At 34.1% G+C, this 60774-nt stretch overlaps 2 protein-coding genes and 4 non-coding genes across 6 annotated transcripts; 2 read left to right on the top strand and 4 right to left on the bottom strand.

Annotated features, from left to right (window-relative positions):
* Positions 1-3905: 3905 nt before the first annotated feature.
* On the top strand, positions 3906-15636 carry LOC129245746 (protein late bloomer-like). Its single transcript, XM_054884107.1, has 5 exons — positions 3906-4344; positions 9935-10102; positions 10298-10465; positions 10571-10765; positions 15523-15636. The coding sequence occupies exons 1-5, from the start codon at positions 4249-4251 to the stop codon at positions 15586-15588; spliced, it is 693 nt and encodes a 230-aa protein (XP_054740082.1). The 5' UTR covers positions 3906-4248; the 3' UTR covers positions 15589-15636.
* An 11510-nt stretch (positions 15637-27146) lies between these two features.
* On the top strand, positions 27147-31282 carry LOC129245874 (uncharacterized). The gene is made up of 3 exons (XM_054884303.1): positions 27147-27351; positions 27482-27811; positions 30940-31282. Exons 1-3 carry the CDS (start codon positions 27323-27325, stop codon positions 31103-31105), a joined length of 525 nt encoding a protein of 174 aa, XP_054740278.1. The 5' UTR covers positions 27147-27322; the 3' UTR covers positions 31106-31282.
* A 2367-nt stretch (positions 31283-33649) lies between these two features.
* Trnat-agu (transfer RNA threonine (anticodon AGU)) lies at positions 33650-33723 on the bottom strand. The gene has a single exon. It is a non-coding gene; the product is annotated as a tRNA-Thr (tRNA).
* A 1337-nt stretch (positions 33724-35060) lies between these two features.
* Positions 35061-35134, bottom strand: Trnat-agu (transfer RNA threonine (anticodon AGU)). Its single transcript has one exon. It is a non-coding gene; the product is annotated as a tRNA-Thr (tRNA).
* A 2012-nt stretch (positions 35135-37146) lies between these two features.
* On the bottom strand, positions 37147-37220 carry Trnat-agu (transfer RNA threonine (anticodon AGU)). The gene has a single exon. It is a non-coding gene; the product is annotated as a tRNA-Thr (tRNA).
* Positions 37221-41015: 3795 nt separating this feature from the next.
* Trnat-agu (transfer RNA threonine (anticodon AGU)) lies at positions 41016-41089 on the bottom strand. Its single transcript has one exon. It is a non-coding gene; the product is annotated as a tRNA-Thr (tRNA).
* Between the last annotated feature and the right edge of the window lie 19685 nt (positions 41090-60774).

Here is a 60774-nt window from a genome sequence, read left to right as displayed (position 1 = left end):
AAGAAGTCATTCGGTGCCAAGTCAGGACTATACGGCGGATGACCCATTAATTCGATGTTTTGGGTGTTCAAAAATGCAGTTGTTTGAGCCGATGTGTGAGAGCTCGCATTGTCCTGGTGAAGAGTGATCCGTCTGTGGCGATTGGTTTTCCTAATTTTTTGGAAGACAACTGGCAAACAAATGGTTGTGTACCACTCAGAATTTACTGTTCTGCGTTGTTCTAGTGGTACGGTTGCGACATGTCCAGTTTTTCCGAAAAAACAGGCGACCATTTGCTTGGAAGTGCTTCGTGCGCGAACAACTTTTGTTGAATTTGGCTCTTCTTGAAACACCCATACAGTCGACTGCTATTTACTTTCGGGCTCATACGCGTAAATCCATAATTCATCACCTGTCACGATGTCATAGACGTGTTTTGAAGCCCCGCGATCGTACTTTTTGAGCATTGTGGGATCCAACGCGAACAAATTTTTTTGACAGTCAAATGTTTATGCAATATTGAATATATGCTGGTCCCACTAATGCCTAAGATTGTCTCAATCTCACGATAGGTCACATGACGTGCACAGCATCAGTGGTGTTCGGAACAACAACTGATTTTGGACGACCTTCACGAAATTCGTCTTGGAGTGAACTACGACCACGATTGAATTCACCATACCATCGATCAACACTGGTCCTTGATGGAGCTTCATCGCCAAAAAATGAACTAAGTTCATCCATGCAATGTTGCTGAGTTAATCCACGTCGAAAGTTGTAAAAAATAATCGGACGAAAATGTTCACGATTTAATTCCATTTTTGGACCGAGATGAATCTTTTAAGTTACTCTAAACAACACAAATAGCGTTGGTATTTCAAAACGTTCTGAGTACGTAAAAGCCAAAAAATGTCAAACTTTGGGATACAGCTGTCAGTTGCCAGATTGCAACACCAGGGTTGCCAAATCCCGACATATACAAGGCACCCCTCGTATTCATTCTCCGCTGTAGCTAACAATTCGTTTTAAAAAACATTGAATTTGAATATAAATTTTTTCTATAGAACACCAAGATTTAACAATATAGCAGAAACTCCATAAACGAGGTATCGCAAAGTGCACTTTCATTGATGAACTCATTTGTGATAACTCACAATTTATAATTGTGATTTCAGAAAATGAGTACTGATCGCAGTAGTGTTGATTAGATGAGTACTTTATTGCTGATACATATTGCTATGTAGATAGTTGACTGTATTATTGGTAGGATTCGCAGTCTCAAAAGCTTATTTTAATACCTCTGCGTTTCTTACTTACTTACTTAGGTGGCGCTACAACCGTGTGCCGGTTTTGGCCAAATCCAAAATGGGTTAGTTTGAAGTGGTTGTTTTGAGTGACATGCTCAGACTCCGCGCCTATTGTGATGCCGCGTGGGGAACATGTCCCTAAATCATCTAAGACCAGTGTGATTCCGGGCAATTCTGCAGGTGGTTTAATTCACTGCTCTTACGATTCCTTCAAAGTTAAGTAGCTTACATGTTTGTAAGGGTATGTTTGTGTTATTGTCTGTGCACTCATCGGTCAGCTTGGTTCTGAGTCTCGGTAGTTCATTGGCTCTTCAGTTACCCTCAATGTCACAATGGCAAGAAATCCATGCTAGCTTTAGATAAAATGACTCAGCCATCTCGTTAAGAGATATTCGACATTTCATGGAGATTGTCGACTGCTTTGAGAGGGATTTTATCGCCGCCTGGCTATCAGTGAAAATGTAGATATCATCTCCAGGTATCACTTCACACTATACCAGTATCGCGGCTTTCATTATTGCTATCAGTTCAGCCTGAAAGACACTAAAGATCCGCAGATGTTCCGAGTATACACTTCCGCCCACTCAGCCCTCGTGCATTGATCTGTTTGTGTATACAAGGATGCGCTCACCCTGTCTTACATCGTCTCATTCCCACTCTTCCCCTGAAGGTAGGAGGGTCGTGAATGTTGTAATGGCAAGTGTAGGCATGTGTGCATATTCCACCAGTCTGGGAAGCTCCGAAATGCCGTGCTAAATTTCAGGTGTCCAAAATAGGCGGCCGCCGTAGCCGAATGCGTTGGTGCGTGACTACCATTCGGAATTCACAAAGAGAACGTAGGTTTGAATCTCGTTGAAACACCAAAAATGAAGAAAAACATTTTTCTAATAGCGGTCGCCCCTCGGCAGGCAATGGCAAACCTCCGAGTACATTTCTGCCATGAAAAAGCTCCTGATAAAAATATCTGCCGTTCGAAGTCGGCTTAAAACTGTAGGTCTCTCCATTTGTGGAACAACATCAAGACGCACACCACAAATAGGAGGAGGAGCTGGACCAAACACCCAAAAAGGGTGTACGCGCAAATTATATATATACCTATATATAAAAATGGCGCTGAAGTTGACGCTCCCGAAAAATTGGACCTGGACGGTGTTGTCCATTTTGGCTCTTCTATTTATCTGACACACAAAAATCAAAAAAAATCATTTTTAAATATAAACGTGAGAAGTTTACTACAACAATAATAATTTTGCTGCAAAAGTGAAAAAGTCTGAAATTTACACACAGTTCAATTTTAACTCCGATTAACTTTTAAAGGAGTCAATTTATCGAAAAATTATAAGAGATCCTTTTTGTAGAGAGTTAAAATTGCCATCAGAATATGTGTTTTTCATAGCTGTAAACTAGCTTACTAGAGAAAAAAAAAGTTTATTCCAAAAAGTAGCAAAATCCTATGTTATGTAAATGGGAAATACATATATCGTGTTTGGGGCAAGGTTTATTCTGAATATTAAGAGCTGATTTGATAATTTTTCTTAGACGGAAAACTAAAAGTATAGGGGGCGTCGCAAGAAAAATAATCAAATTGGTAAATAACGGACACCCTAGTGTACATACATATTTTTCCAAAGTAGTTTGGTATTGAAAATGGGCGAAATCGGTTATTAACGCACCCTTTCCATATAACAATAATTTTCGAAAAATAATTGTAGCTTAATTAAAGGCGACAGCATAGTACAAAAACAAAATTTACATGTACATATTTTCTTTTTGCTTTTGACATTTAGATATCAAAACAAGCTATTTTATTCTAAGACGGATGAATTCGCTTTGATAGAAATAATTTATTTTCAGAGTTTTGGTGAATCGTGATTATGTTTTAGTTGGTGTAGTACAATTTGCAATTTTAATCTAATATCTGAAAATATGCCGCAGCCGATGGAGCATGCAGGGGTTATTCGCAAAATTACTGAACAATTCATTGAGGTACATGAGGGATACATCACCAGATATACGAGTAATTTGTATGGCTGTATGGAAAACTATCTACAAGATTGCTTACTAACCTTATTGCGTCCGTTCCCGTTCCGAAACAAACTGTCTCATGTTTAAATTATATTTTTTTCTTTTTGGGAAAACTAATTTTCTTAAAAATATAGTATGCCGACATAATTGGTCACAATTCAAGCAAATCTATTAAAGGTGGGAGCAGTAGGACAGCTGATTTATTTATTTTTTTTTAGTTCTCGGTATACATTCGTATGTCAGCACAAATTTGAATTACGAAACGTAATATTTACATTAAAATTTGTAACTTGAAAATTGGAATATTGTAATGAATCTAAATTTAAAAGTTATTATGAACATTTTAAAATAGTTCCGACACGATTCTATTTTTCTATTTTGCCTTCACAGGTAAATCACTCTTTTAGTTTTCTACTTTTACGTGACTTTCTAAAGTATAAATTACTTTGTTCGCCGAGTGGCGCCACCTTTAATGAATTTGCCTTGCTAACAATTCAAATTACAAGTGTAAACAAATAAAATGTAAATATGATTTCACATTTCAAAAATTACAAAGCCAAGAAATTAAAAAAATAAAATAAAAAATAAATAAATCAGCTGTTCTACTGATATCTTTTAAATAGATTCGCCTTGATTACACCACAATGTGTTTGTTTAAAACGTATGTGACAGACGATTACACTTCCGGCACAAGGCGTATGGAATACAGAAAATATAACTATCATTCTTGCTTCCGGCATCAAAACATAATGTAGTAATAAAAAATGTGCCTGCCACATTTGAAGTTTCTTTATTTTCATTTTTGAAAATATTATGTGAGAAATCAATTCAATTTGACGTGTTCGAATCAGTACAAATTTATTATTGGTGATAGGAAAACGGAAATAATCGATGTGTTTAAATCGAGATTTAAAAGTTTATTTGCGTCTAAATACATATGTATACATACATGAATTTCTGTGACTCAAGCTCAATGGATTTTTCACTAGGGTTAATCAAGCCCTTCGTAATAATCACTAACATTATATATGCAGTGAGTAATTTCGTTCCATGCAATATTTCAAGAACATATGTATGTATGTATTTTCGCACTTACACATTTATACATATATGCATGCATACCGAAAATGTATAAATTAATTAAGGAAGTTTGTTTTTGAAAATATTTTTTTTTGAGTAAAAGCAATTGCATATCTATGATTCAATAATAAAAGGTTGTGTAAGTTTGACAACTGATTAATCCATTGATGCAATTAGGAAGTGAGAAAAAAATGGGCACAAGTTTATTCCCTTTCTGAAAAGGTAGCGAAAAATTAGAAAAAGGTTGAGAGTAATTGCATGTTTATTTTATTTATATTCTTAACTGAATTATTCGCGGGAATTCGTCACATATCAATTGCCAATACGTGCGATTGGCATCTCTATGAGCATATATTCTATAGCTTTGATTTGGCAACTTTTCTCAAATTTGCTATAAGTATTTTTCAGGTTTAAGAAAACTGAATATCAAACAATTGTGATAACAAAAATCAGAAAATACAACTTAATTGTAGGATTCTAACAACGTCTGTATTTTCCGGTATGTTCCATAAAAGCTTTGCCAATCGAACACATGGGGTGGAAAGGCCCAAACCTAACAAAGAAAACACGCGTTTTTTTGTTCAAAATTAGCTTTATTCATCAACATAATTTCCATAAAGAACAATGCTCTAGCATTTCAACACCACTTTTTTAGGACGATTTGTCTTTTGCCGCAAAAATTATCATTTCTATGCTTTTGTGTACGTTTTCTTTATAATTTGCTCTGAAATAAAAAGTAGCTTTTCCAAGAGGGCATCACGGATTTATTAAGTACCTCAAGATGCCGACACAGGGTGAAAATTAGGCAACGTACATCATCTTTAATTATTGCTTCATGTTGCAAACTTTACATTTGATTTACTTCAGATTTGGATATCGTAAACTTATCCTTTAAAATAGCAAGTCATTGTTTTTTTAATTTATAAACTTCAACCACAAAAAGAACCTCAACCCCTCAGAAATCAAATAATACTTTTATATTTAATAATTTAACTATACTTGATATTGGTTTCGAACTCTGTTACTCTTGAGCAATGAGAGGCAGATCTGTATGTGTTTGCAGCGACAACAAAGCTGCGGTTATGGCCTTAGACAGCCCTCCAACCACTCCAAGGGTAGATGAGTCCTGTAAGTTCCGGCTGAACTATGTCGGTAGACATAATATCCTGATGCAAACATGGGTCCCGGGACACGTGGGTATTGCGGGTAACGAGACCTCTGACTCTTTAGCGAAACCTCTGCCACTTCCTTCAGCAGCCATCAAAGCCACGGTTAGTAAACGGGTTACTTGAACCTACACGCGAGCTTGGCAGGGTGAGAGAGGAAGTAGATGGACACACCTTATGTTACGTGTCATGTCCGGTAGGTAGTTGGATTGCTGACGGGCCACTTTCTTTGGGCAAAGCGCACATCTGACATCTCAGACAGTGAACTCTACCCAGCATGTAGAGAGGATGATGAGACGCCGGGCCACTTCTTGTGGGTCTAGCCGGCCTTCGCTCGAAACAGACTTGAGATCTTTGGTACTGATGTGCTAAGGAGCGACCATCTTGGCTCCCTGCACCAGAAGATCTACTCAGATTTCTTCGGAAAAAGTAAAACATTTTATGATGATAGCATACTGCAAAAAAAACCACATTGATGGTAAGGAAGCCTTTCGAAAGAGAAAACTTCACGCTAAGTAGCCGACTTTTGTTAGCGAACTTTTTCTATGGTAGCGTCAGTCACGTTATTTCAATTTAAATGTACACTTTAGTTTTGAATAACAGCAGCGCAATTGCAAAGTTTCGACTACATTCATTTTTTATTTAACTTTCTCCATTTAATTTAAAGTTTTAAACTTTGTATACAATTTTAAAATCAAAATTATATGAAACGTTTTTCTAGCCCTCGTTAGGGTTGGAAGTGCATTAAACATAAATACGCATAAATGCATCACTGTACTTTCTATTATAAGCTCATGGCAATTTAGCTTTGAAAAAAATATTTACTTGTTGGTAAACATTTAAGCAACATAGTCATATTTCTCGAACAACTTCATGGAATATTTAAACAGCTAGCCCAATACAGCAGCACAACATATTGCAAATTTTTGACTTTTAAAATTTTTAAAATTTTATTTTTTGATCCAATTTACTTTAGTTTTTTTGTTAAAATTCCAAACTTTGTAGAATATTTAAAAAAATTAAGAAATCTTCATCAAAATTTCAAACTTTCTATTAAAGGATTAGGGGTAGTCAGAATTAAAAAAAAAATTGGATTTTGTTTTTTGCAATTTTTTAAGCTCGGGCGCTCTGGAGCGATCGAGAGAAAACAGCAAGCAGCAGAAAACATTAAATGCGTTTTTTGAACTGGTTATCACTTTAACTTAAAACTGATGCCACCATATTTTTAATTAAAAAAAAGAGGTTGTCTGTAAAGTCGGTTTACTGACGATAGTTTAACGTGACAACGTCATAAGAAAATATTGATGGAATTGTTGCAATTTTCAAAACAAAATTTTAATTTTATTTGTTTGATAGATATTTTGTATGGATATAGAGGAGGAGGTAAATGGAATTGCAATGGAATAGGTCAAGTTACATTTACACAAACGTGAAAAATGACGAAAGATTTATCAAATTCAATTCAATTTCGATTGGGCGTCAGACGTTAATAAGTCAACAAAGCTAAGAGGCACCATCATCGATTTGCCTTTTTCAAGACACTTTACACTCGAAATACTCCCTTTCATTTCCTACTTTTTCTATCATTGTCCTATTCTCAACAGAGAAATGGTTCATTACCATGCACACAGGAAGAAGGTATATGCAAATACAAGTATGTATGTGAATTTATATACAAATGCGCATATAGGTACATATTATATATATGCTCACTCAAATAGGACAGAGCCAGATGTCGAACGTTGCCGAACGCGGGGGCCGATTGTGCTCTTTGCCGTTCGTTCCGCGCTCTCGCTTGCAGTTCAAGCACATTAGCTTACATTTGCTTGCGTACGGAATATATTCGTATATTTGATATGTCCATATGACTTGTATGCATCTTTACATATAGATTTGTTCTTTTTGAAAATTGCGCGAAATTGTATATGTATATGCATGTTTATATATTATACATATATTAGTATACAACATATCTTATAAGGTATGTGGTAAATATTATATTACAATACATTTTTTCCTTCATATATAATAAAAAAATTAATAATAATAACATTAAAACAACAGGTATTATTAACAAACTTGGTTGTATTTTAAATTCTTCAAGTAAATCAAATTAATAATAATCAATAAGAAGGGATATGCAAATACAAATACGTGAATTTATATATGTACATATGCGCATATACATACATACATACATATATACGCTCACTTAAGTAGGAGAGAGCAAGATGTCGAACGTTGCCGTTCGTTTGCTTTGTTCGTTCCGCGCTTTGGCTTGCATTTCATTCAAGGTAACGGCAATGAGCAAGGTAACGACACATTTTTTCGTGCGTGCAGCCTGTTAAATCGAATTATAAGACGTTATCACGTCAAAAGAGGTTGTCCGTAAAGTCGGTTTACTGACGATAGTTTAACGTGACAACGTCATAAGAAAATACTGATGAAATGGTTGCATTTTTCAAAAGAAAATTTTTATTTTACTTGTTTGATAGATATTTTGTATGGACATAAAGAAGGAGGTAAATGGAATTGATCAAGTTACATTTACACAAACGTGAGCAATTACGAAACATTTATCAAATTCATGAAAGATATATTCAATTTCGATTGTGCATCAGACGTCAATAAGTCAACAACACTAAGAGGCACCATCATCGATTTGACTTTTTCAAGACACATTACACTCGAAACACTCCCTTTCATTTCCTACTTTTCCTATCATCGCCCCATTCTCAACAGAGAAATGGTTCATTACCATACACACAGGAAGAAGGCATATGCAAATACAAATACAGTAGGTTCTGTTTTTATGCGGCTTTTTTTTATGCGGTTTTGAAATAGTGCGGTTTTGTTTTTATTACAAAATGCATGTCGACCTATCGGGAATTGTACATATAAACAAGATTCTAAACCAGCTAAGCAAAAACTTATCACAGATTACATCAGAAATGCTAACCCTACAAGTATGGAACCGCCTGCATAACTATTTAGATCAGACGTGTGAAGTGACGAAAGTGATTTTGCGCCAAATCCTAAACGAACGCGCAACATGTGGGTATTGTCTGATTTTATTTCTGACTTAAATTTATTTTTCGATTCTGACGTTTCTTAAATAAAGATATAATTTTCAAAAATACAATATTTTGATTATGCGATTTTATTTAATTATTTCAGATTCATGCTGTCTATGGAACGTATCTATAGTTATAATATGGGACTAGTGCCCTTTTTGATGCGATTTTATTACATTATTTCAGATTTATGCGGTTTTAGCAGTTTTGAAACGTATCTATAGTTTTACTATAGAAGTAGTAGCTTTTTTTATGCTGTTTTTTTTTATGCTGTTTCTTGCGGAACGTATCTACCGCATAAAAACAGAACCTACTGTATGTGAATTTATATACATATGCGCATATACATACATATATATGCTCACTTAAGTAGGAGAGAGCCAGATGTCGAACGTTGCCAAACGCGGGGGCCGATTGTGCCTCTTTGTCGTTCGTTCCGTGCTTTCGCTTGCAGTTCAAGCAAGGTAACGACGCATGAGCAAGATAACGACACATGAGCAAGATAACGACGCATTTTTTTGTGCGTGCAGCTGGCTACATCGAATTAAATATAAGCCGTTATTACGTCAAAAAAAGAACTTCGATCAGGTATTAGGTTATCTATTAATAAAACTAGTTTATCTTGGCCTATTGATTTTTGAAGAAAATCCAAGGACTTCTGGAGAAATGGGCTCCACACAAACAGCGATAACTTTTACAATTATTAGTTTTTTTTTCTTAATTTTGCTAAAGTCAAGTCTCCATATGATACAAATATCCAGCATTCGGTGTATGAAGTAAAAATTAAAATTCGTCAATAAAAAAATTATAAAAACTCAGCGCCAATTTTGAGCCACCTTGAACTGGCAGCAGAATTCAGTGCACTACAAAATTGCATACACAGTTCTGACTAAAAAGTTTGAAATTTTAAAAGTTTTGTAAATGTTTTAAAATTTTGCAAACGATTTGAAACCTTGAAATATAGGGCCGTAATAATACCATAAAAAAAAATAAAATATATTAAATGAGATAAAATATAAATAGTAAAAACTTGCAATATGTCGTATTGCTATTATTGTGAACACAGTTGCCAGTATTAATACGAGTATATTGGGCTAATGAGGACTTCAGGATCAGGACGAATCTAATGGTAGTAATGCATATAACCACTTAGCTGGCTTATATAATTATTTGTTGGAATAAGTTGACTTTTAAACAAAATTATAATTCCTTATTGATACTATTTGTTGCATCAATGCCTTTTTTATACTGACATTTTAGTATTAATCCATTTTTTCTACATTAACCAAATTAATTATTACAGTTATTTGCTTTTTCAACACTTGCTTTAAATGTTGGGATTTTGAGTGTACTTCCCGATGATCTCAAGTTAATTTGTACTTATCTACTTATTTTGTCCTTGATTGAACTCCCCCTCGCAATATTTGGTTGGTATAGTGCACATAAAGAGAAAGAATGGTTTATGTGGACGGTAAATGGCATAAAATAAATTTAATAAAATTTTTAAGCTACGCAAAATTAATCATCCGATTTTGTTATTCAGCAACTTTTTTACTATTCTTTAAAAGATTTTTAGTGATAGAAAAATTATAAATCTTCCGATAAGATAGTTAATTTTGCGTCACTTTGTAGAAGCAAACCAATTTTAATTTATTGCACTTTTTAGTATATCATAATCCTAATCGTAACTATTATTGGCCACTTGCTTATCCTTCTTTGCTCTACTATCAAAAACAGTGCTGATATCGAAAAGAGAGCGCAGAAAAATTTTGACGAAGCATGGCAGGCATATTTAAATGGCGATGATAATCTTATAAATGAATTGCAGAGCAAGGTTCGTGAAGTTTACGCTAAAAAATAAATGAAGGGCACGAGAGATAAAACATAAAAACTAACTATAAAATATAAGTGAGTATTTTTCCGTTTTAATTATATACAGCATGGATGCTGCGGCAAAGAAAGCTCAGAAGACTATAAAAAAGCTAAGCAACACATACCACTAAGCTGTTATAAGGGCAAGAAAACCCATGCAGGTAAATTGTTCAGTAAGGGGTGTGTGGAAACGATCAAAATGAGCACCACGATATGCGTATCACTTATGAGAGGCTTTACTTGGGCCGCATTAGGGCTTGAGGTAAGTGTTTAATAGAGAATATGATGGTAATAAATAATGGTATATAGTGTGTATTAAATACTATAAGAAAGATTTAGAACATGCTCGTACATATTTATGTAAACGCTCGTCTATGACGTCCCTACTTATCTGACATGAGCCTAATCACTCAGGATGATTTTCGTTCTGATCGAAACAAATTATAAATATTTCAATGCATGGTTAGCTATGAAGACTACTAAATTTCGAGCGCTCCTACTGAAAACATAGTGTCGAAGTGTGAATTTAGTGGTTGTGTTTTGTTTATGGTTCATATCCCGTTTCAAGGAAGCCTTATATGATTGAATACCTTTTCCTTTGCGAACTTTCTGTACGAGTCCACGTGAACTTTTCACGTTTTAGTTGTATCTTTAATTGCGAGGGTTGATTGCTTCAAAAATCATTATTCCGCTTCTTCGTACACAAGAAGAAAAAAGAGATCGTATAAACGAAAAACCATTTACTGTGCTATCGGTTTTATTTTTTATAGTGGCATTGACTTCCACACATACATATATACATACAGGCATACGTATAATTGGGATAATTGTATTTATTAATTTTATATTATATAATACAAGAAGGAATATTACAAAAATATTTTTAAATATTTCAGATTCATGAAAGTTTGAAAAAAAAAAAAATAAAAACATAGTACGTAAAATAACGATAGTACTAGGGCTTATCGACAAGCTTTGACATTTTGTTTTTGTTCTAACTTAATTTGAATTTTTTTTATTGAAAACCCAATCAATTCTCCTATAGGTTAGGTTAGCTTAACCTGGATGGCTGAAAGCCATCACATCGACCTATTGGTGCTTAGTGCTACCAGATGGAGCTAGACCTTTACGTTTTCTTGTAGTAGGCTTCTTGTAATAAGCCAGCGTCTTTTGCGAATCTAAGTAAACCCCGAGAGGCATTTCAACTTTTCATATTGTAGAGCTCCTAAGCATTTTAATCCTGTTCCAGCTAATGCAGGCAACAACATAGAAGGTGTTCTAGCGTTTCCCTCTCTTCTAGGTTATTGCAAAATCTGCAGCTATCGTTGTTTGTAATTCCTCAGGTGTAACAAAATGCAAGCTTGAAGTGATTAAAAAATTGCATTGATAAAAAAAGTTACCTAAAATTACTGCGATTTTTTCCCCACTTCAAATTTGCACTTTATTGTAAGAAAATTCAATAGACTATATGACTGGGTATTCGTAATTTATTTAGAAATTCGAATTAAAAAGTTTGAAATTTTAATGGAAATTTGTTAAATTTGTTTTCTATTTTCATTTAGCTTGAAACTTTTATTTCAATTTTTTTTCAGAGAATGAACTTTCATTTAAAAAATAAAATATTTAATTTAAAACTGAAGTAAATTACTAAGACTTGCAATAGTTTTTTAATGCAGTTAAATTTTTGTGGAAGTACTATGTGGTATTTAACTCTTTCCGTCTCGGTGGTTAGCGTTGCTAACCACCTATTTTTTATTTTTTTTACAACGGTTGGGGACATTTATGTTTTTAATTTTGCACGAATATTGATTATTGCTTCCTTTTAAGTGAAGAGGACGCTAATAGCTAGAAATACACCCACCACGTGTTGAGAAGATTTAAAGTAAAAATCCGTGGCCGAGCGTTTTTGTGAAAGCTAGAAGTTAAAATTCATAATAAATTCAGTAACGCAATTTATGGTTTGATTTTTGTGCAAATTTAGTTCTTGTGGTGTGCTTGATACACAGTGGTTGCTTTCTCGCTTAAATTTCGATTATTTTACGAATATTTCTTATAATCAGTGGTGGTTAGCAACAGTAACCACCGTGACGTAAGTGTACCTAGAATTTGCTTTTTTATACGGTCACTATGAGTGGGACTTTCTTTGGTATTTACAATATTTTAGGCAATTATTTCAATAATGCAACTATCATTGACGCAAAGGGTAATTGAAGAATGTTTGTGTGAAGATTTACCTTCAGGACCTGATTGTGAAGCCAGTTCCGATGAGGATGAAAATCTAGACACGCCTGAGTGGCCAGTGTCAAAATCGATATTGGATGTGTGTGGAGCAGATGTACAGAATATCCATGAAGAGCTATTCATATCATACCATTATCAAACTTTGTAAGTCAGAATAATAATGTTGGCTCTACGATCTTGCAGCCACCTAAATGGAAAGGACCTTCTCTATGGATATACCTGGCGAGTTTGTTGAGAGTGTGGGCTTAGCTGATCATATAATCAGCTTGGAAGATGTAACACCATTCCGATTGTTTCGCATGTTTTGCACAGAGGACTTGGTTGAGGTCATAAGCTTTCAAACTAACCTATACGCAACACAAGAAGGTAAACCTTTTTCTCTTACCAGTCCTTCTGAAATACAAACTTTCTTGGCCATAAATATGGTGTTAGGTATAAAAAGCTACCGACAAAGATTACTGGTCTTCTGCTCCTGATTTACGTGACTCCTACATTTCCTGTATGTATGTATGCCCCTAAATCGCTTCAGCTGGCTTCTTGGATGCTTGCATCTGAATGACAATAATCTCATGCCTGCTAGAAAGCATCCAGACTATGATAAGTTATATAAAGTCCGTCCTATGCTTGAAATTCTTCGCCGCAACTTCAGAAATAATTATAAACCATCCGCTGTAAAGAAATACAATAGCAATATGAACTTCGTTGCTAAATTCGATCAATTAAAAGCCTGTTACTCGACCGAAAATCCCAAAAGTGGTGGCACCGATTTTTTTTTCATTTCTTGGATTGCTGCGTTATCAATAGCTATATAGCTTACAAAGAACTTCTGATTAACAGACCTCATTTATCAGGGGCTGTTATCACCTTGCTACGTAAACAAGCGAGTTCCAGGAAGTTCCGCGATCAGCAATGGATCAAGTCCAAAATCTCCTGTACCAGTTGCTATAAAACGGTATAAGCCTAGCGTGCCTGCTGAAATCCGCCATGAGAGTAATCGACACCAACCGCTTAGAGGCACACCTAGAAGATGCGCCTTTTGCAGTACCAAAAGGGTCCCTGTCCGCACAGTATGGCAATGCAGAACATGCTACGTTCCTCTTTGCCTCCGAAAAGGAAAGACATATTTTTCAGATTTTCACAAGAAATAATTGTTTGTAAATTTATTACCAAATTTTGTATTGTCTTTTTTCTAAAAATAAATAAAAAAGTGAAGTAATTGAGTGCATTAGTTTTAATAAATTTTTGACCCTTCAGTCATGGTGGTTACTGGTGGTGACCACCTTGTTTCTCAAAAACCTTACGATAAATATTTTTTTTTTTTGCATTCGTGTGTTACTTGTATTCCATATTCACCAATTAACAACAAAAAATAATTTTTTTATGTCGCAGTAAAGAGCGTGACGGAAAGAGTTAAAAATAAAAGGTTTAACGCAGTTTCAATGAATTATAATCTGTTTAGGTATTATAAGATAGTTAATATGAGTTATATAGTAACTTTTCAAAAACACTGTTACGATTTTTTAAGTTTGTCTTATGTAGAGCGTTCAGCTTTGATTCGATGACGGACAAACATGATAAACTTGGACATTTTCCTTAGCCAGTGTGCAGTAAAAATTCTTATAGAGCGATTCGCGTATATGTATCTATGAAGTGATAAGGCGCACTTTCTCTGCCGTGTCACTATGTGGATAAGTTAAGGGCTCCCGGTGGTTTAGAGCTCGAAAATTTAGGGTATTTTCAGGAATTTTTTTTTACAATAAAAAAATGAAAAATGATATTTAAATTTTTTAGGCTTTTTATTTAACTTTTTTACATACAAAAATGAAACACAATTAATTTTTTTAATATTAATAATTTTAAAAATGGCGCTGAAGTTGACGCTCCCGAAAAATTGGACCTGGACGGTGTTGTCCATTTTGGCTCTTCTATTTATCTGACATACAAAAATCAAAAAAAAAAAAAAATATTAATCAATATGATTGTAGCTATGTTCCGTACTAGATTAAAAAAAAATTGACAAAATGGTGCGGTTTTGAATTTGACACCCTAAAAATCGGGGGTTTTTCAGTTTTTTAATCAAAAAAATACGAAATAATTGATATAATAATATGATTCTAGTAAGAGCGATAGCCATTAATGTTGTGAACAACACATTGAAATTTCAGATGATTCGGTTGAATAGCTTTTTTTTTAGTTTTTGACAACACCAGGCCGAAAAAAGTAATATTGAGATAATTGAATTTAAAGTTTTGAGAGTGACCGCATGACGAATCTGACTCTACTTGCTAAAACGGCTGTATAATCGAAAATACTGTAAATATCCTTCCAAAAATTTTACAGTATATTCTTAAAAGCCTATACTTTCGAAATAACAAAAAAAAAATCAATTTTTGGAAAATTCTAGACCACCGGGAACCCTTGAACGATCGCATCTACCGATGCACCTCTGTTTGGTGCTACAGATTTTTGAAAAAAATGTTAGGTGATAATATTATCTCCAGAATCGGAGCTGTATACTGATCTTAACAGAAAAAACCTATTACAGCTTTAAAAACCAACAGTGATGAAATGCCATAAAAATAAAAATGGTGCTTGAGAATAACGTGCCTTTAGTCGCTTGCGCTAACTTACTTTCTATTATTAAAACTACATAGCTACCGAAATTTCAATTTATTTTATTTTTTAATTCAAATCTACATAAGTCCTAATCATTTTAAAAAATACCCTTTCTGATTTGAACGTATAATAATTTTTTTTTGTTTTATGCTTTTATTGCAGATCATTGCTTTATTCAGTGCTCTTTTCTTGCCAATTAGCATCAAACGTGTATCTTTCAACATTTAAAATTAATCTACTTATATGTATATTACTAAAGCTTTTGTAAATTTTATCTAAGAGAATAAAAATTAATAAAATGTTCCTTAAAATATATTTTAAAGGCTACACATGCAAGGTTTGGCCCTATGCTCCACAACGGAGACTAAGGAATGATGATGACGATTATGATACATACAAGGTGGCGAAAAACTAATCAGCCTATCGCAAAATTTATAATTTTTGCAAGTGTCGACGTACATAAATCATATTTGACATTTGTGAACCGGACAGCTGCAATATACAAACAGACAAGCAATGGAGGTCAAAATAAAGATTTCCATCACTCAAAATAATATTTTTGTATTTAGTAAAAAAGTTGTTCCAAAACCCAATTGAGTGATTAATTTTACGTCGCCTTGTATAAATAATCTACAAAAAAATTACAAAAACTTAAAGATTTAACTAATCGCCTTCACACGCACAATACTTATGTGAGCCACTGTACATCCGCAACGTAAATATTGTGTTGTCTTTTTGGTGTATAAGTAGTTACGTTTATTTGTTTTAGCTGAGGAACTACATATGTCATATTACTTCATTTACTTATTACACATTTTATTACGCTTTTTTGTACAATACAGCTGTCATCCAGTTGAAAGGGCAGACAATTTGTTTAGTGTAACACCTCTGCGACGTGTAAATGCGAAAGCATGTCAGAAAGTGTTGCAATCTACTTGGCTTCATTTGAATTACATCGTTCTCCTCTTGACGAGTGAATGGAAAATAAAAATTATGTTATATGAGCGTGGTTGCTTTGCGATATTATTAGGTTTTCACCCTTTTGCGCATTCTTATGCTAAAATATTCTATTATACGCCTTTTAATAGCCAACGCGCAAAATTCAACTTTAACTCTAGAAATAAGTAAAAAACAAAAATGTGTTTAAGGGTTAATTGCATTAGCTTGCATACAGACACATCGAACAGGTAGTAGCAGTAGACAAAAACAACAAAAGTAAAATATTTTGTTTTTGCTTTTGATCCCTAGAATGTCAGAATCAGTGAATAAAAATTAACAGTTTCGGGTAATTTGAATAAAATTTTCAAATTAGTGTCGCTAGTACCGAAATGTATGATACTTAATAAATTGTAACTGAAATTTACTGTTACGTTATAAAAAATATACTGTAATTTCAAATTGAAATATAAGTTTACCCATTTTAGTCAGTTTATCTAAAATTTTTGACATTGCCGTCCCTTAAAAATCTCTGGAGGGCAAGCAATTCACTTTGGCGTCATTTATAGTATAGTGGGTGCTTTTAAGGCACTCGCCTCATTTGAAATGATGTTTTCTGGGTGTTTTCTTTAAAAACGAAAAAACATTTTTTATCTCTATTTACAGTATTTTATTTCGTAGCTCATTGTTAAAAAACAAGAATTTTTTTTGGCTATAAGAGGTGCGTTCGAAAAATTGCTAGCCTTCCAAAATGGTCGTCGCATGGACAATGGACACAGATATAGCCGGCTCTATTGAACCGATTTTAATGAAAAAAAAATTTAAATGTAAATTTATTATGTGAACTGTATTCATTTGGAAAACAAAACTTTTTAGTATTTTCGGACCTTAAAGGCAAGTATTCAGACCTTTAAAGTCAAAAAACAAGGATTTAAAACGGTTTTTCATCTTTGAACGTCCGCCATTTTGTCAATTTTTTTTAAGATAACTTCATTCAAACTGAACAAGAACCGTTTTGTTTTTTTTTTAATTTGAGACGCCTGTGAGTCCCGTAACCCGTGTTGCCACCGTCATACCTGTTTTTGGAAGACAATTTTTGAAGGCTGACAACTTTTTGAACGCACCTCTTATGGCGAAAAAAATTGTTTATTTTTTAAAAATGGGCCAAAAATAAAATACTCTAAGCTAAAAGAAAAAATCTTTCGTTTCCATTTTACACGCTTTTAAAGAAACACCCAAAAAACACCATTTGAAATGACATTAATAACATTAGAGCGGGGTCAATTGTTGCTGTGTTAGATAGACTAGAGGTGAAGAGACCTGTCTGTCTCTGGATCTATTCCCTGCTAGGTTGGCAAAAGGGGCTAATGTCACTAGATTTGTGCACAGGGGAATGCCGCAGGATGCTGTTCTTTCGTCTCTATTTGGATAGTGGCTATCGACGAAGTTCTAACTAAGCTAAATAAGAGTGGGGTTAAGGTAGTGGCAAAGACTTGGTCCTAATGGTATCGAGACTGTGCAATGTTCTGCTTGTATTGGCACCACTGGAGCATATAGCACTTGTCCCAGTGCTGCCTTTAATGTCGTTTTGCACTCTCATCGACTTTCCGGTTATTTCCATCGCTGCTCAAAGTGCAATCCGGTTAAAGGAGATTGATTTCCTAGAGGCAATCTCCCAGGAGGCATCGAAGCATTTTTAGACAGTTAACACCATATTTCTCTGAACTTTGTGCATATCTCTCTATCCGTAAACTATAGTTTGAGGGTCGTGCCGAGGTAATCTTTCCAAGATTGCAACTAGGGAAAGATCTGTACCGTTGCTGGTACCTCTGTCTTCATTGATGGCACCAATACGGAATCTAGAGTCGGAGCAATATATCGATTTGCTTGAAACTGCCGAATACTATTAGTGTTTTTCAGGTATAAATCTTTGCCATCCTGTAGGCGTGCATAATGCTTTAGGAATGCGGAAGCAAGGGAACTATTAACATTTTTGCCGATAGTCAAGCTGCGATCAAGGCTTTGATGACACTATGGTGCAGATTCAAACTGGTTAACTACTGTAAGAAGGAGATAAAATCTCTTGGGTGTGCAGGTAACATTTATCTGATCTGGGTTCAAGGACATATCCACATAGAGGAAAATGAAATTGCTGATGAGCTTGCCAGAAAGTGGTCGACTGAATTGGTCTCAGAGGTTTCCTACCCGGCCATCGGCAGCCCACAGATTTTTATTACAGGGGAATTGCACAATGGACGCAGGACGAAGAAAGTTCACTCATAACTGTGCTTACCGGTCATTGGACGATTGGCATACATGCTGAAAAGTTGGGTTTACCATTTATCCCCCATTGCAGAAGCTGTGGGGACCTTTCAGAGAAGAAGATTGTTGAACACTTTCCCTGTAAATGTGCGGGCTTGGCAGTTAGACAATTATAGTTACTGGATGCTCTTTTCTTCGACCACCTGTGGCAGTGCTCTAACCTAAATCCCATCAACCTTCTCTGTTACAGCAACATCTCTGGTTGGCCGTAGTTACCATATCTGTCCGTTGGTGGTCTCATAATGATATAAAAACGGCGCTTAAGTGCTACTTGGGGAGTGCTAGTGTGGTACTTCAACCATTTCACCAAACTACCTTAAAAGCTAGTCGACAAAGTTAGTTGTCAATCATCGGTATACAGTGGGAGAATTTTTTGGTCAATGCACACTCAACCATATTCTATTTCTTCCCTTGGAACGGCGCCTCAAATGTCACAATTCATAATTAAATTTTTGTGATTGCAATTCCAGGCTGTGCTTTAAAATAATAAAATGAAAAGGAAGTACAAGCGGTGTGCCGTGCGTGGTAAGAGCCAGTGCAGACAACTATTTCAGCATTTTTAATACCTTTAACTGTATACTTAAAGGAAAACGTTGGACAAATAGCTGCGTTGCTTCATGAGCGCCTATTATATGGAAATTATCCATTACCGAATATGAAAAGAAAATATCCTCGTCTTACATATGGATAGACCGAATTTCTAATGGTAGTCTGATAAAACCCGAATCAGGATTCCTGGTGAATACAAAAAATATGAAAGAAATTTTGAATAAATTTAACTCAAAAATAATGTACAGCAAAAAATGTAATAGCTAAATTGAGATTAAGGTCTGATGTAAATTTAGAAGAAAGAATCAAACAAGTTTTTTACTAATGTCGAATATATTTTAGAACTAAGAATTTGAATAACAAATTAAATGGTCGAGCACAAGAAAATTACCAAAACGATATGAGAAATGAATGTGCTTAATTTTACTACTACTACTACTCATTTGTTTAGCTAGCCGATGGCCATAGTAGTGCCTTATTGTTTTTTAAGCAAAGGCCATAGTAGTCCTTATTGTTTTTTAAGCAAAGGCCATAGTAGTCCTTATTGTTTTTTATTCATAATTATTATTCTTATAATAACTAAATAAATAAATAAATTATCTTAAGAAGTATGCATTTGCACGTATACATTAAAATGAAAATACAATAAAATAAAGAAGGGAAAGAAAATCTTAAATATTTTCTTACTTGCAGATACTTTAATTTTAAATGATATTGAGCTTTAGCCAAAATGGTGCACGTCTCAGAAAGGGCTGATATGTTAGTTCACATCTTTTTGACATAATAGTCAAGTCAAGTCAATAATGAAAAACTAAAAAAGCTAACAGCTAACTTATTTATTAGGATCTTGTGGAATACTCCATGAAATGCTTTTGAAAAATCGCAATGGGCTCAATGCAATCGACTTGGTGTCTTGTCGTAAATCAAGATGAACAAAATTCACTAAAAACGCTAGATTAGACAGTGGCGAACGGCAGGACACAAATCTATGCTGATTCGGACAGATTAAATGACTTAACCTCCGCAACCAAATTCGGAAGTGACCTGGTTTGCATCTTTGGGCATGAAACATCAAAGGATAGAATAAGTTTTTTTCTAATAGCGGTCGCCCCTCGGCCGGCAATGCAAGCCTCCGAGTGTATTTCGGCTCTGAAAAAGCTCCTTATGAATAAAAAAAAGCCATTTGCCTGTTGGAGTCGGCCTTAAGCTGTGGGAAGCACATGTATGCGCAAATTATGTGTGTATTATTATTGGGTGATACTTCCGAATATAATTTTTACTACTATATACTTAAAAAAAAAGAGTGATGTTAGTTTACTTCTATTTGTAAATGAAAACATCTGGCGATAAGCATCAGTTCTGCCTTTATTGCATGTGGCTTGATTTTGGTAGAATTTCAAAGTAATTTTCAAAATTTAAAGAAAATATCTTAAGAAAACTTCCAATAATCACCCTGTAAACAATAAGTCAATGAAAAAATTGCACTTTTGGCACTTGCAAACGTGCCAAATTACCCAGTCACACAAACGTGCATACATACAATTACAAAACAATGAAGGATTGAAGAATGAAAGAATATTAGAAGCGTTGAAAATGGATAGGCTAATGGAAAATATTCGAGAATCGAATACGCCTATAATGGAATTAGATTTCAATAGAAGGATAAAGGCGAATGTACATATGTACGGTTGTACATGCAGTGAGGTTTGCACAATAGAAAACAATGGCTTCGCGAAATAAGTGGCCATAATGCGCTTTTCTGTCAGCGCAGCAATTCAGTACAATTTACGACAGTGGGATCAACAAACGTAGGAGTAACAAGCAACAAACGCCGGCGAATGGATCGAGTGAAGGCGTAAGTAATGGGAGGTGTAGTGAATGTAGAAAGAAAATAACAACACAAATTAAAATATAAATAGAATTTTTCGAAAAGTAGATAAACAAATAAGATGAGTTAAGGTAGAGCAAAATATAAAGAATAATTGCGGAAAATATAAAAAGCGTTGAATGAATTCGAAAAAAAAAACTATTTCACTGGAAGGCGGAGCAGTGTCATGACGCCGCCAGCCATCTTGCAATATTTTGACTAAAAAAATATTCAAGTGTTTGGATGTAAATCTGTTTATTTTGTGTTACCTGTGTATATAGGTATAGCTTTTGTATATGCGCACGTGTATCACATCGCAAAACTTTCGCGGTTAATGTGTGAAAAGTTACGGAAAACCAACAAAACAAGTAAGAGTTCTACTCCTGGAGTTGGTGTTGAAGGCTTCTGAGCGTTGAGTTGATTACTTTGTTTTGCAATAGCTGAAAATAAGTGGAGGTGGGAGGCAGTTAGGCGGTGAGAAGAACGCAAAAAGTTTTCTCAACAATTTAATTGCAAATTAAAAGTTGTGGTATTATTGAAAATTGGCATGTAAGCGGCAAGGTGAATTCGCCTATCTGGTTTGTATTAGATTTCATCGGTTTGTGGGTACTCATACGCCATGGCGAACAGCAGCGCTTCCATGTGCACTACTCGCATATACAAATGGTGTGAATGTGTATTTAATCAAACTTGCATAGCAGCCAGCCTTAATGCAGAAGGTAGTCACAGAGAAGTGCAGATATGCAGGTGTGAGTATGTATGTATGTATTTATAGTATCTCGCGTTAGTGAATCAATAATAATTTAGAAATTTCAAGCAACAATGGCAACTTGTAAACAAATCCTTAATTCGAGTATATCAATGAAATTACCGTGTTTGCATGTGGTTTTCGATTTAGTATCAACTTCTGGGTTTTTGATGAAATTTACAGCCTTTTATTTAAACATGAATTTAGATGTTTTTCAAAAAACGTTAAAATTGTTTTCATATAAAAAGTTTGTTTTTTTGGAGTGATTTCGAAAAAATAATTGTTATTTGCTTTACGTCTCATCTTTGGACTCTTAAAACAATAAAGCAAGTGATGCTTTCGACTCTCATTCGGTTGATTCCAGCTTCGATGCCGGGGGAATCAGATATCAGATTATCGAATAAGTTTGCAAATGAAAGGAGCCGCAAGTAATGGCATGTAGACGTTTTTTTTGAAATCATCTGCTGTTCTAACGTCACTACATTTGTAGAACAATATTAAGATGCACATGACAATTTGGAGAAGGATAACCTATGTATATTTACATAGTTTTTGCAGCCCTCAATCAGATTAGTTTCGGCGCATGAAGAGCACAAGCGGCGCCACTTGTTGAGTTAATACCATTTGCTATGGAGTAGGTCACATTATAAACTGAATGTAAATGGCGAGCAATCAACTGAATTGAATAATTATAAACTGAAGCTGCACCGCGTCCAGGAAAACTTTCTTACAAATCTTGTAGTGAAATTACACTAGGCGCATACGCAACCTAACAAACTTGGGAACAACCTGGGAAATGGGACTCTCAAGGGGTCTCGGTGGGCGGACGTTGACTTTCCCAAAAAATTGGACCTGCACGTTGTTGTCTATTTTGGTTCTTCTATTTATCTGAAACAAAAAAACCAAAAAAATTATTAATCGGTATGACTGTAGCTAAGTCCCGCCACTAGATGAAAACAAAAAATTACAAAACAGCGCGGTTTTGATTTTTACGCTCTAAAAATCGGATTTTTTTTAGTTTTTTAATTAAAAAATACGAATAATTAAAATGATATTATGATTCTAATATGGACGATAAGCATTGACGGTGTGAACAAAATATTAAAATTTCAGACGATTCGGTTGAATAGTTTTTTTGTTTTACAACACCAAGCCGAAAAAAATAATTTCGAGATAAAAGAGTTTAAAGTTTGAGGTACAGGAACGCGCGTACCGCTGTCTACCTAGTTAATGGGCTGTAGAAGCTATAATATTGGGAATATCCGAATGAAAATTTCAAAGTATATTCTTAAGTTACTATACTTTCGAAATATTGAAAAAACGAAAGATCGATTTTTTGAAATTTCTAGAAAAGATTTTTAATGGTTGGGCCAAAATCAAACCGTTAGCCCTCTCTCAGCGAATTTGACAGAATCAGTTGATGGGCTGACGTAGCAGGCGTCATTACCCCGATTTGTTTAAGAAAAAACTAGTACTGTATCAGTGATATACGAAAACAATTAATACAATGTCACTTCGTTACCGTCTGAACAAAAACTGTTTGAACGAGTGTGTGAATACATTTGAGATGATCGTGTAGAATTCGGCTGGGAACTCACTTCCGTGGTAAGGCAGCCCAAGTTCTCCTCACAACTTTGTTTTTCACCATAACTAATGGCCAAACCTAATATTTTATGTTTGCTTAAGTTACGTGAATATTTAAGCAGGGGGAGATAATAATACTACGATACGATGAATTTCTTTTTAATTCAAATAAAAAATAAATAAATAATTAGCGCGTACACTTCTGCCAGGTGTATGGCCGAGCTCCTCTTCCTACTTGTGGCGTGCGTCTGGGTGTTGTTCCACAAATGGAAAGACCCACAAGCCTTAAGCCCACTCTGAACGGCACATGGTATTTTTAGGAAGATCTTTTCCATGACAGAAACATATTTCAAGGTTTGACACTGCCTGCCGAGGGGCGGCCACTAATAGAAAAAACTTTTTCTGTCATTTTGGTATTTCATCCTCGGAGATTCGAACCTACGCACTTGTGAGTGGTAGATATGCATCAACCCATTCGGCTACGGCGGTCAATTAGACTTCAAAAATGTGTACGTGATTTTAGATTTTTCAGAAATTTATTTGATCTGGCGTCTTTAAGAAATACCTATGCAGTAAGATGCAAAATTATTCCGTCCAGGCTACTAAATATGTCTATTATGTATTTAGCTGAGGGAGAGCAAGAGACCATGTTTAGAGTTAAGATCGAGGTTGTTCTATAAGTTTTGCGGTCCGAAAAGAGAAGGCGTTGCGACTAGCCTAAATTTTTTTTGTTATGTTGATACACTCCTCACATGAACGTATGTGAAGTTTGATATCAATCTGTCATTTAGTATTGATGAGCCACAGTATGGAAAAAATCAAGTATCGTGCAGTGATTGAATTTTTATTTTTGGAAGGCTTAAAGGAAATTTATGAACGAATATTGGAAGTGTATAAGGACTCTTTGCCATGAAGTAGTACAGTCGAAAGATGGATTGCTGAATTTAAACGTGTTCGTACAAGTCTGGAAGACGATCCACGTCAAGGACGTCCAGAAACAGTAATAACATTTTAGAAAAAATATAAAATATCGTATTGGAAAATAATCGAGTGACTACATCTCATTGGGCAGAGTAAGCCATATTTTGATTGAAGTATTGGGATTCAAAAAGCTGTGTCCACAAAATTTGGCATTCCAATGCGATTTTCTCAGCAACATTTAAAGCGTTTTCGAAAGGATGAAGAGCATTTTGTGCATCGCTTCATCACTATCAATGAGACTTGGGTCTATCACCAAGATGCTAAATCAAAAGAAACACTGAAATAGTGGTGCGAACCTGGTTCTTCGGTTCCGAAACGAGTTCGTGTCCAAACATCAGCCAAAAAGGTGTTAGCATAATTTTTTTGGGATGCAAAATGAATTGAGTTTGTGGATTAATTGCAAACTGAGAAAACAATAAATTCTGAGGCTTAATTTGCATTTTTTTGCCAAAGACTAGTGCGTGTTAAAAAGGTCAGCAAGAAGAAAAATGTGGATGTTGTAGTAGTTTAGTAGTGTTTGGAAGCAATATACTTTTAATTGATCGCATCTGTAGTGTAAACATATTTACACGACTTGGTTTTTTCTTAACAGGGTTACCATAAGTTACGTTATCTTAACCGATAATAATTGTTGACAATTATGGCATGTAAGACAGGGGCCAAAATTCAGATTACGCTATGAAGGCGCAAAAATTAAAACGAATTATGTTTAATCTAACATCCAAAATCGATAATAAGCACTATAGTCGAAGATATCTTAAATGATTATTGTAGAAAAATGTTTTTAGTTGCTGAACGGTTTATTTACCCAAACAATTTTTTTCTCGATATGAAAACCGTTTTGCACAAAAAAAACGATTTTTGAGGGGTTGAAAAATTAAAAAAAAAAATTTATTCCAGCGAACTTTGTAAATATTTATAAAAAGTTCAGATTCACGAGGTTGTAACTTCGAATAATTAAAAAAAAGTTTATGCAAATCGGCCAAATAGTTTTTGATAAATAATGATCACCGCGACGTTAATTTTCAAAAAACACGTATTCGAGATAATCGCGTCTAAAGTTTTGCGTGCACTTCATTTATGGATAATTTTTATTCAGTCAAACTTACAAGTCATTGTCGACACCAGGACCTTAGTAGGACTCTTCTGCTCTCGCGTCAGCTTCCAAAAGGTCGATCTGGTGTTATCTTCGAGCCATCTTCCTTCCTTGGACACATTTTGCGCGCGCAGCTCAGATATCGAGACGCGCCTCTCGTCCTCACTCTCGATGAATTCATGAGAATGAGTACCATAGGGCACCTCCAAAGCTTCAAAAATCTTCAGCAAAGCTTTTTTTCCTTCATTGAAAAGGCAAGCTGATGAATATGCTGTAATTTCAACTGGTACGGATCCTCCTGGAAGGTGCTTTGGAGAAATTTTCCAAATGAGTTGGTTGTAGCTTTCATTATTGTTTTGCATAAAGCCACCAACGCATCGTGAAAGTAATTCGTTTTTAGATAAATACTGGTAAATTGGCTTGATAGCCCTCAGAAAATTTTGAGGAAGTGCTGAGTAAGAATGTTCAAAATGAGGCAGAATTTTTTTTCTTTCACGATTTTCATTTCGCCGCGGGACCAAAATTATTATTATTTGTTTTTTTTTTTGTTTATTTGTTTGTTTTTTTTTTTCTCTTAAAAAGGGATTGAATTTACATGTTTCAAAATTTTTGTAAAGTTTTTATTACATTAAAATGCAAGTTTTGTTTAACAAGAAATTTGGAGAGGACTTCAAAATTATTCTTTTAATTAGAGGAACGCAATTCGAAAATTCAAATTAGACCTAATCGGTAAATTGGTACAGTTGCCATCAGCTCAGTGGAATTACAATCTTAAAATGTTTTTGTCAGCAAGTGAATATCTAAAGGGTGGTAAAAATCAGCAAGGACGGGTTATGTGCCTATATAGATTTTGTATTGCTAGGCAAGTCAATTTCAGTTGATGCCAGAACACAAAAATATTGAATCAGCTGCTCTACTGCTCCTACCAGTTCAATATATCTTTAGTGAGGCAAATAATATCACAAGCCGCCATATTTCACTTAATGTATTTCTGTATATTCGAATAAGATTTATTCCAGTTTATACGGTTACTGGCCCTACAAGCCTGACCTATTTGTCGCTTCACGCTCTTTCCTGCACTGCAGAGTGCAGTTTTTTTACATTTTTGCGCTATAAGGTTCTTAAACCAAGCCATTATAAAAGCGATAAAGGCGTTCGAAAATTTTCACTTAGCACCGCTGGCGAAGCCTGGAGCGACCAGGTTGTGCTAATGCAGATATATATAAATAAACAAATACTTTGGCATAATATAATGAGCATATGCCAACACCATTAGAGTGAAGGCCTTTCAGTTTACTGCTACTCCTGTCGTGTTATTGCGCTTGCAGCTCAATGAGATTTTTCAAGCTGATCGCTTCATGCGGCTCATTGGCTCATCAGCGCACCTGCGAGTGGGTGCTGTCATAGTCACATGTAATAGTGATGATTTACGACTTGCAACACGCCAACAGCGAAATATAGCAAACCTCAAATGTCACAACGTTGTCGAAACAATCGCAACTTCTATGCAACCAAAGGAAGGGGGCGACAAATGCTTGGCATTGAAAACTATCTGCTATCAGAGCTGCACGAATACCTACATAAACAATATAAAAATGTCTACATATATTCACATGCCATCACATAATACCGTTATGAATAGAATAAGCGTATCGTCGAACAACTCAATTGTCGGTGGCGGGCATTTGGCGCGTTATTGTGGGTTTGGCGCAGTGCGGCTCAAATTCAACGATTCAGTTGCATGCGCGTTGCATTTCTGATGGCTCGTCAAGTGGCAGTTCCGGTGACTTAGAATAAATGATAACCTTCAGCAAAAAAAAAAAACAATACAAATAAATAAAGTGAAAATATAAAGTTATTGATTGATTGATTACCCGAAATGTCCACTTGGAATGGCGTGCGAACACGGTAAATTGAAATTAAGGGCCTATGAAAATGATTGAAAATGTGTGAAAGTGTGCCTTAATAAATTACTAATCCTCAACAAATAAGTATACTATTTTAACTTTTTCAACTCTTTTTTTTTGGCTCTACACAGCATCACCGCCTCTGTGCGCACCACCAATCGCATGAATGCTTTGCTTATGGAATCGATGCTGGGCAAAAAGCGCGCTCTGCAGAAACTACATTCCAGCGCTGGTGAGGGCGAAGATGTCGAATGTGCTGTGGAAAAGCCGAAACGTGATTGGGAATACTTTCGCAATAATTTTAGCATGGAGACTGTTTATAAGCTAATCGAAACGGCTATTGAGGAGCGCTTGACATGGGATCGCTTTGGTCGCTCTTACGATTCGTGGCGTTCACTGCAAATGGCCGAAACGTTGGCTGCGGATATACGAGATCGTGTGAAGCGTTTGCAACACAAAAGGTGACAAATATGCATGCAAACCTTGAAAATTACACTACTAGCGATATTTATTAAATTAGGTTTAAAAAAAATTGAATTCCCGATGAGAAAATGATAAAAACGCTCTACTAGTCGTTTAAGTTCTAGTTTGTCCAATAGGTCCAATTTTTCCGTAGAAATTATGGAACTTATCATATTCTAAGACCACTGCCAAAATATTTCGCAAAAATATTAAGATTTACAGTTTTATTTATTTTGCTAAATAAAAAAAAACACTAAAAAAAGTGCCAGGCGAATGAATTGGTGATACTTTAAAAATCTATAAAACTAATAACTACTATTTCGCCGTAGTCAAATGGATGCTGCATGGTAACCATTCGGTAGCAATCAAGTTCGAAATCCCGGCCATGAAACGCCAAACGAAATGATAGAAAATGTTTTTTTTCTAATGACGGTCGCTCCTCGGCAGACCATCGAAAACCTCCGAATGTATTTCTGCCATTAAAAAGATCATCACAAAAAACCAGCTGCTGTTCGGAAGTGACGATAAACTGTAGGACCCTCCATTTGTGGGAAAAATTAAGCCACACAATATAGTAGGAGGATCTGGGCCAAACACCCAATAAAGGGGGTAAGTGCCAATTACGTAACTGCAAACTTCAAATTGGGAAGTCATCTTTCGATTTGATTGGATTATATTTCATAGAACTTTACATAAAGCAAAAAAAAGGGATGAAGTGGTTTGGTTTGTAAATAACTAAACTAATTTTCAAGATTGTAGTTTAAAAAAATTTGGGCCATACTAATACTTCAACTGGGTTTTATGAAGGCATTCAAGTCGGTCTGATTTTATGCAACTTAACCAGCTACAAAAGCGCCCAATGCTATCTTCGAAGGCGATTAAAATGATTTGGTGACAAATATTCATAAGAACAAAATGATGTCTTGAATCATCAATCAACAATTGGAATTACTTTGCTGTAGTGAATACCATTTACGGTAGCAATTTGGAAAATTATGATTTAATGATACCGTTGGCTGCAAACTGCACCAAAGCATACATTTTGCGGCATCGTTAGATTGTGAGTGACCTACAGTTAAATGTTAAATTTTTTTCGTTAAATTTGAGAATTTAAAAAAAATCCCATTACAACTTTCAACTTTTTAATTACAATCATTAGAAAATTTCCGACTATGCAGCTTTATTGCCCATTCACTTCTACTAAAATAAAGTGCAGGCTTGAAGTCGATTAAGAAATTATTAAAAAATACCTTACCTTGATAAGGTGTTTCATGCTTCTAATGGGTTTTGAAATCGGGTCCTACTCAATGATATTCACTCATAGTCCATTCGGGCACTGCGATTTCAATGTCAAATAAAATATAAGGCACCACTTCGATTCACCACTTCTCTGCTCGCTATCTCTGGGCTCTGCTTACTTGCCGAAACATTTTGCATGTGAAAGCAAGCAAAGTTATCAAGCAAGATTCGCCACTTGTGAGTATGATATAACTCATAAAACCGATATAACTCACTATTTCCAATGCTGCAACCTTTCAAGAGAGTTTTATTAGCGAGAGACTTTTGCTGCTTCAACATTGCGAATTCTCTTTTGGTTTTGCCCGTCGTGTGCATACACCTTGCAGTTCTTAGTTTTTAATATACAGTCAACAATAGCATTGAGAAGAAAAAGAGCACAAAGGGTATTTATAGATCATAAGATCACCCATTAACCCAACAATTGCAATTTTTGGTAGCACTTTTCCAACACTGTTGGAATGTCGCTATGTTTATTTATACCAGCGATTAAGCTTAACTAAGAATTCAATGCCTTTTCGACTCTTTTCTCTAGGGGAGTCTTGTATTTAGTTTAAGCGATCATGAATGTATTGGGTGTGTTAGTGCTGTAGTAATTGGAGTAGTGTTACTTTTTATGAGATATACGAGTAATCAGGTGCTGTCTTATAATTTCTGCAAAAATGGCAACGTCACGCGTCAGTAAAATGTCGACAATCTCATGTTCATTACTAACAAATCAATCAATAAAAATTTGCATTACGGAGTTGAAATGGAAGAGATAAAAGGATTTTTTATTAAATGAATACTAAAAAATACTATAAAATAAAAATTGAGCTGTCAAACTACGATTTCTCATGTGGGCACCTTTCTGTCATACCCCTTCAGTTTGAAAATGGCAGCAACCAAATTAGATCACTGTATTCGCACATGCAAATGAAGGGGTAAAATAAAAATTGAGCTGTCAAACTACGAAATGGCAGCTGGTGTTAAGACAGTAATTGTGAAACAGATATGTTTTAACAAAGGAATTCGCAACCTCCACTTAACATTTCTATTTTAACAGAACTTTTTTAACATAATCTATGGAAGCTGCAGATGTGGCGTAATTATTGAGTACGGCGAAGGCAATCATTCTCAACTACCTTCCAGGTGCTTATCAGCACTGATTCTATCTTGTAGTCAATGAATAATATTTGGCTCTACAAGTTGCACGTAGAGAATATATCTGGAGAGATTTATCCATTCATTGACTTATTTTTTGAAAAGCCGATATACATAGTAGTAGTAGTAGTAGTAGTAGTAGTAGTAGTAGTAGTAGTAGTAGTAGTAGTATTTATTGCAAATAAAAGTAAAATATGGTATACAAAATTTGAAATTTACTTATTGTCATATTAAGAAAAAAAGAAATATTTAGAATAATTTAACGATAATGGCATGAGCCGTCTGCCGATTTATTTTTCGTACAAAACAATTATTCGGTTAAACTCTTTTGTTAAGTAATCTCTGTATCTAGAGGCATATTTAATGAAACGCAAAAGTTTATCCCAATGATGAAAAGCCGATATGATAAAAATTGCAAAACTAATGCACCAACGACCATTCCATAAATTATTTTAATAACATTTTCTTATTAGTACTCCTGGTTTTATGTAGTTATGCACTGAACTTTTATTATGGTATAGAAATATTAAGTAAATGCTCAAGTTATGGGCTTCGAAATTATTAGTATTTAACTTTAAATATTGAAAATGAAATTGAAAGTAAAAACAGAACTTTTCTATTTTCTATTAGAAGTTGAATGGAATTTTCATTAAACTTTCTGTTTTATTTTTATTTCTCATATTTACAGGCATCGTATCGTTTGCTTGTTATCAATTGTCGAAAAACAAGACCAAGGCCTCAGCTTCCGCATGCGTCATTTATTGGATGAGAAAATGGATAACTTCACTAATTTCGTATATGAACGACCATCCTACTATATGGTGGTGACTTTGTTTTTAGTGTATAAGGACTAAATACACTGTTATGAACGAAGCTTTTTCCGTAAGCTTTTGCCTGTTGTTGTTGGTGGATGTGTGTAGTGCATGAATGAGTACGAATGCTTTCATTGTTGAATGTATTGTAGAGATTTTGCCTAGCATAGTTCACAACCAATGTGTAATATTTACGTTTTAATAAATTAAAAATAAAAACAAAATGGATGAAAAATTAAGATCAAACTCCTCGCAGTAAAATTTTTAAAGGGGCATTCGTGTTTGAAACCCACTTTGTTTGTTTGCAAATAAATATATATGTATATATATGGTACATTAGAGCGGGTGCATTTTTTTCTTCCGACACCATTCCTACCAAATTCGGATTACATATAATTCTAAGAAAAAAGTGCACTAGAACATAGCTCTATAGTCAATTTCGAGTCCCAATTTAATATGAAGATATTAACCAAAGTAGTATGAATTCAATTTTTTTTAATACAAGCTTGTACTTAGGAACTTCTAGATAAAAAGATAAGAAACATTTTTTTTTATCTCTATTTTTTATTTAAAGGAATTATTTTGTTTCTCTATTTTTTCTTTAAAGAACCCTATAATTTTATTTACATGTAATTCAAAATGGAATTTACACAAAAATTTATTAAATTTTGCAATATTTCAAAAATTTGTTTTTAAAATTTTTTTCTAATCATATAATAAATTTTTTTGTTACAATTAACAACGTATTTACAATCATTTTGGTTTTATATCATTCTTATTATCTTCTACTTTTTCTATTGAATGACATAACCCTATCTCAATTTTCGTATTGATTAAATATAAATAGTTTCCTTAAAAATTCGCGGAATCGAAATTAATCTCCTCTAATATACTTTTTTTCTCAGAATATCATACAGAATCCGATTTTCGTAGGAACCATGTCGGAAAAAATCGATCCATGCAAATTAGCCCACACTAATGTACCTAAATACATATAAGTGCATAAATGGTCTTATGTGAATTTATTAGGTACGCTGTGGTTTTGAGTTACTAAGATACCCTATCTTAAAATCATATTTTATATATGACCTAGCTGTACCCGGCGCGCGTTGCTACGCCAACAACTAAAATAAATTTAAGAAAAATAACTTTGAAGGAAAATCAGTACACAAATATTCAATTCATTCTAAACCATTTTATTGATTTTTTTTTATTTCGAAAAAATGATGACAATACAAAGTTTAGTTTCAATTCGATGCTTATTGAAGTGCTGTGGGATACACAATATTTCTTGTTTTTTCATCTGGTGCGTAGACGTATAAATCAGAAGGTTTTCCGACACGTGAGCAACCACATGGAGCTGTCCATGTGAGAAGCATGGATTCTCCAAATTTAATCCATCCACTTGTAACGATTGTCCTTGTGCTTTGTTAATAGTCATTGCGAAAGCGAGTCAATGTAAGAACGTGCGCGGCATGCCTGGCAAATCAAACGAATTCAAGAATTCAGTTGTATAGTTGACAACCTCGTTTTGATTTTCCATAGTATCGATGGACTTATATGTTGTCGTTTCACTGGGTATTCCATGCTGAATGGTGAAGTTGATGGTATTGACATTGATGTTTTTGGCAGCTAATATAGCACACGTACTGAGCCACTGATGGTTTTTGTAGCTTCGTGCAATGTTTGGGAAAATTTTTTGCACCAATTCGTCGATGCTTTTTGTGATCTTACAGAAGTTTGCTGGCAGTGTGATACATTGTGTAGATTCACCAATTTCCATTCGCCCATTTCAAATATCCAATAATTGTTTTGCAAAATTTCCAGCCGATGCATCTGTAAATGACGCCTCAGGACTGAGGATTTAAGACATGCATTAAGTTCATCAGCGGATGTTGAACGTGGTATTGTGGGCAGTGTTTGTCGAAAATCACCAGACAATAAAATGAGTGCGCCACCGAAGATCCGTCTGTTTCCTCTCAAATCTCGCAGTGTACGATCAAGCGCTTCCCATGCTTTCTTGTGAGACATTGTACACTTGTCCTATATGATAATTTGACACGTTTGGAGTACTTTTTCCATTCCAGAGTTTTTGCTGATGTTGCATGTTGGTATCCTCTGTGTAAAAATACATGGTCATACTAATTTTTATGACAATCGATTGAACGGGGCAGATATCGCTACACTGCAGCGCCCCCTGGTGGCGAGTGGCATCAATGAGCATATTCTACAAACCTTCTCCGTGGAAAAATACATACATATACAAATTTTTGTAATAATCGGTCCAGTAGTTTTTGAGTTCATCGATGACATACAGGCAAATATTCATTTTTATAAATAAAGCATTTCTACTTTTTCTCCATTTTGATATTTCTGTTTATATTTGTTAGCATAAATATTTGCGCAATGCAGAATTTCTTAATTCTTGCCTTCCGGTTCCTTCTGCTAGCTAAATTGAATAAGAAAAAAAAAATTTGTTGCCAATTCATTCTTGTTTGTTGTTGTTTTTTGTACTAGTTTACAAAAAACTATTTACATATATCTGAAAAAAAAAACTAAAAAGTTGTTATCAGTAAGAATCACTGAAGGCCCCGGCGAGATTCGAACTCACGATCTCCTGTTTACTAGACAGGCGCTTTAACCAACTAAGCCACGGCGCCAGTTGGTAACCCTGCTTGGATGCTATAGCATGAGCGAATCAGTTGTGAAAATCAAATAGTAAATTTAACCCGGAGAGAGTGTTGCCGGATATAACATACCCACCCTGTTACTTATATGAGTAACTTTTTTATGTAGTTCATTAAATGTATATTTATTAAAATATAATATAATATAAAAAATGTTAAACTGCCAAATATTTACCACCAACTCTAAGGTATATATGTGCATGCATGTCACAGTATATTTTGTATGCGGGTACGTCATACATTGCCACTTACTCCTTGCAATAATTTTTTAACATATTTCTACCGGGTTAAATACCGCTAACTTTACATATCAAACGAAAAATTCAGTCTAAAGGGAAAGTCTATTTCTATTAAATTCTTAATTGCTTGAAGCAACTGATTTACCTGTATAGTTAATGACTATGGGCAGTGCCACACCCCCTTAACTAAACATACTCTTAACCATACACCATTTCCCAAGATTTAACTGAAGAAACGAGTTTGAATCTCAGTCCCTGATTTGACTGCGTATTTTTTTATTGAAGTGGAGTACGGGTTTCTTTTGAAATGACATACACAACCAAATCTGGATTGTGGCATCTCTGTCAGATAAGAGCACGATTTGATGGTCCCTCTAACACTCTATACGATATTTACTACGTAGTGCAAAATTAATCACCCTATGGGAAGATGTATAATTTTGAAAATGACGTCATACGTTAATCATATTTGAAACTTGTGACGAGACGGCGGCAGCATACAAATAGACAAGCAGGGTTGTACGTGTAGGGGTCGAAATTAAACACAATTGATTTGACTCAGTTCTAGCAAATTTACGTATTAAGTTACTATTCGTATGCAAATTTTTATATTAAATGCATTACTGCTAGTAGATATCGCCATACATTTTTTACACAGTGTGCACATTTTTTTCAGATTACGATACTTTTACAAAAAATAAGCGATATAATTTAGCATTTAATCTATTTTATTTTTCTTATCCGCTCGTGTGGTCACTCAAGAAATACGTGTGCCAGACAAATCGAGATTCGCAGTTGTCGTGTTTTGTGCTCTTTTCCGAGTAGGCAAAAACATGGCATTTTTCAGGGTTAAGTAGAACAATGAACCCTTTAAAGGCAAAATTTTTTCAAAGAAAGAAAAACACCATTAGATGGAAATTGAAATTAGGTACGCGTATTGCAGGCCTGAAGCCTAAAGATCGTTAGTGCCTAAATTCTCCTTTATTAAATTTTTTTTTAAATTATAAAAATCAAATATGTCTTATGTTTAAAAAATTCTTCTTCAGTAATCTTCAACTAACCAATTACTGTAGGCCCCGGCGAGATTCGAACTCACGATCTCCTGTTTACTAGACAGGCGCTTTAACCAACTAAGCCACGGCGCCCAGTTGACACATTTGCGCGAATATGATGACGAAAGAGAATGGACGCCAATAAATCGACAAACTAATGTTTCTACAAGTGTTACATTGAATTGAACTTACTTAGCAAATATTAACTATTTAAATTGAATTGTTTAAAAGATAGGGGAACTTTAATATTAAAAGAAAAAAAGGCATTTCGGAGTTTTTAAATTTTAATTGCAAAAATAAGTCTTCAGTTGGCAAAGACTACCAAAATTAAAAGAAGAATTTATGTTACACATTGTTTTATTGGGTATGGGAATATTATATTACTAGAGCGAACGCACAAATAGTATCAGCAACAACACATCTTTTACGAGGGCAAAAACTTATTCCCATAGCCAATATTTTAATTAATAAATATCTAGAAATGCAGTACTTCTTGCAGACCAAGAACAACAGATTAGTGCTGGATTGTGAAGTATTATTTTAACAATTCAATTAAAAATAGTTTAAACCTGTACTTTTTCGTCTTAATGTAGAAAATGTAGCATTTCTTACAGATTACAAAGAAAGAAAATTAGGGAATACTTAGTAATAAATGTAAAATTGTTCAGTTATTTTGGACTGAAAGTAGCGATTACTAAGGATAAAAATATATAGGCGAAAGTGAAGGTGATTCGCATTCCGGAAAATCGACTGAAAAGAATTATAACGAAATATTCAGATCGTTCAAAATTAATAATCGACTAAAGAATCTTTAATAAGAAAAAAACTATAACAAATAAATGGATAAAAGTTGAGAACAATGTTTATTATTTGTGGATAACTTATTATAAAAATGATCGCGAAGAAAAAAAATCGATAACAAAAAAACCGATAAAAATTGAGAATAAATAAAAAATTCGATTTGTATGGAAATGTTTAATAATTTTAGAATATGTTTATAGTACTCGACATAAGTATACTCAAAACGATCCCCCCCTAAAAAATCGATAGCAATAGGAAAAAATCGATACAAATTGAAACTAAATGAAAAATCGATTTTTACAATAGGTTTATTCTACTCGATATTAATATGCGCAAAACGTTCCTCGAAAAAAATCGATAACAAATTAAAAAAAATTGATGAAAATTGAGAATAACTAAAAAATCGTTTTCTGTGAAAATGACTAATAAATTTAGAATAGGTTTATACTACTCGATATTAATATGTTCAAAACGTTCCCCGAAAAAAAATCAATAATAAAAATAAAAGTTCGATAAAAAATGAGAAAAAATAAAAAAAATCGATTTGTATGGAAAGGTTTAATAATTTTAAAATAGGTTCATACTACTCGATATTAATATGCTCCAAATCTTCCGCGAGAAAATTCGATAAAAATTGAGACAAAGTAAAAAATCGATTTGTATGGAAATATGTATGCCAAAACGTTCCCCGAAAGAAAAATTGATAAAAATTGAGAGTAAATAGAAAAACGATTTAATGTTTAATAATTTTAGAAAAGGTTTATACTATTTAATAATAATGTACTCAAATCGTTCCTCGAAAAAAAAAAAATCGATAACAAATTAAAAAAATCGATAAAAACTGTAAATGATTTAAGAATCGCTTTATGTGGTAACATTTAATATTTTTAAAATAAGTTTGCGCTAAAACCGTTCCCCAATTACCAATTGGCTCGCTAGTTGTTGTCTATGATATACCGTGAAACTCCATTGGACAATAAAGATGTAAAATTTTATTTTGATTTTATGTTCTAAATTTCTTTTATTATTGTCTCTGAGGCCATAATTACATATCTACAACACTTAAAGCAAAAGACAATTTTTTTTTACTTTTTTGACTCTGTTTTAGCATTATTAACATTTTTCGCACAGGTAAGTTAGAATAAAAAATATTCAGATGAAAACTGGCGTTAGCTTGAAACTTCTACTTTCGCTTTAAACTATTTTTTTTATGTGAACGCAGATATTAGAAATTATTTATGTTTTATTAAAAATGAACTTTTAAAAAAATTCTTATCAGTGACTTTCAACCAATCGATCACCGTAGGCCCCGGCGAGATTCGAACTCACGATCTCCTGTTTACTAGACAGGCGCTTTAACCAACTAAGCCACGGCGCCCAGTTGACACATTCGCGCGAATATGATACCAAAAGTAAATTGGCGACATAAAGCAAAAAAAAAAAATGTTTTGAAATAATATCGAAGATATGTAAATCAAAATTTCAGGAAAATGCATAAATCACAACTAAATTGCTATCAAGAGATAACATGAACTTGCAGATAATTTTTATAACGAATGTATGCCCGTTAATGAGTAAAGTTTTTGCGAGATATCAACAATTTTTCGGGTTTTCTAGAATACACTGAATACTGAAATATTTAAGGAAAGTCATTTAAAGTTAATAGAGAGTAAATTTATTTGCGTCGTTACTTGTATAAGTTATCCGAACAGGTAGGAAGGGCAAGTTTCTATTTCATTTTCCCCTTCAGTAACCCACCATTGCCAATGGATATACACACGTACATACATATGTTGGAAGCCTTGTGACGCATCAAAAAATCCCCTATTCCTAATGCCCTTGCGGATTTTAGGTTGCGTATACGTAACATCAGTTAATACTTACTTTTCCGCCACGCTTAGCCAGCCCATTTTGAGTCCATGCAGTATTCGCCATTTTCGTGATTTTTACGATTATTGAAACAATTATTGAGGCAATTGCAACATGTTAAGTGCTGCTGCTTCAGCAACAAAAGCGTCAGTTGGCTTGGAGTGTCGTTTTGCGTTTCGCATAAGCAGCAAACAGCAAACAGCAAACATCAAATACGACCAACAACCAAAATTGTATGTAGGTACTTATTGCTAACAACAGGAAAGAGGCAGTCAGGCGGTAGCGAGTGTGAGAACAAGCGAATACGTGTGTATGTTTATGTATATATACAAGTATGTATATACGTACGTCCGCACGCTGAGTGGTAGTCCATTTAGTACGTCGTAGTTCGGCTCGGCGTTAAATGCTGTCGCGTGGTTTATTTTATTGCTGTGAAGAAGACTGGTGCGCAGGCAGTGAAGTACTTGGGACTCAGATTAAAATTCAAGTACCAACTTTATTGTTATTTTTATGAGTGGATAGATTTTTTGCTGCCGTTGACTTCCGATTTTTTGCTTAAATGGTGGGTGTAGTTGGTTCATTATGAAAATTTGCTATTTATTGTTGAGCGCACTTGGACGGCAATATGTAAGCTGTGACTTGGTAGTTGTTTACTGCAGCTTCTTAATAGGCTGGTCAGCTTATATCATACGTTAATATCAGTATATTTTTAATTAATTCACATACACTTGTGCTCACATACATAAGGCACTTTACTTTTTACAATATTCGCAAAATTTGCTATGCTAAATTTTTTTCGTTAAGTTTTTATAAAAATTTAATTCATGCATTGCATAACAAAAATCTTACAAATGAAAGTTTCAAACTTCCTACAAAAGTTCTCAAAAATTGAACAAATTTCAAAAAATTATCATCAAAGTTTAACATTTTTTAAACAGAAAGCTTCCTGGTATTGAGTTTTACGCATTATTAAATCTTAAAATAAAATGGTACGGCGTTGAGTTTTCTCCTATATAAAACACATGCTCGGAGGTATTTTATATGAAAAACATGCCCAGTGGTCTTATATTTCTGTTCACATAACAGTTATTTGTAATAGCGTAAATAATCATGGCATATATAGACATACACGAAAATACTCAGAATAATGAAAGGAATCGATTTAGCCATTTCTCTTCGTACGGCCGATAACTTGAATAAAAATAAATCCTATATATTTCAGTAAAGTGTAGAGCCGCCGTAGCCCAATTTGTTGATGCGGGACTCCCATTCTGGGGTGCTTGCATGAACATCAAATAATAGAAAAAGTTGTTTCTAATAGCGGTCGCCCCTTGGCAAGGAATGGCAAACCTCCGAGTGTATTTCGGTCATAGAAAAGCTCTTCATAAAAATTCATTTGCCGTTCGTAGTCGGTTTAAAACTGTAGGTCTCTGAATTTGTAGAACAATATCAAGACGGACAGGAGAAATAGGAGAAGGAGCTCGGCGAAACACCTAGCAGAAGTGTAGGCGTCAAGTATTATTTTTTTTTATATGTCAATGAAAATGGACTACATATTACGAGGTAGGTTGGCATTGAAAATCGGTGAAATCGATCAATAACCGCAGACACCTCCCATATAACGGTAAATTTCAAAAAGAAAGAGCAGAAGTATTAAGCAAAATTACTAATATCTGGTACAAATAATAAACCCAAAAAAAAAAAAAATAGCATTTGTAAAATAAAAAAAAAAACGACTGTGCCACGCCCACTTTTGTATAAATGCGTATATCTTAATAACGGTTTAATAAACCTAATCGAAACTGGAACACAGATAGTGAACGAGGACATGACGGAGCATCTCTTGTCATCAAACAAACAGTCTTCGAACTCTGTAAGAGACTTCGTGTATTTAGCAAAGAGCATTAACATCGATAACAATGTCAGCCTGGAAATCTACAGCCTACTTTGGACTAAGTAAAGAATCGAGTAGTAAAGTCCGCTCTCGACTAACAAAACTAACATTTTAAAGTCTCCCACCATGCCCGTCCTACAGCATGTCGCCGAAGCATGGGCATTGACAAAATCCAATGTGAAGGGAGTGAACGATTTTTTGGAAATTTTCACATTGGTGACGGCGAGCGTCGTAGACAATGGACCAATGACCTGTACGAGCTTTACAGCAACATCCATCCTTCTGAAGTTAACTCTCATTCTTTTTGAGCTTATTTAGTTCCAAAAATTAACAGCCAGGCCCAAATCAAGGTTACTAAATGTATAGAAATATATGTATAAAGTTCGGAACGGTCCAAATCCAGCGCTCCCTTACTTGATATAATATTTTAAAAGCTCATAAAATTAAATTATGTTTGTTTATGGTAAGAAAATTAAAACAACTTATTAAGGAAATATATGTATTTATTTTATTAACTTATTTATTGAAAATATAATTATAAATAATACAAATAATTATATATTATTACATTACGAAAGGTACTAGTAGCTAAGACTATAGGTCGAGACTTCGGTTTGGTAGAGGCTAAAAAAATAAAGAAATTAATTAAATTAATTTAATTAATTTACGCCGCACTCTCTTTGATTTATATGACTTAAAAAAAAGCTTCAAGTAATACTAAATATATTTCAGAGAAAATCCAAGGCGGCACCTCGACTATTTTAGATGTGAGAGCATTTACAGCTTTTTTTTCTCAGCGGAGCCGCTGATTTAATTGTTTTCTATTTATTTGGTCTCTAAATTGCCAAATTTTGTTTGAATTACTAAAAACTTTCAATATTTGTTTATAGATTTTTACATTCTAGGGTCCAACAGCAAAAACAAAATACATTGCCCGTGTTGTTTTTGATCTACTGCTAACTACTTGTTCCATGTGCCGTGCTCCAAGTACCCACATTTTGCTGAGAGCAATTTTATTTTTTCCTTTTAATTTTTTCTGTTATTTTCTGTAAAGTAATTTTTCTTGTGATATTTCTTTGAAAATCCATTGTTCTACGTAAGAATTCCTTGAACTGACGATATAAATCTCCAAGTATATCTAAATATAACAATCTTATAAATCTTTTAAAGAAAATGTGATTGAATGGTAGGCAATAGTTCGGACCCATAAGATATGCCGCCCTGCTAACATGCTCGTATACTGATACTTGTTCAATATGTATCCATCTACTCTTGCTAGTCAGCATTTTTATTCTATTCCGCAATCAATCACTTCATGTTCTTAATTTACTTATGCTAAATTCGTCACAATATTTTAAAAATATTTACAAGTGCTGAAAATGTAGTGTACTGCAACTACCTCTGCACCCAAGGCCCCGGCGAGATTCGAACTCACGATCTCCTGTTTACTAGACAGGCGCTTTAACCAACTAAGCCACGGCGCCACTATTTTTGAACGTCTTTATTTGGCGTTCAATGGTTTTTTGCTGTTATCTTTGTGTGTTTTGTGATTATTTGTTTTTATTTCTCTGCTAGCAATCAGAGGAATAGATTTGTGAGTAATAACAACTGAGCAAATTGATGAAATAATAGCACAATATTCACAAGATTTTGTTTATGTTACAACAACATGAAATAAAGCAAATATTTTGTGAAACTTATATTGTAGCCAACCTTTCCAATTTTTGCGAGTTTAACGAGATGTTGTCGATAATATTGAAATGAAAGGTTTATATATTAGTAGAAAGTCTTATAGCTGTGTACTCCGAATGTAAAAAGCATTTAATTTCAAAAATCTATGAAAATGTGTCGAAGTAACGGATTTTTTCGTAAAACAAAAAAATCAGTAAACTGAAAGTTTTGTTCACTACATTCATATTTGCAAATTTAATGCGGTTCTCCGTTATTATTCGCGAAATATGTGTATCTTCTGCTCAAATATGAAGGAAACGTTATCAATAAAACGGTCCGCGGATGACATATGGCAAAAATAATTTTTTTGTTTTTTGGTAGGACTGTTATAAGTTTACATGGCAAATTTCAGCGTGATATGTCACATAGTTTGTTTTCTGTGCTACTGTAAACAAAGTCAAGCTCGAGTGTGTTCTTCGAATTCTCTTTTATGACTTCAATTGTCTCAAAATGTTTTCCACGGAGCGGCAACTTGAGCTTGGGAAACAGGAAAAAGTCACATGGAGCCATATCAGGCGAATACGGTGCTTGCGGAACGATATTAACATTATTTTTGTTCAAATAATCGCGAACAAGACGTGATGTGTGAGCTGGTGCATTATCGCGATGCAAGAACCATGACTTGTTGTCCCACAATTCCTTCCTTTTAAGACGAATGTTCTCGCGCAAACGCTTTAAAACGTCTAAATAATATTCAGCGTTAACCGATCGGCCTTGCGGAAGGAACTCCGAGTGCACCACACCTTCGTAATCGAAAAAAAACAGTCAGCATAACCTTAATTTTTGAGCGACTTTGGCGTGGTTTTTTGGGTTGATGTACGGCCCTCTTTGAACGATTTGTACCACTGGAAACACGTGCACGCGATAGAACAGAGTCCCCATAGGTTGTCTGCAACATTTTTAAGGCATCTGAAGCCGAAATTTTGTTGGAATAACAAAATTTCAAACAAATTCTTTGTTCAACTTGAATTTCCATCGATAAATTCGAAGAACACACTCAAGCTTGACTTGTTTACAGTAGCACAGAAAACAAACTATGTGACATATCACGCTGAAATTTGTCATGTAAACTTATAACAGTCCTACCAAAAAACAAAAAAATTATTTTTGCCATATGTCATCCGCGGACCGTTTTATTAATAACGTCTCGTTCATATTTGAGTAGAAGGTATAATTAAGTATATTTACTGATACCTGTGTCCATTCCGAATCTAGCAAGCATTATTTCATCAAAATTGTAAGAAATTTTCCAACTGAAGAACGTTTTTGTAGAAATGAAATAAAAACAGAACATTCTTGAGTTGAAAAGAGACGGTAAAAGAATATTATAACGCAATTTGCTGACTTACTTCTGCAATTTTCTGACATAGCCGGACGTAGTATTACCTAACTAAACCTCATCTAACCTAACGTTATCGAAATCAATCCAACCGTATACAATGTATGACAATCGAACCCATTGTGCTGCTTTTCTGCATTGCAAAAGGAAATCATTTTGATTAGTTTGCAATGCCAACCTATCCAACCTCGACGTAACCTTGAATAACTCCTAATAACAACTCCTAATCTCACTTCACTAAATAAAACCCTACGTAACAATTGAACCGATTGCATTGTACTTTTATGTGTACTCGATTCAAAACATCTACAAATAAACGTAACGTATGCATCTTTACCTAGCATAACTCAAAATAGCATAACCTTACAGGAAATTCGTAACTAAAATCAACCTAACCAAACTTCATTAGCCGGAACGAATCTAACGCAATCTGAGCTGAGTTTTTTCCATGTAATACAAGAGTGGCTAATTTCAACATAAAATACTGTTAAAAAATTAAACATTTGTGAAGTAAATGTTTTTATTAAAAGTTACTTATTTTATTTAAAAATTAAAATTACAATCTCTTGATCATTCAAGAGTGATGATTTTTCACACTCATTAAATTGCACATGCTTACCAGCAAATTGCAAACGGTTCTGCTGTGTCATGCAGCTTCGGTTGGTCAGTTTGGATTAGGTAAGCTTGGGTTATAACGAGTTTTGATAAGTTAGATGTATTCATAGTTATGTAAACTTATTGCTGTCTTTCAAAATTAGCCACAATGAGCAGTAAAGCACTATCGGTCATGCGGTATTTTCTCGCAGTCTCGGTTCAGCTGGATTTTTAAAAATATGGAAAAAAACTTAAAAAAACAAAATCGTAACTTTTGCAGTTACAACTACAATGTATGAAGATGAGAAATAGCTTATTTTGAGCACATTTTATTGGAGTTTAAAAATATGTATATGTTTGTGGTGCCCGTTGGAAAATAGTGGCCAAAAAATTGCATTACATTCAAAAAAACGTGGAAAAATTGCACAAATCAGAGTTTGTTATTGAAAATTTCTTTTGAATGTCAATCGTTAGAATTATATACATTCATAACGCACATACACTCCCCTTTCCAAGACCATGTTGAAATAAAAAATCGCTTGAAAAATGGATTAGTTATGTATTTTTACTTCATCAAAAACATGATAAATTGGTTTTTAACAATAAATAAAAAATTTGAAGGTGTTTTGAATTTTCTAAACACAGTTTTGTGTTGTACTGGTCTTGAAATAAAACGTGCACTTGAAGAGTTCTTTCGATTTTTTTTATTTTGTAGCACCGTGGTATTTTATTTTTTTTACTTTACTGTTTAATTATTTTATTTAAGTTTATTTTAATATATTTTACTCGACTTTATATTTCGTAATTTTATTATTTTTGTTTAATTTGAATTTGTTTTAACTTAAATAACTTTTTTTGTATATTTTTTTATTTTAGTTTATTTTAATCTGTTTTATGTAACTCTATTTCATATCTCATCATTTTATTATTGTTGTTTTATTTTTTATTTAATTTTATTCCCTTTGTTTTATTTTAGCATTTTTTTAATTTATTTTATTTTACTCATTTTATATATAATTTCTTTATTATTTTTGTTTTACTTTTTATTTGATTTAGATAAATTTTACCTTAATTTTTTTATTTTACTTTATTTTACAATATTTTAATTTGTTTCATAATTGTCCTATTCTTATATATTATTTTTATTCCCTAAATTTTATGTTGTGGGCTCAAGGCCAGTTTAACAATAAAACAACAAAACAAAATCTCGCTTCTATTTATTTATCGATATTTCGCCACTGTTAGAAGTCTTGGCTGTACCTTGAACTCAAAAAATAAAAATTCCTTATGTAACAGTTTAAATCATATTTTAATTACCAATATTTTTAAATCATATTTTATTTACTCTCTTTCCTTTATTTTGCCTAATTTAAATCATTATTATTATTATTAGGCTACTGCGCACTGCAACCAAAGTAGATATATTGCGCAAATCCTGCTAAGGTACCCTATATTTTGTGGCTTTTTAAAAATTTTAGCACATTCGGGGGCTTATTGTTCCATAGTTTTTATGGAGGCACAGCAATACCACTAAGGTGCTGTAGCCGTTTTCTGCCTTATGCAGGACATTTACAAAGAATTTATTCTGAATTTTCAGTGTCCATTTCACAGAATCGGCAGTGATGGTCTCAGAGAGGGCAATTTTTTTAAGTGATCTCTCAGGCTACAGTGATCTGTGAAATAACACGTTAAATGTCTTAAGTCCACTCTGTCAAGTGAAAGTAGCTTAGCAGAAATTCCTCTGTCCGTCGTTAGGAATTGTTTCGCTTGACGGTGGCCGATAGAGCTTCGCCAGTGTTCAACGAACTTCTTCACTTCCCACCGCCTGAGAGTTTCGTTGATGTGGCCCTTTGTAAGTCCACAGAAAGGCTTAGGACCACTTAGGAGCATTTCTCCCACTTTTTTTTACTAGTTGGTCCGCTATTTTGTTTCCCTCGAGTCCTTCGTGTTTAGGAAACCAACCCAGTAATAGTGTGTTCAAGTTTCCTAGCATATAAAGAAGGTTCAGGCAGTCATGTAGCCTATTTGAGGTGATTGTCGTTGATAGATAGTTGATAGTGCTTTCAAAGCCGCCTGACTATCTGAAAATATGTAAATGTGAGTTCCTCTCATTTTTCCACGGAGACATTCCCTCACACATATCTCAATGGCATGTATTTCTGCCTGAAATATATTTGGGTAGAGACCCATTGGAATCGATTTTTTAAATTAGGGCCCATTCATTCCCGCTCCTGTTTTACCATCTTCGATCATTCAGGGTAGCATATCTGAGATTCATGTTAGTTTATTTTATTTATATTTTTATTTCAACTTATTTTATTTTATGTTTTTCTTAATTTATGTTTTCTTTTATTTGATTTGATTTTATTTTATTTCACTTTATTTTTCCTTATTTTATTTTCTTTCAATTCTTTTTATTCTCCTTTAATTTATTTTCTTTTATTTCCTTTTTTTAATTTCTTTATTGTTTAATTTTTTTTTAATTGTTGTAGTATATTTAATTTCTTTATTTTCATTGCATTATGTTTGCTTAAATTTTAATTTTTACATCATCTTCAGTCTTAGATATGCAATTAGCGCCAAGCTATTTATTTTAGCTAACAAAAAACTCCCGTTCAATGTACGAAATATCTTCTTTTCGCTGCCACCACCTCTCAGTTCTCAGCAAAAACCACTTCGACAGTAAAGAATTGGAGCAGCAAAATTTTGCGAAAAGTTTTTTATATCTTACGTTTGGCAAACTTTTTACTTTATTTCGACTTTCTTTTATTTTTGCATTTCTTTGCCAACATTCACTGTCTTCCTGCCATGTTCGCCAGCTCATTTGCATTTATAAGCCACAACAACAAAGTCCCACAATTCTACAGAGGCTGCAGCAGTAGCTGGTGTGCCTCCAGCTTTGTTGCGCCTTTGTTGGTGCTTTGGTTATTTCTTATTTTTCAAGACTTCACAACTCCTTGCTTTTGTTTTATTTAGCCCACAAGTCGAGAAAATTTCTACTTGCCACATTTATCAGAGCAAATGTATCTTTGTATCGGGTATATGTAAGCGTACCTACTTATTCTGTGTTGTACAAGCGCATATGCTTAGTTGTTGTTATTGCCAATATAGTATCTGCATACTCGTGTGTATGTATGTTTTTAGTCTCATTTGAGAATTTTTTTCCAATTTTATTTTATTATTTCGCTTAAAGTTATGCAACGTGAAATGTCGTTTCCGTGCCTTGGCTCCCATCACCGACGAACACTGTTATCCCATTCTTGCCACAGGCTCTTTCTGTAATTTATTTCTTTTAGTTTTCTACTGCTGCCTTTTTTGCTGTTGCTTTCTTTCTAGTCAGTTCGTATTCCTGGCTCAAACAGTAGCCGCTTGGCTGTGCGCTTGGTAATATGAAAATGCAAATTTCATTGATAACATTCGTTGTTATAAAGAAATGATTCTCGCTTTATGAAAATTGCTATAAAATGCTATGGTAAGCGGCAAGCGGAATCAAAATAAGAGAATCGAGCGTAACTGGCAAAGCTTGTTGACTTGTTGGTTGGCTGTTGTTGGCTGACTTTGCCTCGCTAGTTGTCAGATTTGGCGTGATAATGAAAAATTGTAATAAGAAGCCATTTAAAATATTTATGTTGTTATATCAACAGTAACAATGCATGTCGTATGTTGCAACAATAAACGAGTTGTGTGTGTATACTTGGGGAGTAAAAATGAATATCTCTGTGCAAATACTCAGTACAGGTATCTGTGACACAGTTGTAGGAGCAGCAGCTATCGCTTTCTTCTTGCTATTTTGAGCCGCACTGCTAAGTTGGTAGCTGGCTTAAAGTTCTTGCTGTCATTATATTTCCATTCCTGTGTATAATATACTCAGATCTTTACAGCTACCCGTAAGTGCCATCAGATACGCGAATATAGCGAAATCCGCTTACTGCTTTTACTATTGTTGTTTACCATATGCAAATGTAAATTGTAACATTTTGGCAAAACGGCAATTGCCAATGGCAGATTTTTACAATGGATTTTCTGATAAGGTAAATGCATTTCAAGTGGGCTTACTCGAAGAAAATTAAGAAATTCCCAAACGAAACTGATGTGATCTAACTTTTTAGTATCATCAAAAGAAAAAAATGGGAACTAATAGAAAAATGTAAAATACGCTGAGAAATCTAGTCTAGAGTAATATAGGTACCTATCTTGTTTCTTGCAACAGCTACATTCCTTGTTGAAAGTGGCAGTGGAAGTGAAAGTGCGCCGATTGTCGATTTAGAATTATCGCCTTAGTTTTAATGAAATGTGGAGTTTCATTTTGTGAAAGCTCATCTCCAAACACCAGCCGGCTTGTGCCCGGATCATATTGAGTAAACTTCGGTGCAATTTCATAGAAAAGAGAAACATTACATCACCGATTTTTCTAAGAATTCGTAGTTTTGGAGTACTTGGGGTGCAAATTTGTATACCTTTTGTTAAGTATTCATAATTGAAAATGTTACACTTCAAGGAAATGCTTTTTTGAAAAATTTGTTATTCGAAAAATATTAGGCCATGAAAAGAAAGTAATTTATAAAAATTTTCAGAAAAAATATCAAATTTATAATTATTAAAAAATAAATTAAATATAAAGAAAACACTTTTTTTATTATTTAAAGAAATAAATAAACTATGAATAAAATTATTTTTTTATTATATTAAAAAATAAATTAAATATGAATACAATTATTATTAAAAATAAAGTTATTTTTTAATAATTTGTTGTGTGCGTAAACAAATTATTTTCTTATTGCTCAATAATCATGTTAGGGGCAACCTACATTCTGTTAAAAAAGTACAGGAAATTGTTCAATAAAATGCAAAATAATTGTTTAATCATCAAAATTTATTTCGTCGCCTTCAAAAAAGACTCCATTCGAAGTAATACGCATATGTCAACGATTAGTCTAGTCATCAAAGCACCTTCTAAACGCGTTTGAAGAGATCTTCTTCAGCTCCTTCAGCGAATTCCCCTTAATGGCCTCTATCGACTCAAAGCGGCGTCCGCGCAGTGGCAATTTAAGTTTTGGGAAAAGGAAAAAAGTCACAGGGGTCTAAATCCGGTGAATACCGTGGTTGTTCGATGATATTTGTCAAGTTTTTGGTCAAAAGAGTGTTCACAATATGAGCCTTGTGAGACGGTGCGTTATCATGATGCAAGATCCATGACTTTTCTTTCCACAAGTCGGGCCGTTTCCTAGGCAGATTCTCTCTCAAACGTCGTATAACTTCCAATAAAATTCCTTATTTACCGTAGAACCATTTGGAATGAATTTCGAGTGCACAACACTATGATAATCAGATAAAACGAGTACCATAACTTTCACTTTTAACCGACTTTGACGTGGGTTTTTGGGTTTCGGCTCATGAGGATAGCGCCATTCGGCCGCCTGTTGACTGGTTTGTATGTCAAACTCAAAACTTGATCCTTCCTTATAAAAGAGCGAAATCATTAAGGAGGTGTCTGAGACATTTTGTTTTAAATTGCCCTTCAAAAACCAATGCCGCAAGTACATCCATGGGAATCTAAAGAGTTATTTATTTTGGTATTATGAGTTGGTTTGGCTGGGTTGGTTGGAGTATGAGTATAAGCAGTTCCATTTATTTGGGTATGAGATGAAATTTAAAGGCAATTGTGAAAATATCTCATTTTACATATATTATATAAAAATTATATGCTAAGAAATCACCACGTCTGCGAAAAATTTATCGGTCTTGCAAATCTTTGCTTATCAAACCGTTCATACTCTGCACAGGAACAAATTTTCTAATTGATGAATTTTCATTCGTTCTCTTTATCACATTGAATTAATCTACAAGATTTATTAAAGTTTTCCTGACCTGGAAAATAACTAGTTGGCCATTATTTGATAGCAATGCAAATACAGTTTGTAACAAGTAGATCACTACAACAACAATATAAAAATTAGCTCGTATTGTTAGATTAGTCGATGAAGCATGAAATAACATTATGTCAGAAGCAGAAAATGCCCAAAGGATGCAAATACTTGTAGATAATCATCCAAATAAAATACATTCAAATAATTTGTAAATTTGCAGACATAAATACACACACGCATATGCAATTATACAGCACGCGACACATAATGGCATTAACATTTGGACCAGTTTTGGCTAAAATATAAAAATTTATAAATAAGAAGTAAAAATATAGCTCGTTCTTTAACAAATAACATGTAAGTAAAAATTTCAAATTTTTTCCAAAAAAAAATATTCCATAAATTTTCAACAAAACAATTTCGAATATACTATTTTATAGCCCATTGAATTTTAACACGTTGAGTGCCATGTGAGTCCAGGTTGGTCTCACAGTGCAAAGAGACTTTCAGGCCTCGTGGTGACACTTGGTCTCGCGGTATAATGTGTGAGATTCCGGTTTGTGCTGATGCAGCTGCTTCATAGAGGCTATTAGTAGTAGTGTATTCACGCCATACTAGAGCCATTGCATTGTTTATGCTGCTTGGCCTATGGGTATGAGACCAATGTGGCATCATATGGCCTATTCAAAAATTCAAATATTCTATTGTATTATGTAAAAAAATCGTGGCCGGACGAACCCCATTTTTTTGTTGTATGGTGGCACTCAACGTGTTAATATAATAAAGTGCAAGTCTGAAGCGCCTCAAAATTCTCATTCTCTCAAAATCTCATGACATATTTTCTGCATATATAATAAAAAAAATATCGTGCATTTGTTATGTAGAGGAAGAAACTCTAAAACAAAAATTTTCTAGCAACTTCAAACTTCCGCTTAATTAAGCCAAACTTAAATTGACTACAAACCTGCGTGCCAAAAATCTTTATAGAAACTCTAACTAAAAACGATGAAATTTGGTTGGAAAGTTTGTGAATTCTCCTAATTTTTGTATAAAGTTTGGAACTTGGGTTTATGTGGATTTTGTTAATCAGTGAGATATACTTTTATACACAACTAATGAACATTCCAGCAGTATAATAAAAGTGGTTAAAATGTTGATATACCATCGTTTTGTCGCGGGGTGTATGTGTGTGCGTACATTTGTTCGCCTATCGGCGTTTGTCGATCTAATTGCCAACACACATCTTCGACGTTTTGTGCGACAATTTGCCAATTCATTGTGTGCGTATTTATTTGTACAGATGTTTTTCTTGTTGTTTCTTCATTTTCTGCCGCTGCTGCGGTTGCTGCTGTTGTGGCCTTCATATACGTCTCATCTTTATCTTAATGACTTGGTAGCCATGCGTTTCCTGCGTGCGCATTCCTCTTTGTGATTTTTTTAAGTCAACATTTTCATGCTTGTTCGGCTTTTGTATTTGTTGTTGTTTGTTTTTTGGGCGATTGACTTTGTTGTATATGTTTTTATGTTTATCTTCACATGTTCGCCTGTTTGTAATGCTAAGGACTTAGGTACATACATGTATATGTACATGAATACATATACAATCAAAATTATACATACAAATGCACACATATACAGCTGTGTTCACAATAATAGCAGCGTAAATTTTATTTTACTGTTTTTAAGGGTATTTCCTTTCGATTATTATTTATTAGGGAGAGATATACAAATCTGATAAAAATTAATAATATTTCAATATACCATAAGGGCTTTTTATATAAAACAAAAAAATCAAAATAAATAATTATCTAGCCTTTTTCATATAAAATTTGTTATTAGAAACTCCAGAATTTGCGAATTCCCCTACATATCTGACAGTTTACAAAGATTTGCCTGTTTAGCTCCTTTTTTTAATCAAAAAATTTTCTTCAGTTAAATAAAAAAGATAAAAACTTTAAATTGAATTAAATCAAACAAATTTCCATCAAAGTTTCAAGCTTTTTAATATTATAAAAGTTTTTAGAAAGAATTCGAGTATGCAGTTCTATAGCTCATTGGATTTTGGTAAAGGGTAAGTTTGAAGTGGATATAAAATCACTTTGATTTTAGAAAATTTTATTTTACAGGCAGTCTTGTTAATTTTGTTAATTTAATTAATTAAAATGCACAATACCGCCAAAAAAAAATTAAAAAATTAATGCGTGCCATTTAAATTTTACACTTTATTATACCCAAATCATTGGACTATAAAAATGCGGACCCAGATTTTTTCTAAAATCCTATCTAAAAGTTAGAAAATGTATAGTAAATATTTTTTAAATTTTTTTGAATTCTGTACAAAGTTGGAAACTTTGAGTTACACGGCTTTTGTTGTAGAATGAACTATATTTGTCTAAAAAAAAGTGTAAAAAAATTAAATAAAAAATAAATAAATAGTCAAAATTTTGCATATGTCTTGCTGCTATTATTGTGAGCACAGGTGTATGAATTATATGTAAATTTATATATACGCATGCATATGTATGTACGTGTGCCTGCCAGTTTATAGGCATGTACTTAAATATTTGGTCCTGTTGACTGCTTATCAGCAACAACCAATAAATTCTCCACTGTCGTTTGCTACTTTTAGCCTCTACTTAATGCTGTTCCCAAACTGCCGTTTGAATCTCTCCACTTAGCCTTCGCCGTCAGCGTGCCACTGCAACGATTGGTTCGAACAAAATCGCAAATCGTTCGTTTGTTGTCACTGCTAAGCGCGGCAATGTGATGTGATTTCGCACATTGTTGTTGCTGGTATTTTGTTGCTGACATGCTGCCAATATTACTACGTCTTTATCTGTGCAGCTATGAAGATTCTTGTTGTTGGTAACCTTTGGTTATGTTGTCTTATTTATTGTTACAATATTTTGTGCGATTTTTTTTTTTGTTTTGCTCAGCAAGTGTTATTGCGCCTTTGTTGTTTTTCTTTTTATCAGATTTCCTTTGGTCTGTGCGTAATTGAAGATATGCTTTTGCGTTTCGCTAAACACACTTTGGAGGCACAACAGTGGACACGGGCCGCTATGCAGATAATATACTCGAAAGAAATTGGTATATTTCGGGGTTAATAAAAAAAAACACTAAAATTGAGTTGCTTTAAATTGTTTCGTAGTTTCATGAAAAAGTTAAGATTAAGTGATAAGTTGTAACGTAACAAAAGGGCTGTTTTCTTCTAACTTCGGGCAGTGTGATATATGTTATATAATTTTCTGAGTCATTGACCGTAACAATATCGAGAGGATGGTCACCATTCCCAGTACCATACATTTCAGTTGTTTTTTCTGAATTTTTCCTATCATTTCGAAGCATTTTCGATTTTGTCGCGAATATTGGCCTTCAAATAGTCGAAGGTTTAAGATGTATTAATGTACTCTTCCTCTTTAAGTAGCCTCACAGGAAAAGGTCCAGTGCTGGGCCAGCGAGGAGGCCAGTCAAAATCGTGATATTTGGAGATGAGCCGCTAAGGGAACATTGTCTTGTTATCGAGTCTTTCGGCTTAAATTTTGTTTTCCAAAATATTTCCTGATATATATACATAATAATGATTCTTAATACGTGAATTTTATTTTATCGTTTTTTTTCAAGTTTGATTATTTTTACATTTTCCTGAGCAGTCAGAATACAGATGGTGACAAAACTGTATCTGAGGCACTCATCTGTCTGTATTGATTTTCTGTGGAGTAGATTTGTCGGTGTTCTAAAGAAGCCCCACCTAATCGTGAAACATAATCAGCGATTGGGTTTCTCTGGAAAAGAGTAGTAAGCGACTGCAGGGTCAAAGGAAAAAAGATGAATGCTGAGGACCGTCTGTGTTGAAGTCTTGATCCAGTTAATATTTAAAAAATATTTCGTTGCGCGATTAGCGCAGCTGAGCTTGGCTTACATTAATGTGACAAACGAACTCAGTTGAAATAAGCTTGCAAAGCGAAAATTACTAAAACTGACCTAAGATAGGCCTTAAGAATTTACTTTAATAATCGAGTACATCGAAAAATATATATAAAATATTTCATGTTCGATTATTTGGAACTTAGAATGTTATAAATATAGTACAATCAGTTACATTATTATACGGTAAATGTGTGCAAGCATCGTTCAACTGCCTACGAGTATGAATTTCCGCCTCCTCGCAGCTTATCCTGGTGGGAATATCGCCATTTGTGTTTTTAGCTTTTAGCTAAGCTCAGCATTGAAAGTTGTTGACTTGGAAAAACGTTGAAATAAGAAATAAAATAAAGGAAACAGAGCAAGTGGATAAAGGTGAAAAGTTTGACACTAAAATTTTCTGCACAAAAAAATAAATCGAAATATTTTTTCTACAATAAAAACTTTCACTAACTCAAATCCAATTCCATGTATTTATACCGATAACCTGTGAGGCCACACATTGCGAAATTCTCAGAAGGTTTACAAAAGTCTACACTGAGGGCGGCAAATTGTATACACCTGCATTATAGATACACATACACACATACACATAAATATTTATATTTATACAAGGGTATGCAGGTCTTTGTTTAGTCAGATAAATACCTTTCACTTCCTCTCAATGTGCCACAAATCTCTCATTTAAGCCCTGCCTAAGCGGTTTTAGTTTTCTGAAAATTCCGATGCGGCGCCGCAATCAGCAAATAACTTCTCTATGTACGAGTATTAGCATGAATGAATGTTTGTGGTAATTCTATGTACGCATTTCCATTTCAATTTCAGTTTCAGTTTGCGGTTTGACAGCGCCTTCCAACACCTTTCAACACACTTACAAACAAAGCAAATATTTCCATACCACAAAACGACCTCTAACCAATGATAAAAATCTTAGCAAAGCTATTTATCTGAGCGTCTGTAGTTAGTGAAACGGGCTTGAATACGTACCATCATTTGTAGTGTTTAAAGCCTGAAAGATTCATTCGAGTATTGTCAGTTGGCAGTTGATGGGCTTTTGGTTCGTTCCATTTACTATCTATACGAGCACGCCCTGTCGGAAAAATTTGACAGTAGTGAAAAAAATCTGCTTTAGTGTTAGTATTATAATAGTGCTCCAAATCATTTCTTATTTAAGAACGTCTTGTTGCAAAGTGTAACATTATCAAAGTCGAAAAGTAAAAAGTAAGCCTATGTAAGGAAGGTGGATCTTCTTCGTACTCAGTACGAATATGAACTGACTTTGCAGTTTGCTATTATTGATTGAAGCTGAATTTAGTTGACGAGCTAAGCCTTTTCTTTCATATACAAAACCTTCGAGCAAGTGTGCTTTGTGTAGAAGAAAAGGAATGACGCCTCAATGAAAAAGAAAACATTCCTAGAATTAACGGTATTTTGTAATCACTTAAGACTTGCACTTTGAATTCAATGGGCTATAAAACTGCATATCTCGAAAAATTCTAAAACTATTAAAATTCTGGTTAAGAAGTGGAAAGTTTTGATGAAATTTTGAAACCATTGAAGAGAAAATTACAGCTTGTTGGATTCCTCGACGTGTCAAATGCGTTTCATGAAGTATGCCACGCTGGGGTACTAAACAAAATAAAAGCGCTATTACCAAGTCAGTACTATCATATTCTACCTTCTTATTTATCCGATCGTTACTTCTGTGTCAAACAAGAAGATACGTATTCAAGCCTCAAAAAATAAAGGCTGGAGCTCCTCAAGGAAGTCGAGGAAGTGTGTTTGGCTCACTCCTGTATTAACTGTTTACATCTGCCTTTAACAACATTTACGGTTGGACAAAGAAATGGCATATTCGACTTAATGAAACGAAGTCACATGTATGATACATTACATAGAACAAAATCCTATATTCTCCTGTATATGTACATAAATGGGGCTCAAATTCTGTAGTCAAATACAGCAAAGTACTTAAGCATGACATTGGATGCTAAGTTCAGATGCAGGGAACGCGTAAAGAAACAAAAACGAGGAGCTTGAGTTTAAATATAGAAATATGTACTGGCTTATGCGCAAGCAATCTCCACTATTTGCTCGAAATAAGATAGATTTGTACAAGCAAATACTAAAACCTGTGTGGCCTTACGGAGCTCAGATATGGGGTTGTTCCGGCCATAGCAGTATTCAACTAATTCCAAGATATCAAACTTAAGAGCTAAAATGTGCAATTGGTGCCCTTTAGTATGTTCGTATCTCTGATCTCGAACGTGACTTCGTTCTTGATCCAGTTCCAGACACAATAAAGAACATAGCCAGAGAGTGGCTAATAGACTCATAAGCACAGAGGTATCCATCCTTGCTGACACAAATAAATGGAGTCCTTCGGCTTAAGTGTAAAACGGCACAAGACCTGGTCAATTAAAAAAAAAAATAAACCTTGTTTATTTACTTCTATAATATTTAAGTTTAGTATCCCAATAATAACTTGTTTTATACAAAAAATTTAGTGATTCGATCAAAAATGATGTTTTTCAAGTTCGTAAACTATTGTCGATTGCCCTTTACTAAAGCAAATTTCAGCCAAATCGATCAAGTCATTCAAAAGATATGTTCTTCTTTTCGGTTTTTCATAAATTAGTTCTCAACGGTCAATGCTAAATATTTAAGAGAAGACATTTTATAATACTTAATTTTATAATTTTAAGAATTAAAAAATAACACCAATTCTAAGTAAACTAAACCCCATCCTCGTCGCAATACCTACCTCCTTTGTCCTCTTTTAATTGCGCGCACAATCGAACGCTCTATCTTATCGATTATTGCATCGGTCTTTAGCAGGTGTGCCCAACCCTTGAATTCACAAGCGAAAACAGCTTTTGTACAGACATGCCCTACTTATCTATCTATATCTCATCTATCGATTTTAGTTCCAAACTACTAACAAACTTTCAGCGTTCAGAAAACTTTCAGAATACTTATTTAATAATTTTTGAGTCGACTGGCTCGATAAAAGACACAAAAACATGAGGGGATGTTCCTAAACGCATAGGGATTTATTCAATTTTAAATATCGCTGTTGTATGGGAAAACATTGAAGAAGGTCAAAATTTGTTAACTGAAAGGCAGTCTCAGCTGTTGGACGTATTTGCAACCACCATATCGCCCTAAGTGTGAAAAAGTTCAATTGGGATAAGAATTTAAGGTCTTTGCTCATCGGCAAAGTTGGCAATTCATTAATTTTAGCACAGAAAAGCAGGACAGTTTTATTAAAAAAGTTGAAAATATATATTATTTTTCATTCATAAATTGTCAACTCTATACTACATACGTAAGCCCATAAAAATATTTGTAGCTTAGAATGAAAAGTTGTGAAGTCCACTTGTTCTAAAAATAAAAAAATAAAAACTAAAAATGCAACGTTTCCTAAAATGTCAAACTATCTGTTTTATTTTCTAGCTTTTCTATTCAGAGGTAAGCAACTTTGATAAGTCCAAAATACTCACCGGAAATGTGATAAGTCTCACGGACTACAAGAACTTTTTACCAACGTTGTGGAAATCGTTTCGCTTGTAGTTAATTTAGATTGACAACGCAAAATTTTGTAGTAGATATGTATGTAGCAATAAAACGGATTTGAAGAAAATTACTTGAAATATTTTTATTTTTTCCTGTAAAATTTGAAAAACTGATCTTAGAAACGTTTCACTCTAACGATGTACTAAATTCCAATTCAAAATATGCGTTCAATTTGAATTGAAAAAATTAGGATTTAAAAAGGACATCGTCGTTTACAATTAACGAGTTGTATATCGACACGTTAGAACGAATGCGTATTATTCGTATTTCTGAGCCAAAACTTACACAAGAATCTTTTTTTGCTTTGCAAAACGCGGAGAGATCGCAGAGAGTAAATTTCTTACCTCTCTACAGTGAACGGTAGTGGAAACACACTGCTTGTTGAAGCGGAAAGACTATGATGCATGATTTTGTGTTTTTATTTAGGTAAATATAGTAGGAAATATTTGGCAAAAAAAAATATATATATATATGCAAGTCCTTATTGTCAGTTCTTCTTAAGGTATGCCCAGCACAGTGCCACCTTAGTTGACAAAAATCGAAAAATTCGTTGTACGCTATGTGAAGGAGTCTGGTATTTTGGTAAGGGTAATTTAGCTACAAAGAATTAACTCAAAATTTCTGTATAAAATGAATTCTACTCACATGTAAAGGGTGGTTAAGTTTCAAGGGCCGGTGTTGATTTTGAATAGAATACAATGTTTTTTAAGAAATTATTGTCTTTTCTCTTTATTATGATAATATTGGTATGGTTCAATTGTGTATAAAGCAAAATATCGGCCAAATGGCCGCCGTGGCCTCGGCGACACATTTCCATCCGATGGTCCAAATTTTCGATGACGCTGAGGCATAATTGAGGTTCTATGCCGTTAATGTGCCGAGTTATCTCATCCTTTAGCTCTTGAATTGTTGCTGGCTTATCGATGTACACCTTTTCTTTCAAATAACCCCAAAGAAAGAAGTCCAACGGTGTCGTTGACGTTTCGGCTTGGTTCACATTCAACATCGGCCCTTGAAATTTAACCACCCTTTATAAAGGTAGCAAATTTAGTACTAGAAATTTTATTCAGAGCATAGCCATGGGTAAGCTTTTAAGAAAAAAAAGTTCCAAATTATTTTTTTTTATTAAAATATTCTTTTGAAGAAATTTTACTTACATATACAGCGATTAATGTAATCGAAGTATTTTGGATATTGTCATAATTTTTTTATTATTTTTATTATAATGTCATTGTTAGCAGTTAGTATAAGTAATGAGTTTTGAACTGAGGTATGATGCTCTGCCCAATCATTGCAGTGGTGATGTGACTTTTTATGCTTCAGTCTTCCTTTCCACTCATTTCGATTGGTGAAAGCTGAAGCTTCGCTATTAACACTGTCGTAAATTAAAAACAAACAGCGGTTTATTGTAGGCTGGAGTACAATAAGAACTGTGAAATTATGAAATTATCAAAAAATATTTAATTTTTCAACTCAACATCTTCAAGTTCTCTATGATAAAAACTCTCATTTAAATCCGTGTATAGTCCTATTTTTGTCCACATTTCATATGTGTACTCTCTTATATATATACCTATATGCGTGTGAAATCAGAAAGGAAAAATCGGTGACGTGTACCTACGAAGTGCCTAACTCTAATCTAAATTGGCCAGAAGCTTTTTACTTCGGCACTACAGCATTTTCCTGCAGGGATCCATGCACCTGACAAGCATACACACATATATACACGAATGTATGCATAAATCTATGTGCTAGGTTGCTGCTTTCAGTTAGTGTGCTATATAGGACTAACTTTGGTTTCACTCTCTTGCAATAACAAAATTGCTTTTCTCACTCAATTCATCCCATCGCCATCCACACCTCATCACATTCACTACCATCGCTATTTATTGCTATCTGCTTCGGCACTGGGTAACACCAAATTGCACCGCATCGATTACTGTGGATTTATTTTTATGTGCCTTTAAATTGTGCGCAATTATTTTCACATTAGTAAGCGTATAGCTGCTATCCCTGCTACTAACTGCATCCTACTAGTGGCTGTATTGTGTGGCTCATCTGGGTCGTCCTCCTCGCCTTTGGTAGTAACCAACTATTTTCGGTTTATCAATTCCATGTGATAATTTGGTGGTCCCATTTTGGAGATTTTCAATTTACAGATAAGGATTTCAGTTTAGAAAAATGAATAGTAAAGCTATGCCAGTGGAATAGCGCCAGCATTAAATTTGTAATTTAAAATTGAAATAATCAGAAAATTGCTTCTTTATTCTTTATTGACTAAGTAATTGAAAGAGGGGAAATATACTCTTATATTTTTATTTATAGCAGATTTGTTGTTAGCCGCCGATGTTTATTATACTAATACATCTTCTATCACAATTTTAATTAAACTCTATTGTGTTTTTCTTATCAAACCGCAAAACTTATTGAACAATCGTATGTAGTACATACACCATGTAAGTACACTTGTCTGTTTATTAAATATCCGTGTATGATAGTTTGGTAAGTTTTTATCACTTGTGTTCAAAATAATTTTAGCACAACAAGTTTCCAAGTTTAAACGTATTTTTTTCTTTCTTAATTTTTTTTATTTTTGTTTTTATATATGTAAAAGTGATTCTACAACAAATACCACACCATCATCATCAACTCGGCATTACAGTCCGGGGTGGACAATTGCCTCGTTCTATGTTGTGAGATTTTCATCTTTTGTACATCGTCTTATACGTCAAGCAACCATTGTCTCCTTGGTCGGCCTCTCCTTCTTGCTCCTTCAGGGTTTCCTTCAATTACTTTTTTGGTCGTTCTTTCGCTGCTCATTCTTAAGACGTGTCCATACCACCGTCATTTTTTTACACTTTTTTAACCGCGTTACGTTATGTACCGTCTTCTAATCGTATAGGGCCGAATATTCTTCTCAGAATTTTTCTTTCAAATCGCATCAGTAAATTCACGTCATTCACTTTAATGGCCCATGTTTCACAGTCGTAGGTGAGAACCGGCCTTATTATAGTTTTGTTTATGTGGAGTTTTTCTTCCTTTGATATCAATGAAGACTTCATAGGTTTGATATGGCAAAAGTATGATCTGTTAGCTGTCTGAATACGGTCTTGTATGGATAAGCCCATATCCTTATTGCTGCTGAGTATTACGCCTAAGTATTTAAACTCTTGCATGAACTCAAAAAAAAATAACTTCAGATTCTGATGTGACTATCATGAAAGGATCGTGTTATGTTTATTCATTTATTCCTTTATATTGAGGCCCGTTGGTCTTGTAGCTTGCACTAAGCGCATGAAAACGTTCTGAAGAGCCTCCCTATTTCACGCAAAAATCACAATGTCGTTAGCATATGCGCATATTTGTGCCGAATTATAAAATATTGTGCCACTTTGAGCTATTTCGTGTATTGCTGAATGCAGTGTTATATTAAATAAAAGCGTTGATAATGAGTCACCTTGCCTCACGCCGGATTTCATTTCGAATTCGTAAGATGTTTCGTCATTCATTATTAATATACTTTAGCGTTTGAGTGGATAAGTGTCATATGATCAAATTTATGTATTTTGTTGGTGTACGCAGTACTTTTATGTGATGGTCGATATATTTTTTGTTGAGTTTATCAACGCTTGCTTAAAGTCTATAAGGAGACAGTGTAGATTAATGTTGAACTCATACGATTTTTCGAATTCTGCGACATGATAAAGCATTGACAAATACCACACAGAAAGCTTCATACAAAACTCTAGCTAGCTATATACAAAACTGACGAAAATTTAATAAATTAAATTAAAAATACATCGACATTTTCTACTTTTTGTTTAGAATTTCTAAACCAATTTTGGGTATACAATTTTATAGCCTATTCTATATAAGTTAAAGAGAGTCCAAATTTCAATTGGCTCAAATTTCTCGTTGTGTTTCCAATTTTTTTCTTTTTCGCTGGGATGCTGATACATCATATCGTAATAAGTGTATAAATCCACTTTCTGAAAATTTAATTTAATTAAATTGATGAAAAATGAAAAATTGAGAATTTAGCATAACCATATAAAATTTATAGTTTCTCGTGCATATTAAATTTTTCCTGGATAACTTTCACTGTCGCATCGTAAAATCAGACGTTTAGAAGATAGTG

This window comes from Anastrepha obliqua, chromosome 4, assembly GCF_027943255.1.
Source record: "Anastrepha obliqua isolate idAnaObli1 chromosome 4, idAnaObli1_1.0, whole genome shotgun sequence".
Lineage (NCBI taxonomy): Eukaryota > Metazoa > Arthropoda > Insecta > Diptera > Tephritidae > Anastrepha > Anastrepha obliqua.
Note: the sequence above shows the minus strand (reverse complement) of the source record. Positions and strands in the feature narration are given on the sequence as shown.

What these genes read in the sequence shown, in the direction of transcription:
- LOC129245874 (XM_054884303.1), top strand. Translation starts at nt 27,323, where the DNA reads ATGTCCACTTGGAATGGCGTGCGAACACG. An exon ending in TGGAATGGCGTGCGAACACG is followed by an intron (nt 27,352 to 27,481) that starts GTAAATTGAAAT and finishes GGCTCTACACAG; the next exon opens with CATCACCGCCTCTGTGCGCA. An exon ending in AAGCGTTTGCAACACAAAAG is followed by an intron (nt 27,812 to 30,939) that starts GTGACAAATATG and finishes TCATATTTACAG; the next exon opens with GCATCGTATCGTTTGCTTGT.
- LOC129245746 (XM_054884107.1), top strand. Translation starts at nt 4,249, where the DNA reads ATGTATACATACATGAATTTCTGTGACTCAAGCTCAATGGATTTTTCA. An exon ending in TCACTAACATTATATATGCA is followed by an intron (nt 4,345 to 9,934) that starts GTGAGTAATTTC and finishes TAATTATTACAG; the next exon opens with TTATTTGCTTTTTCAACACT. An exon ending in AAGAATGGTTTATGTGGACG is followed by an intron (nt 10,103 to 10,297) that starts GTAAATGGCATA and finishes TGCACTTTTTAG; the next exon opens with TATATCATAATCCTAATCGT.